The 71,534-nt window shown below is 39.7% G+C and overlaps 8 protein-coding genes across 8 annotated transcripts; 6 read left to right on the top strand and 2 right to left on the bottom strand.

Annotated features, from left to right (window-relative positions):
- The first annotated feature begins 3,905 nt into the window (after positions 1-3,905).
- Positions 3,906-8,280, top strand: LOC107501183 (olfactomedin-4). The gene is made up of 5 exons (XM_016127087.2): positions 3,906-4,070; positions 4,898-5,122; positions 5,309-5,474; positions 5,857-6,016; positions 7,539-8,280. Exons 1-5 carry the CDS (start codon positions 3,906-3,908, stop codon positions 8,278-8,280), a joined length of 1,458 nt encoding a protein of 485 aa, XP_015982573.2.
- A 2,185-nt stretch (positions 8,281-10,465) lies between these two features.
- On the top strand, positions 10,466-12,283 carry UBQLNL (ubiquilin like). Its single transcript, XM_016127074.2, is given in 1 exon segment — positions 10,466-12,283. A coding segment is annotated over 1 exon segment (1,818 nt).
- A 4,508-nt stretch (positions 12,284-16,791) lies between these two features.
- On the top strand, positions 16,792-18,744 carry LOC107501057 (ubiquilin-3-like). Its single transcript, XM_016126816.2, has one exon. The coding sequence runs from the start codon at positions 16,792-16,794 to the stop codon at positions 18,742-18,744; it is 1,953 nt and encodes a 650-aa protein (XP_015982302.2).
- An 8,758-nt stretch (positions 18,745-27,502) lies between these two features.
- LOC107501168 (ubiquilin-3-like) lies at positions 27,503-29,062 on the top strand. The gene has a single exon (XM_016127064.2). It carries the CDS (start codon positions 27,503-27,505, stop codon positions 29,060-29,062), a length of 1,560 nt encoding a protein of 519 aa, XP_015982550.2.
- A 6,196-nt stretch (positions 29,063-35,258) lies between these two features.
- Positions 35,259-36,215, bottom strand: LOC107501125 (olfactory receptor 52D1). The gene has a single exon (XM_016126987.2). It carries the CDS (start codon positions 36,201-36,203, stop codon positions 35,259-35,261), a length of 945 nt encoding a protein of 314 aa, XP_015982473.1. The 5' UTR covers positions 36,204-36,215.
- Positions 36,216-46,159: 9,944 nt separating this feature from the next.
- LOC107501161 (olfactory receptor 51I2-like) lies at positions 46,160-47,104 on the top strand. The gene has a single exon (XM_016127051.2). It carries the CDS (start codon positions 46,160-46,162, stop codon positions 47,102-47,104), a length of 945 nt encoding a protein of 314 aa, XP_015982537.1.
- A 9,396-nt stretch (positions 47,105-56,500) lies between these two features.
- On the top strand, positions 56,501-57,445 carry LOC107501118 (olfactory receptor 51I2-like). Its single transcript, XM_016126962.2, has one exon. The coding sequence runs from the start codon at positions 56,501-56,503 to the stop codon at positions 57,443-57,445; it is 945 nt and encodes a 314-aa protein (XP_015982448.2).
- Positions 57,446-66,240: 8,795 nt separating this feature from the next.
- LOC107501113 (olfactory receptor 51I2) lies at positions 66,241-67,302 on the bottom strand. Its single transcript, XM_016126948.2, has one exon. It carries the CDS (start codon positions 67,225-67,227, stop codon positions 66,283-66,285), a length of 945 nt encoding a protein of 314 aa, XP_015982434.1. The 5' UTR covers positions 67,228-67,302; the 3' UTR covers positions 66,241-66,282.
- Between the last annotated feature and the right edge of the window lie 4,232 nt (positions 67,303-71,534).

Raw genomic sequence — 71,534 nt, 5'->3', positions numbered from 1 at the left:
CAGAGGCTCAGGAGCTTGCTTAGGCCCTGCTTAGCAGGGGCAGTGAGAATGTGGGCTCTGAGTGGGTCTCCCATGGGAATGAATGAGGAACCTGTTTTCTCGAGTGTGTGCTCTCAGACCTCCAAGTAGTGCTACAGGATCCATCTGGGCAGAGCCCTAACGAAGGCATTTCCCTCATCTGCCAGTAGATGGTGCTATGCTTACCCTGGTCCTATACCCATCATGGGGCACAGTGCACTTTGAACTGACCTCTTCTTGCCTGGGTCTACCAGGCTGGACTATTCCTGCTCTAACTCTGTATTGAACTCCATAGATGCATCACACACATATAGAAGAGTCTGGACCTGGACCATGACAGACAGAGATGCAGGATGGGGATCAAAATGTTATCTTTCTCCTTCATTCTGCTGAGCCAGAACCAGACTGGTGAAAGGTGGCTCTGAATGGGGGCTTTGTATAGTGTATGATACTAAGTAGAAACTCCATGTTTGCTGAAGAGATAAAGACAGAAGGGGCTGGGGAAATGGCATGGTGTGGATAAAATGGAACACAATTCATGAAACTGACATGGTTTCTGACCTGAGTGGTTAATACATAAATCTTGGGGGACTTGTTTCTGGGACAAAAGGGAGCAGACCGTACTGTGGCTGCCTCCCTAAGCAATTTCCCCACTTAGCTGAGACACTGAGACTTCTCCTGCTTTTCAAACTATTATCACTCACTAGTTTCAGCTGGCAAATAATAGGAAGATGACCCCAGTACTAATTGTCATGCTTTATACTCTATCTATTCTTCTACTTTCCTTTCCCTCCATCCCTCCCTTCCTAAATTTCTAGTATAACCCACATGGGCACTAATTCTAGATAGATTTTCTGCTCCATGCAGCTTAGGTTTTCCAACTAATTTCTCCCTTGTCTCCCTAACATCTGTGGCTCCTCTGGACTCTATGATTATAGCAAGGCCATGCCAGAGGAGTTGATAGACAATGGATTCTTGGCCTTGGGCAGGGAGTCAGAGGGTGAAAATCCATAGAACAAGATAAGGGTATGATCTGTCATTAAGGATTGCCCATTAGAGCCCAGGGATTGTCTACCTGGAGTCATACATTCACCTAAGCTCTTGGACCCTTTCCTTAGAAGGAGAAGTGGAGGTTTTATATGCCTTTCTCTGCTAGGTATTATGTGTTGGGCAAAAGACTCTAAAGGATGAGATGAGTAAGAGGAGGGCATTTATGCTAAGTGCCTAATAATAGCTGGAGTTAGGATGCATTGAGAAGAAGGGAAATAATGAAGGATACATATCTTAGAGCTACAGATACCAAATTCCTCAGTGGAAAAATTGAGGAGGGCACATGCTTTGCAGGAAACTCGACATCCCCCTTGGCATTTGGGAGGGTGTGGGACTCGCCACTGCTGGAGAAGTACTCAAGAGATACAGCAGAAGAAGACAAAGCAATTTAGGGTGGCCAGCACTAGGGACACTGAGCTATGTATGACTCCTTTTCCAAGACTCAGGACCTAAATTCTTCATTTTCTGTATCCCAGTCAACAGCCCGGAGAACTGGAGGTTCAACAGGCTACTGTGGTTGGTTAGAAGATATTGAGAGGGAGCTTTCTTGAAAGACACACAATGAAGGCTTCTGGTATCAGGGGCTCGAATTGAGGGCTTTATTTGAATAGTGGGTGTGATGAAAATGTTTAGTGAGCCTAGAATAGTGGAAGAGATACATTTCTAGGAGCAAAGAAGGGCACATAACAGAGCTGATCAGTGGAGTGTTGCTGAAGCAACACCTCCTGACCCCAATGTATACACCTTGGCCTTCATCCAAAGGTGCATGGTTAAGTTAATGGCTTTCATCTTGAGATGGAACAGGTAGGGTTGCATTTCCTTCCTTAAAACTGAGAAAAAGACCATAACCCCTCCTGAAAGGGACTCATTCTAAGGTCCCCATGAAATATCTCAGGTTTGCCTTAATCTGTTTGGACAGGGGGCCCAGCAGAATGAGGGCAGATATAAACTTGGGGATGGATTTGAAAGACCCTGTTTGTAGTGAGAACTCACTTCTACCACCTTTCTGGAGGCACCAGTCTGTTGTAATCCTTCTCTCCCACCTTTTACTCCCATATTCTCCCTGCACCTTCTCACACTCTCAGAACTTTCAGATGTCAAAATCTGTGCCCCTCCTGCTAATACTATTCACTTGGACCAGAGATAAAAGCCTGAGGGTTGCAGAGGTCTTAGTCCATCCGGCAACTGATGCAAGGTGACACCTGTTCTAGTGTCCCTGGCCATTCTAAAGCTGCTGCTTCTGGTACTCCCAGGACAGACTCAGGTACAGGTGGAGGGGGGAGAGATCACAAGCAGGGAGGAAAATGGCTTCGTGCTTTGGACTGGCTTCTCTTGGGTGAGCATAGGGTCAGAGAGGAAAACAAAGATGATGGTGAGAGATGGATACATTCTGGGCTATCTACCTGCTTTTCATGAGGCCTTGTTTCCTGCGAAATGTCACTACTTCTTTCCTATGCTAAATACTCTGGAGCTAAGGGAGGCCAGCCTGGGCTATTGTAGGCATGTGACTTCTGCTTCATTATCCCCAAAAGCTAAACTCTCGCATTGGAGTTGCAGGCTGAAGACACAGCCAGATTAACTACAGGGGCCACAGAAGCTATGTGTAGGATTATTCAGAGAAGGATGAGGGCCACGTTTTAATTTTCAAAAATTCTGTAAAGAAACTTCAGCTGGTGCCACAGGTCTAATCAACTTGAGAAGGAATATTTGATCCAGTACTGGCTCATTTAGCTTCAAAATGGGAGTGGAGAGATGGACACAGGGGATCATAATAGGTAATAGGCTAATAAGAGTCTTAATAAATAAGAGTCTATAATAACTAATTATAATAACCACAGACTAGTAAAAGTCTTTAAAAATAAAAGTATCCTCACTTACACACAAGGACACAGGGACACAGAGAGAGATGAAATAATTCACCACTGTCACAGAACCAGAAGTAGAACTCAGGCATTCTGGCTCTCAAATAAGTGTGTTTATATGTAAGATAATAGGTAAAGGGAAGAAGATCCCAAATTATGCATCTCTCATTCCTGGAACCTTTCTCCCCTCACTCAATTTAGCTGAGGCAAGGCAGCCTCCTCCCACTCTTACCCTGCTGGCCTGCATTGCATACTTATCCCAACATGGCTTGGAGTTCTGCATCTCCCTTAGGAGTAAAAGCACAGGATCTAGAACAAACATGAGACATGCAGGCAGCTTGTAGCCTGGTCACTTTTTAATCATGCAACAGTAAAATATTTTTTAAATTCTCATAACTTCTGGTTTTTTAGTTATAAAACGTGGATTTCAAGTCCTACCTTGTCGGGTTCTTGTTAATGCTGAATATCAGTCTAGACTCTGGTGCTTCATGGTACTGTTAATATTAATTTTCTTTCTTTGTTGACTTGGAACTCTCTCTTCTTGCTGTCTCCAAGACCAAGTGAAGTTGTGGTAATCTACTCAATCTCTACAGTGAGGGTACTAAAGAGGACTATAGCCCCTAAGCTGGTCCCCTGACACTTCTCTTCAGAGCAGCTTTTGTCTCTCCCACAGAGCATCAGGGAAAAGTCTGCATCCAGTTATGTGAATTGCAGTCAGATTCAGCCAGTGCATGAGGTAGGATCAGGGTGGTCTTACCAATAGGAGCTGGAAGGGGACTGTGGCTTCAGTTATGGGACATCAAGAGAAAGGCCACATAAACCCATGGTAGAAGGATGCCCAGACAATCAAGAACAACCTCCTGTGCAGAGAGAGCTGTTTTCAGGCACACCAGAGAAGTGCCCGACTCCTCTCTTGCTTCATTTTGCTAAACATCACATCATGCCCCAATGTATATGCTGAATGTGCTTGTAACCATGTTTTTGCAGCTGATGAAAAGTGTGCCAGGCACCATGGATGAGGATGGCATATGCCATTATATGGTTCGCCTGCTCAACAACTCCACCACCCTGAAGCAGCTGAAACAACTGCAGAATACAGCCCAGGAGCTCATGAGCAAGTATGAACAGGAGCTGTCCGGGGTGAGTGCTGGAGTTGGGAGTTGAGGCTGGGAGTAGCACAAGCACAGCCTCTCCTGAATCCAGCAAGGAGATGAGACCTGGCAATAGAGAAGGAGCTAAAGGAAGCACAACCCTCTTCTTTGAGGTAATTATTTAGTATGAAGGGGAAAATTAGGTACTATTTGGGGATCCCCAGTGGTAGGAACAGTACATAGAGGCTTGTGTAGGTTGTGCTTCCTACATTAATGAGTGAATTAATGAACATGGGAAGAGGGCATAGAACTGGGAGTTGGAAAGAGGGTATAGAACAAGAAAAGGTTTGGAAGTGCGATGACCAGCGCAAAGGAGGCAGGATAGAGTTTGAAGAAGACTTAAAACACGAGCAACATGTGGAGCAACTTGTGCGCCAGGCTGGTGAGCTTGGCATTGATGCTAAGTAAGGCTGAGTGAATAGCATGTGATGTGGCAGTTGCTTTTTGTAATGGTCACTAGTGGAGCTCCTGGGAAAGATGGGTGGGATGGGGCTGGACTGGAAGCTGAAAGCCTGTCTGTTTATTTACTAACTAAACAACTCCTGAGAGAGTGCAGCTTTAAGCAGAAAAGAAAAGAAAATGTGGGAGGTTCAGGGGAAAGAGTTATTTTTCCTGCAGTGAAAAGGGTACTAGTGTCTCAGCTGCGAAGTAGGAATAACACTAATGCTCACCTCATGGGCTGTTAGTAGAAGCAAGTAAGGCGACAGATGTGAGAGTTTTGTAGGCTCTGTGGCACTGTGGGGGGATGTGAATGGATGGGAACAGCCATGGGTGTTGCAGTTTGGGGGATCTGCCTATTTATCCCCCCATTCCCAGATCAGTGAGTATGCATGTGCCATTGAAGATCAGGATAGCCAGGTCCTGGAGATAAATGGCTCTCCGAATTCCAGAGATCCTACTGCCCTTTCTTCCTCCTATGAGTCACCAGCCTTCAACTTGCTGCGCCTGGAGCTGGAGGGAGCACAGGGATTGGTGGCCCAGCTTAAGGCTAAAGAAATGAGTGGTAGGGATGGGGACTTCCTCTACCAACTCCAGAGCCAGGTATGTGGACTGATTAAAGAATCTCTCACCCCTCCAAAGCCTCCTGCCTTATCTAATCTTGAACTTGACAATTTCCCAAACCATTTCTTTCTGGGGAAGAAGACCCTGAGCTGAGAAATATGGGAGCCTGAGTTTAGTTCTTAAGAACACTCAGTGACCCACATCCCTGGCATCTCATTTCCATAGGTGGCCAATGTCAGCCTCACACTCAAGCTCCTGGCTGACTCTGACCAGCGCAGCTTCCATTATCTCCGCCAGGAGATGGATGTCCTTAAGGGCCGGCTAAGCGAGTGTGAGAGGGAGAAAGAACAAGAAGAGGCCTCCACACATCATCACCCACCTCTGCCCCCAGGTGAGGCCATAGACTGAGTTTCCCAAGAACTCACCTCCCCAGGAATAGGGTTGGACATATAGAGTTGCTTATGCTGTACTGAGGGGTGGGCAGTGAAAATTTTGATGTGGAATAAATCTCTCATTTTCTTGTTTGGCATATTCCTAAGGGATGCATACCAAGATTGGCACATGGGTATACCCACGTACATTAACATGTAAATAATCAAACATACACAATAACTCTTATTCATGCACAATCACACCTGCTTATACACTTGTATATGCACTCGGTTCATGAACATACACTCAAATGCACACATGGTTATTATACATTCATACTCAGCTCCCTGTGGGTCACATGATTCACAGCTAGCTCATATCTTCTTTGCTCTCTTCTCTAGGTTCTTGTGCCCACGGAGGGTTCCAGAAAGTCAGCAGACCCCATGTAGTACAGCTCAATTGGAGAAGTTTTGCTTACAAGGCAGGCACCTGGGGCCGAGACTCGGCACCCAATCCAGCCTCTTCCCTCTACTGGGTGGCTCCTTGGCGTGAAGATGGCAGGTGAGTCTAGCATGAGTCCTCTTCTGCAAACAGGTTCTTTCCAGATATTTCCTACCCTACCCTAATATATATATATTTGTGTGTGTGTGTGTGTGTGTGTGTGTGTGTGTGTGTGTGTGGCTCTATCCTAGCTTCTGTTATTTCAAGAGCTCCCCTGGGCAAATTTAACCTAGGCCTGACGGGCTACCCCCAAGTGCTCATCTCATGGGTTAAGGATAGCAAAGACTACTCCAAGCCTCCTTCACAAATTCACTGCCTGAAACTTCTAATCCCATTATAATCCAGGGCTGGTTCTATTCCTAGCCTGATCTTATCTCAGGAACAAACTCTTCTACACCTGGGCCTTAGAATCCTAACTTCTACTCAGAAGGTATTCAGATGATAAACTTGATCAAGCTTGAGTCTTAGAGTTAAATAGATCAGAGTTCGAATCTCAGTCCTGCCACTTAAGCTAAGCAAACTTGGAGAAATGAATTAACATCTCAGACCCATTCTTAGCCAGCTATAAAATAAGAGTACTTAAATGTAAGAGAATATCACATGAAATTACTCAGAAAAGTGTGAACAGTATAGTAGGTGCAGATAAATATTTGTTATAGGAGAGTGGCTAAATGAATCAATGAGTAGATGAATGAGTGCTTCAATAAACTGGCAGCCTGGCTAAGGAGGCAGGTGCGACCCATAGACAAGATGTTTAAAGTCAGTACATACAGAAGTGTGATATAGAACCAACTGAATAGGAGGTCATGGGAGGGAGTTTATCTCAGAAAGATGAGATTTTTAGCGATAATAATGTTCTCCAATTCCTATAGACATTTTGTAGCATACAAAATATTTACATTCTTATGCTTTTTAAACCCTCTCAAAATCTCTGTGGGTAAGGGAGGACATACTGCCCAATACTCGTAAGTCAGGAATGATTTTAGGGACTCTCTAAAGTGATCAGAGGAGAAATCTGCCTGAATCCAGCTTTAGAACTATGTTCTGCTATAGAACAATAATGTCTCAAGGGCAGATGAAAGGCGGAAAAGTCTTGGCACAGGTTATCCATACAGAAGAAAAAAATAATAGCTACCACTTGTTGACTGCTTACTTAGAGATGAATACTCTGGTAATTATTTTATTTTCATTATGTTGGTGAGTCCTGACAATCAAGGAGGCGATTGTCTTATGAGCTGATTGATCTGAGCCAATTATTTAACCTTTCTGAGACCCAGTCTTCTAATTTGTGTTGATAAAGCCTGTCCCATAGTGCTTTTATTATAGTTTAACAAGATAATGCATGCACAGTGCCAACTAAGCATCATTTCAAGTGATGTTATTGTTACTGGGTTGTTTTATTTTTTACAATTATTTATTGTCATAGTATATTATAAATAAATAAAAAAAGATTGAAGATCAATTCTGTTTGATTCCAAATTCCCTACTATTAATTAGAACACTAGCTTGCCCATTTTTAACAGTACTTGGTTACTTTGCTTCTTGTTGTCGCCTGATGATTCTGGTATGGGGTTCAGCCTAGGTACTTCGACTACTACCGGCTGCACAAGTCCCATGTTGACCTGGTACTGCTGAAGAACTATAAGCAGTGGTGGATGGGCTATGGCAATGGCAGTGGCAATACTGTGTATAAGAACTCCATGTACTTTAACTACTATGGCACAGGTGAAATGGCTAAGGTGGACCTTTCCTCCAACAGCCTGGTTCTGTGGTGCCTGTTGCCTGGTGCTACCCACAACAACCGCTTCTCCTATGCTGGTGTCCCCTGGAAAGACTTAGATTTTGCTGGTGATGAGAAGGGGCTGTGGGTGCTCTATGCCATTGAGGAGAGTAAGGGAAACCTGATTGTGAGTCGCCTCAATGCCAACACCTTAGAAGTGGAGAAAACCTGGAGTACCAGCCAGTACAAGCCAGCCTTGACAGGGGCCTTCATGGCCTGTGGGGTGCTCTATGCATTACGTTTACTGAGCACCCGCCAAGAGATCTTCTGTGCTTTTGACACCACCACTGGGCAGGAGCATCATCTCAGCATCCTGCTGGATAAGATGCTGGAAACACTGCAGGGCATCAACTACTGCCCCTCAGATCACAAGTTGTATGTCTACGATGATGGCTACCTGATCAACTATGGCCTTAGCTTCCTGACACTGAAGCACAGGCTACCAAGACCGCCAGGCAAAAGGCCCTCTGGAACCCAGGCTCCACCAAAAGCTGACAAACCCAACAAGCCCTCCAGGCCCAGAGACCCCAGGGCAAAGCACTAGTAGAAGCATGCCCTCCTCTTCACCCTCCAGGTGGACCACTCCTCAAAATGGCCATTAGTGCTAATGATTGACAGCCTTGATCATATGTACTTAGCTCTTTATACTTAACATCTCAATCAGCACATTAAAGTTCTCTTTAGTAACGATCTCAGTGGATTTGATTGGTTTTGATTGGGAAACAAAACATGAGATGGAAAATGTTACTCCCTCTTTCCCAGAATCCTAGAACTGTAAGATTGACTTAATCATTTTTAAAACAAATCTCATATTCTGTTTCAAAAACTGTGAATCTGGCTCCTACAGTGGTAGAACTCTGTGAGCTAGGTTTAGAGTTATAAATCTCAGGTAGAGAACCTCTGGTTCTGGTGTAGAAGATCTAGGGCAGCTGGTCATTAGGGTGTGGTGTGTGAGTTCCCTTTCTTATCCTCAGTCTTCTGTGTGGTTCCTGGGGAGAAATGAGGCAATGTCTTGGTGTGAAAATCAATGTTTCACTGTCCTGAATCAATCTCGCTTTTGAGTACACTTGAGAGGGGCTTAGATCTGAGTCTGCTCTAGGAAGTGAGCAATTGATGGCTGAGCCGGTCTGACATGGGTTGGACTAGAGGTTCAGACATTCTCGGTAAAGAATCCTTTAGGGTGATAGCAGGGAGTCTCCTAGCCAACTGTCTGTAGTCTCTTTGCTCATCTTTAACACACTGAGAACATATGGGCCTAAACTCTGTGCTTGACACTTACCTATCTGCATGGTGCACCTTCCTTCTAGGTAGGTGGATGCAATATTCAGTTTCAGGTCCTTAGGACTTCATAGTCACACAGGTACTGGAATACTTCACACACACTGTCTCATGCTTACACTTTCAAACACATGCACTCACAGATCTAATCAAACATATGCCTTCTCACTCCTACATGTGCAATATTTCCACCCATGTCCAAACATCAACATAGACAAAAACATGCATTTTAACTTATCTACTAATGGAAAATTTATCTACTACCGAAATAAATATCAAGCACCATCCCCCAAATGTGCATGGAACTGGGAATCTGGCTTTTTAACTGCCTAAACCTGTCTTGTTAGGAATTTCACCATTAAGCACCTTAACTTTCTCCTCTTGGTTCACAGATATCTTTTGCATTTAATGCTTCAAGGCAAAGGTAGGCTCTTAAGACTAGGCTAGAGCCCTGAAACAAATCATTCTATTACTTCTGCTTTACTGACATGAAGAAAAGACCAAGTGATAAGCGAATTAAAAACATTTTGCAAGGAATGACTCATTCACCTTAGTTTGGAATGCCCCTAGAGGGACTCTCCCTGGCTAGCCCCGCCCCACTCCAGGATGGAAGGAATCTTTCCCATCACATGGGAGCACTCTCAGTTAAGTCTAGAATCCCAGAATTTAGACACAGAAAAACATGACCTCTTCTTTCACTTAAAAAGTTTGTTCTTACTCCATTTTTCTTTCTAAGCCCCAACTCTTTCTAGATAACTAACAAGAGTAATAAACCCCTTCCTATGGTAGAGATTCCATTCTTATCCACAGGTATGCAGTTTTTATGGCTTCAATAGATCCAATTTTTTATGCAACAAGCCTAACATTCTTGTAAGTGTCCCATGCATATCACCAGAAAAACACACATCTCACATAACTGAACGGGTTTTACTTTATTTTATTTTATTATTTTATTTTATTTTATTTTTTAATAGTTCCATCCTGAGAATATTGTCTCCAGTTTTCTGGGAAATTATCTTATTTTATTTCATTATGGGGACTTGAACCCCCAAATATGTCCTCTTTCCCAGTTAGTCCTGGTAGAGTCTGTGAGGCCACAGTTAACATCACAATATCCCTTTTCTGAAGAGGTTATGCTCCTGATGGGTGGAGCAAGGGGAGGGGCAGCCCTGGGAAAAAGCCATCTTCATTTAGCCCACCTTGCACTAAGTATGAATCAGTAGCCATAATAGGCCTCGGCTGGGCCACATCTGGAGAACTGGGGTGAGGGTAGAACATTGCAAAATACCTGGCCCTGACCTGGTCACTCACCCCTTTTGGGGCAACAAGGAAGCCAGCCTGTGGCCTGAGAACACAACACCTGAGAAGGAGGCCAGTGGAACCATCTGTCTGCCCTCACCCCTCTTGCCCCTGCCTCTACCTGCTTCCCATCTGCCCACCCACTAAGGTCCATGCTGAATATTTTCTCTTGAACACCCAGGATGGCTCAGACTGGGAGTTCTTCGGGTTTACCTGCAGACAAGAATGTCTCTTTGAGTGTCACTCGAGTGATAGTGAAGACACCTGACAGGCAAGAAGACTTTATGATAGCTGATGACACCTCAGTGAAGCAGTTCAAGGAGAAACTATCGGCTTACTTTAAATGCCAAATGGACCAACTAGTGCTGGTCTTTATGGGCCGTCTTCTCAAAGACCATGACACATTGAGTCAGAAGGGCGTCCTGGATGGCCACACCATCCACTTGGTCATCAGATCCAAACAAGGCTCCAGATCTCTGGCCCATTCCTCCCAGAACCAGCCAACCAATGGGCCATGCTACCAGGACAGAAACACTGAAGGAAACAGCAGTGGGCTATACCAACCTGCTGGTGTGAGTCATACCCCAGTGGAATCAGCCTCCTTTGTGGAGCCTGATGCACCCCAGGTGCATACGCAGCACCTAGAAGTGGATAGTCCAGAGCACATAGCACAGAAGCTGGAGAATCCTAGCATCCAGCAACTTCTGTCCAACACAGACCTCATGAGACAGGTAATCTCAGAACACCCAGACATGCAACAACTGATGCAGCAGAACCCAGAAGTCTCCCACATCCTTGACAATTTTGAGATTCTATGGCAGATGCTGGAGCTGGCCAGGAACCTTGCCATTATTCAAGAGATCATGCAGATCCAGCAACCTGCACCAAATCTTGAGCATCCATTGAACCCATCATCATACCTGGGAGGAGAGACAATCCCAGGTGGGGACAGTACCATGAGTCAGAGCTATCCTGATTCCAATGACCAGATGCTCAACAGCTCACAAGATCTCTTTAAGGGCAACCTTTTCACAGCTCTCCTGGGAGAACAAGTGCCGGAACAAGTTCAGTTTTCACCCCCATCTCCATCATCACCCCGGGAAAGGCAGGACCAGTTCCCGCAGCTCCCTACAGCCCAAGTCATCTATACTAGTTCTTGCGGTTTATCTTCAATCACCTCAGCCAACGCTACTTCCCAAAAGGTGAACCATACTTCTAGGGCCAATACTGCCGCTAATTCCATCCAGCAGCCAGCTGGTGTTCCAGCCTTACCTAGCATAGAACTCACTCAGCAGCCCCAAGGAGAAGACAAAGATTCTACTGTCTCTGTAGATAGCTCTGATATGAGGTTAGAGGATGATGTTCGTCTGTCGGATGAGCATATTAGCTCCCAGATCACAGAGAGCATGATGCAGTTGCTTTTGAACAACCCCTACCTGGCGGCCCAGATGATGTTGTTCATGAGTATGTCCCAGCTGTGTGAACAGTGGAAGCAGCAGCTGCCAACCTTCCTGCAGCAGACCCAGTTTTCTGATGTGCTTATAGCCCTAGCCAATCCTAAGGCATCGCAAGCAATATTGAAGATCGAACAGGGTCTGCAGCTGCTGGCCACTGAGGCTCCTGTACTTCTGCCCTGGGTTGCACCTTACCTCTGGGGCCTGGGTTGGCTTTCTGCCCCCAGCTGCAGCTGCCCTGATACAGTGCCCTGGGCCTGGGATGTGTCAGATACAGCTGAGCCCAAAGGACCTGAGTGCTGCCACAAATCTAGAGCCGTCCTGCAGAGGCTACAGTCCCTAGTTGGAGAGCCTTCACATCTTCTGCAAGCCCCTGAGGTTCGTTTCAGCAAGCAAATGGAATCTCTTCAGGCCTTGGGGTTTGAAGACCACCATGCCAATCTGCAGGCACTCATTGCTACCAAGGGAGACACCAACGCTGCTATTCTTAAGCTCAAGAGATCCCAGGGGTTCTAAACACCATGCCTACCTGTTTGCTTTTTACCTACACGCTGACCCATTTGACCACTTCATCTGGCTTTTCCTCCTCTTCTGATGCTTCCAGCCAGAAGAAGTCTTGAAGTAGGAGAAACCAACAATGCTTTCCCCACCAAATAATAGATCATTGGGTTTGGCTGGAAGATCTGTCAATAAAATGGCTACACATCCACTTGCTCCCATCTGAAGTTTGGCTTTGTTTCTTTCACAAAAAGCAACTATCTGTGTGTGATGTCTCTGTCTCACCTACCTACATACATAAACACACACATACACCACTTGCATATATTAATATAGAGAATCATAGTTGTACATATAGAGATCCACATGTACAGATACCATAGCACATTCACATACTCAAGGACATACATAAGTATGTACACATACACAAGTTCACATAGCTGAAGGTTCACATATATAGGCACATCAAGTAAAAAAAATACAGTCATGTATGTACACAGATATACATAAATACTTAGAGACACATAAACAGACCCACATGTAAGGAAGACAAAACATGCAAAAGGGAAAAATATTACAGAAAGACTCAGATATTTAATACTTTCTTGATTTTTCAAATCCAAAATGTTCAAATTTAAAAGCACCAGAAGAAAAACCTGGTGAGTCAGAGTGGGAAAAGACCCACATTTAAGTTAAGTCTTAATGAGTATTTATCTTTGTAGGAGTTTCTTACTAACTGCTGTTTTCGCGATCATGAGGTTTTACTGCACTATTATTATTCTCTCTTAGCACAGAGAGATATAGCTGCTGCCACTCTTCATTCTAGCCACAAAAAACCCAGCTCTCCATGAGGCTCAACATTTTCCAGCAATATCATTCTTAGCATAGCTCATGTGCGTTGCTTATGCTTTCTGCAGTTAACCAAAGCTCTATCTCCTCTTTTTCCTGCCTCACCAAGTATCTCAGCCAATCGCTATGGGAACAATTGTGGTTTCCATAAATACTTATTTATCAAACTCTCGCCATAATTTATTAAGTCAAATATTGTTTTAGGCATTAAAGAAATATCAGTGATAAAACAAAGATCATTTATGGAGTTTACTTCCTTTTGTGGGGCTACAAACAATATTCGACATATATATATATTAGGTTGTGATAAGTGCTTTGATGAAAAATGCAGCAGTTTAAGCCATTTTAAACAGGGAATAAACAGAAAAGTCCTCCCTGAAAATGTGGCAGTTGAGCAGAAATCAAAAGGAATTGGGAGAGGTGAACATGCAATTTCCTGAGAAAAGTATGTTCAAAGCAGAAAAGGCTACCTTAAAAAAAGAAGTAAAAGGCTTTGAGGTAGCAGTATTCTTGTTTGGAAGAATAACAAGGAGATGGTGTAGCTGGAATGGAGTGACCAAAAAAATGGGAGCGGGTTGGGAAGAAGACATCAGATGAATCTTGAAGAGCTTTGTTGATCTGGTGAAGACTTTGGATTTTACTATGAAAATCACTGCTGGATTTTGAGCAAAAGAAAGAAGTGATTTGATTTATCAGTCTGGCCTCTGTGGGGGTAATAGACTATGGTAAAGGGAAAAGTTGGAAGCAGTAAAACTAGTATGTGTTTCCCTGATATATGCAGGTAGAAAATGGTAGAGTCTGGGACCGGAGAAGGAGCAGTGGAGGTGGTGAGAAGTATTCGATTCTGGACTGTGAAGGGGATCCACAGAGATGTGTGTGTTCCTCACGGACCACCTGTCTCCAGTCTTGACAAAAGTATCGGCAAGAGTGAAGGATGGGTCCACGGAACTGTAAGTGTGTCTAGCAAACCTATTGCCAGAGATTCCCATTCCACCACAAAAATATACATCTCAAGAAAGAAATTATAGCTAAAATTTATTTTTTTCCCTTCCCAATGAGACATCTCTGTTAATCCAATTAAGCCTTATACATTGGTTGCCTCAGTTTACATAAAAAGCCCAAGGTTTCTGGGTCATCTTTCTAATCTTTATCCTAATATGCTTGAAAATCTCTCATTTGAATCAGAATTCCACTTGTCAATTCTCCAAACCTTTCCACTCTACCATTTACAACTCATATTTTGTCAACAGCAAAACCATTATACCTACAACTTTCAAAATGTTCCCACACTTTTTTTCTGCAACTGCAATTTCACCATTCACTAAGGAGGCTGCTTCTCTGGCAGTGCTCATTGCTTCTTTCATTCCCTGTGGACTTAGAAGTGAGGGAGGGGTCCTACTTGTACTTTCTTTTGCTTCCCAACCACAGTTCTCTAGCTTCAACACTACTCTGTGATCTATCAATATAATTATTCCGGCATAATACCTAACAAACTCACCATGGCATACCCAACTCTGCCTAATCTCTATGTGGGCGGAGAAAAGCAGACAACTATGCTGAGAAGTCTCATCTAAACTGATTCCCAAAAGCCTTAAATGATCTGCTTGTAAGCTTACTACATTTTCCTACTCCAATATTTCTCACCGAAATTTGCATCAGAATCACCTGGGTAGTGTGTCAAAACACAGATTTCTGAGCTTCATTTCAAGAGTTTCTGATTCAGTAGGTCTAGACTGGAGCCCTAGATTTTGTATCTGTGACAAGTTTCCATGTGATACTGATGTTGCTGGTCTGGGGACCACACTTGGAGATCCAATGCCCTAGTCAATTCACTTCTACATTCTTCGAGATGATCATTTTATACCTTTTCTGCTCTTCTCAAACCTTCACCATTTCCTTTTTTATTTTTGACCAAAGCTGGTGTTTTGCTTATTCCAACAAGACAAAAGTAATCAAGTGACTTACATCCATGTGCATTACTAAATCGACGAACTTACTTGCCTTTGTACCCATACATTGTTTCCTCGAGCCTGTTGCATTGAATAAACTGTCCATGCTCCTAAATCAACTCTCCAATAATCTACTCAACAATTTACTGTTGCAACTGTTTTCTCTTTCTCCTACATAATTTTTAATTCTCACTGTTTTTATCTCATCAGAATAAAAATATGATTTAATATTTTCATCTTAAGAAAAAAACAAAACAAAAAGCCTTTACCTCTACATTCTCATACAGCCACCATTCTTTTTTATGATTTACTATACCCTGACTGGATTCACTTTCTTTCAAATCCATTTGTTTTAAACCCACTCCAATCAAGTTTTCTGCCCCAACCACTGTTCTAAACCTGATTTTATCATGGTCCTAATTCTTTCTTGTCAAATCCAATATCAATTCCCAGTTTTCATCCTACTGACATCCTTGCTTCATTTGACATATTTGGTTACTCTCTCCTTTTTGGAACTCTTTTTAATTTGCTCTGTCTCTCTCCTTTGACTTACTACTTTCTTTTAAACATTCTTTGCTGAATTCATCAAATCTTCCAGACTTTCAAATATTAGAGTGCCCGTAACTCAGTCTTTTTATCTCTATTCTTTTCCCACATTCACTAATCTCATGATTCTAAATATTTTTGTGAGTATGGATAAATGCTGGACTCATGATATTGAATTACCTTTTCACATTTCCATTCGGATATAAAATAGACATCTCATATCTGTAAAACTGAACTCTTAATTTTAACAACTGTATTTCCAATTTTAAAAAAATCTCAATAAATATATATTCTTTGAGTTCTTCTGGGGGATAATAATGATATTTTTAAAAAGCAAAATAAAAATTTTATGTCATCCATGACCCCTCTCCCATACTGTAGCTCCTGCCCATTGGAAAGTCAATACTTTGAAAAAATATAAAATTCTCATGGCTAATGTTGAAGCAGAGAAAAGATAAGAACCTAAGATGCCAGGAAGAAGAGTAGCTGAATTTGAATCTTAATGACACAAAAGATTAAGGAGTCTTTTTAAATGATCTAATCCACGTGAGTCCCCACATACCACATACTGGGATGTATGAAAGTAGAACTCTCGGCCTAAGAAGGAAGGTCAGCTCAGGCCCCACACTATGAAAAAGGGATAATGGAAGCGGAAACCTCAAAGGCTGGGGGAGAATGAGTTCCCAGGGATCTGGGACACCTTGGAGAAATTTCAAGAATCCATTGAGGCTGTGATGTCAGTCATGAGGTCACAGAGGTGACCTGATGGAGTGTGTTCCAGCCCAGAAGGCTTCAGGGGTGGCTGTTCAGCAAGATGAGGGTGGTTTGGAGTCCTGTTTAAGAGGAAGGACGGGGTCACAGCTGATTGGTATGTATTCCCCGAACCGGGCCCTTTTTCCTGCCATTGCCCCTTTACTCATCAACTGTAGACCTCTTTTCCATGGCCTTAGATGTCTCTCCCCTGACCCCAGCATCTTTCAAATCCATAATCATCCAAATGCATCTTATTCCAGGGACCTCAGAGCCCCTACCTGTGAACACTCAAGTTCCCTCACCTTGAGATCTCAGGCCTTCTTTGTGCTTACTTTTTCTACTTTCACCACTGCCCAAAAGGATGATCTTGGTCTCCCATTCCCATCCCCCAGCTGTGTCCCCACAGACCTGGGCCCCCTGCTGCCTACCATGGCCAAAAGTGGAGAGGCCCCGCCACAAGGCAGCCCAGCACCAGTCCAGGATTCCCACCTCATCAAGGTGACAGTGAAGACGCCCAAGGACAAGGAGGATTTCTCAGTTACAGACACTTGTACCATTCAGCAGCTGAAGGAAGAGATATCTCAGCGCTTTAAGGCTCACCCTGATCAGCTGGTCCTAATCTTCGCTGGCAAAATCCTCAAGGATCCTGACTCACTGGCACAGTGTGGAGTGCGAGATGGCCTCACTGTTCACCTGGTCATCAAGATGCAGCGCCGTACCATGGGCACTGAGTGCCCAGCCACTCCAGTCCCTACCTCAGCCCCAAGTCTGGGATCTCTCCCTCAGCCCAGCTCCATTTACCCAGCAGATGGGCCACCCACCTTTAGCTTAGGTGTCCTCACAGGCCTCAATGGGCTGGGTCTGACCTCTGGTAGTTTCCCCAACCAGCCAAGCTCACTGATGTGGCAGCATGTATCTGTGCCTGAGTTTGTAGCTCAGGTCATTGATGACCCCTTTGTCCAGGGTCTTCTGTCAAACACAGGCCTGGTGCGCCAGCTGGTTCTTGACAACCCCCATATGCAGCAGCTGATCCAGCACAACCCTGAGATTGGGCATATCCTCAACAACCCTGAAATCATGCGGCAGACACTGGAGTTTCTGCGTAACCCTGCCATGATGCAAGAGATGATGCGTAGTCAGGATCGGGCGCTCAGTAACTTGGAGAGCATCCCTGGTGGCTACAATGTGCTTCGGACCATGTACACAGATATTATGGACCCAATGCTTAATGCAGTACAGGAGCAGTTTGGTGGCAATCCCTTTGCTGCTACCACTACCACTAATGCTACCACCAATAGTAACCAACCTTCAAGGACAGAGAATTGTGACCCTCTTCCCAATCCCTGGGCTTCTGCATATGGAGGCTCAGGTGGCAGGCAAGGCAGGCAGCCCGGGGACCAGGATGTATCTGAAATAAGACATAGGATCCCCAACATTCTAGGTAGTGTAGGGCTCTATGACTATCTCCAGCAATTACATGAGGCCCCACAATCCCTGGGAACCTACCTGCAGGGGATCACCTCCACCCTCAGCCCAAGCCAAGAAGCTCCACCACCAGGAAGCCGAGTTCCCCCAACTTCACCTTCATCCCAGAAAGCTGAGTCAGGCCAACCGCTCCCCAAGGAGTCAATAACAATCAAAGGGAAGTCCTCCTCCCAGGGGTTCCTGAGATACCCCACAGAGGGTAGTGTCAGACAAAACAGATGCCAAGATGGTAGAGGGAATGGCTCCACTGGGCCCAACACCAGCATGCCTGATCTTGTCTCAGGGCTGGGGGTTGCTGCCAACAGGGCGCCATTTGTTTCTTCACCACCTTCCTCCATGGCGACTACCCCTGGAATCCCTGAGCATGCCTGGCTGCCACCACTTCTGAGGCCAGCCGGCATGAATCAGGCCCCACAGTTCCATGAGGAGATGCGCCAACAGCTGCCACTGCTGCTGCACCTTCAGGCAGCCATGGCAAACCCTCGCGCCATGCGTGCCCTGCTGCAGATTGAGCAGGGGCTTCAGGTTCTGGCTGCTGAAGCACCTCACCTCCTACTCTGGTTCATGCCTTGCTTAGCAGGGCTGGGAAATATGGCAGGAGGTACAGAGCCTAGAGAGGGTGCCTTTGTGCCTGAGGATCCTCCCCCAACCCCAGCTTCTGAGGTTCCCCCGGCACAGGGCTCTGCGGAGCTAGGCCTCCATTCCACTCCTCTCCTCCAGATACTGCAAGCCTTAGCGAGTGCCAATTCCCCTCAGCTACAGCCCGAGACTCACTTTCGGGTGCAGCTAGAACGACTGAGGGCCATGGGCTTTCTGAATCCAGAAGCCAATCTCCAGGCTCTCATTGCCACAGAGGGCGACGTGGATGCTGCAGTGGAGAAGCTGAGGCAATCGTAGGTGCCGGAGTTATTCAGACCGTATCTTTTCCTCTGTACCCTTTCCCCCGTATCCCACTGTCCAGCTCCCCCATTCTTGAATGCAGCTGCACTATGAACCAAATTTACTATGATGCCCTTTACTGCGGAGACGATGTTGTTCCAGAGTCAATGAGGAAGAATAAGAGCCAGAAACAGGGTGGGGGTGCTGTGAATGACCTAACCATCCCCGCCACTGTGCCATTGTGGGACCCTAGTCTGAGCTCTGCATATGCCTGTCTTGAGATACAATTACATCCAATCTCCAGTGCCAGTTGCTGCCTGAGTCTGATTCTTTGTGGGCTATGAGAAAAGGGGAGCATATGAGAGAAGAGTTATCTCTGTATAGGAGTGCTTGCAAGGAAACTAAAGGGTTTAAAGTAGAAGATTCAGAGACATGGAGAACAAAGGAGGGCAAGCTGGGATAGCTTTCTAGATGTCCTTCCCAGAGGTTTCCTGGATTTTGTGTCCTGTAGGAGGTGCCACCATATATCCTGTTCTTTGGGACTTTCTACCACCAGCATGATTGAAAAGTGAAAGTAGGCACAGTTTCTTATTTTTATTGCTCCTGAAGATTATACTACAGGTGACTCTGAATTCGATGCTGATCCCTGAGTGGATAGACATAGAGCAGGATTTGGGCTGAGCTCTAAAATTCACCATGTTAACAAAGTTACTGCCCCTAGTGGCTAGATTGAGAGCGCTGCTTTCATTGCCACAAACTCTGCTTTTCCTGGATTATATCTTTTTTGCAATTCCTAGTTCAGAAATTGGGTATCAACACTGCTCAGCCTTCAACACTAGGAATTCAATGTGAGCAAAAGGGACATGATCCTGCCCTCATGAATTTATTATCTGATAGTAGGAACTGTTCAAACTGTTTTTGAAGAATGCTCACATGTAATTACTATGATAAATGCTATGAAGAAAAAAAAATGGGGAGTGCGAAATAGCATAACGGGTTTGATCTAGTGTGGGGAGACATGTAAGGCTGCTGTGAGTATGCACTCCAAGCTATGATATGAAAAGTAGAAATGAAGTAGGTAAAAATTTAAGAGGAGAAGAGAGAGTATTCCAGCAGAAGAGCCATTATGTACAAAGATACCAAGGTAGGATGTGCATCGCACAGGGGAGGTGCCTTTGGCATCTCAGACCAAATTCTAGTTTTCACTTAGGGAAGCTTCCCATTGCCCATGTACTTCTGGGGGAAGGTGTTACAACTCATAAATTGGGCAAGTGAATAATGCCTCCCAGTCCACATACATGTAAATGTGCCATGGGCTCACACAGGAATGCACACTGTGGAGAAATGCACAACCACGCAGTGCATATTCACAAGTAAATATACCTTCACGTGGGCATACCCTATGTCCACATGTGTAAGCATACACACGTAACACAGTCTGTTAGAATTTTGCCACAGAATGGGAGTATAAACATAAAAAACATGCTACGCTCATGTCAAAAAAGAAAAGTGTCTTTTATAGAAGCTACCACTGTGTAAAAGTGGCTGGCTGTGGTGTGCGTTTAAAAGACAGAGACTTAGTGTTGAGGGTCTTTTCAGGAACTGGAAGAAGCAGTATCTCTGCCTGGAACCCAGGATACTTGGACCAACCTGTCTTTACATTTTAGTTACCAATAAGGTAGCTTAGAGATAAAACGGTGAGTTTGGAGTCTTTATCTCATTGTTTGCGGTTCCAGCCTTTAGGTGGAGCAGATGACTTCAAATCCCTTTTCCCCCTCTCTCTACTCCCATCCCCTCTGGCTTTGTTCCCCATCAGTGTTTTTTTTTGTTTGTTTGTTTTTTGTTGTTTTTTTTTTTGCCCAGATCAAAAGAATTGTAGACAAGTCTTGCTGCTTTGTTTCCTGCAATTGATAAAGCAAGTACTCTGGGGCTGCTTCTGACTAGGGAAGATGTGCAATACAGTCTCTAATTTCCATCCTGGAAATACCAGTTAGGCCTGAGAAAAAACTCATGGAAAGAAATGTTGCTTCTTTTGTCTGTCTTTCATACGGGCAAGGGAAGCATGAGGGTTCATATGAAGGAAAGCTGGCTCATCAGGGCAGACAGCAGATGGGAATCTGGGTCTAAAAGTCCTGGATGGGAGGTGAGTGTTCATTAAATGGACTCTTTTCTAGCCCTATTCTCTTGAGAGAATCTTACAGTTGGTTGATGAGGTATTTAGAATTCTTGCTATAGCCTCATCAGTGACTGACCTCATCAGCCCCATACCTACCTAGCTCCATGATGAAAGAGGTAAACTTTTAGGAGAAGGAGATTTCTGAGTCAGAGACAGTCATTGTTCTCCACCTAGCAGCTAACACAGGGCATGGAACACGGAAAGCCCTAAGGAAATGATCGATTGAATGAGAAGTGAGAAAATGAGTGGCCACATGAGAAAGAAGGTGAGGAGACCAAGTCAATATGAATCGAATAGAGGATATTGCAGGACTGGAGTTTGTGCTTGGGGGAATAAAGACTTGGAATTTGGGGAAGAGGAGATTCCAGCAGGCTGATGTTCTGGAAAGGGCAGGCCTCCCTTTGCAGTCCTGGCTCTGATTGTCACACTCTGTCAGTGCTCCAAGTCAAATATGTGGGCCTGGGAAGGGCCCTACACTAGGGAATTGTGTGAATGGAGAATAAAGGCAAGACTAGAGTTATGGTCATACAGGGCCTGGTGCCTGGATTCTCACAAAGAAAATGTACTCTTCGAAATAAGAGATTTGCTTAGAAAGCAAAAAAAGTCTGCAATGCTAATTTGTATCACAAATACCCAGCCAGGTAGGTGGACAACATTTTAAGAAAAGGTATCCAACAAAACAACAGAAAGTGCTTTTTTGTATGAGTGTGTTTTAGATATTCCCCTTATATCTCTATCACAAATATGTGCCCACATTTTTTTTCTAGATAATTTAGGTCGCACTACTTACATTTAATTTTAATAATAGCTAACACTTTTTGAGGTTTTCCTATATGCAAGGTCCTGTTCCAAGCTTTTTACACCTGAATCCATACAATAGTCCTTTAATGCAGATCATATTATTATCACTATTTTTCAGATGAGGAAAATTGAGGCATAGGGAGAAAGAAGGGAAGTACATCGCTTAAAGTTATACAGCTTCTGCATAGTATAGCCAGGATTCAAAATTAGACAGTATATTTCCAGAGCCCACATAGCTACTGTACTAAATCAAGTTAATGCTTTAATTCTTACCTGTACAAAGTGAAAGGGGAAGAATTTGTGTCATTTAATTCGAATTTTTGCATCCCTGACTCTTGTAAATACCTATACTGGATTGAAATACTTTCTTTACCATAGTCTACATATGAGTATATGCACACCTATTTTTTAAAAAATTCAATCTACTAAAACCTTACTTCTTCAAATACTCTAACTTTAAAATATTTAATATTTAAAAAAAATCAGTCTTTGATTCATTTTCCTTTGCAATTTCTCATTGTCTAATTTTGTCTATTTTTCCGAATACCCTTTATAGTAGATGTCAGATTGTAGAAAAAGACAAATGTCATTTTGATTGTCTTTTTCCATTATGCTTATAAATTAGAGGAAAATTGAGAAATGTATAAGAGGCAGTCTTTTAGAAGAGAAAATATTTGCATTCATGTTTCATTTGTTTATAAAGAACTGTAGTTTCTTTATATAACTGCTAAACATTTAATTTTATTTAAACATGATATTTTGGGGGCTTTTTGAGTGAAATTTTTTTCATTATATTTTCAGAATGAATATTGCTGTGATGAAGCTGTGCTGAATTCTTGTTTCAGAGAGACCTTTCATTGATTTTCATACAGCAAACATATGCCTCCTTGATAAGTTGTCATAAAGTCTCCACTCTTCTAATAGTGAAGCCTCTTCTTTTCTAAAAGCATAATTTAACTTGTTTTCTGTTAAAAAGTTTTGATATTTTAAAAATATTTAGATAAGACCGATAGGTAAAATAAGAATACAAAAACTAGCAATAATTCCACTACCCAGATAGCACTACTAATACCTTGGTGTTGTTGTTTCACATATTTTACAAAACTGTGATTATGTGTACATGCTGTTTTGTAACTTGACCTTTTAACCTGGTAATATAGCAGAGAGCTTTTTTCCAATTATTAAAATAGACTTTTACAACTCATTGTTTCAATAAATATTTCCTGAACATTTATTATATGTCAAAGCTGTGGTTGGTGGTAGGAACACAATGGTGAACAAGACAGATATGGTTTCTGCTCTAAGGAGCTTACAATATAGTGAAGATAACAGAACTCAAACAAACAAACAAACACACAAACAAAAAAATAGAAGTAGTAGCTAACAGAGCACTCAGCAAGAACCAGGCACTTTTATATAAACTTGTACATATTAACTCAGTTCTCAAAACAACCTTATAAGGTAGGTACTGTTATTAAACTCATTTTACAGATTAGTAAAGTATAAGAATGTTAAGCGTCTAGTCTAAACTTGCACAGATAGTAAATGGTGAAGCCAGAGCTGGGATTTGAAGCAGTATTTCTAGAGGTCACACTCAATCTTTATTTTATATCACTTTCTATTACATTAAAAATATTAAATTATAATAAATTAAATGTAGGGAATAAGTACTTTGCTAGTGTATATAAGGGAAGGAGAGGCATATTTCTAAAGGGGTGGTCAGAGTATATTTTTTCTGGAGGGTGTATTTATGCCAAAACTTTAAGGGTAAGAGGAAGCCAGACACTCAAAGAGCTGGGAGAACACTGTTTCAGGCAGATGGGAAAGTATAAAAAAGAATCCCAAGTTTGGATAGAGCTTGATACATTGGAAGGAAAAGAGAAAAAGGAAAGAAAGCTAGTGTGTTGTAGGGAAGGGAAAATAATTTTACTTCTACTCTTCTAAATTCTTCTGGCTGGACTACTAATTCAACCTGAGACAGATTAACAGAAGAAAATGACAAAATTTGTCATGTATGTACATATGGGGTTTTCATAAGAGAGTGAGGCCTGAGGACACATTGGGCAGTTGGGGCTTATCTGCCATTCTGTACTAAGGAAAGAAAGGCAGGGGTTTGGGATTTAAAAGGGAAAGTAGGAGAGCCACAGGTAGATGAGAAAGAACAAACATGTGATAAATAGATTCTTGCCGGGCCACACAGACAACGGGACACCGAAGGGAGTTCAACAGACTTTTCCCAATTCTTCTCTATCTGCCTCATATAATTTATATTATGCTAAAGTGATAGATCCCTTTCTTTAAGCAGATTTTTCTACTGGAATTTCTTTAGGCAGCTCAAGATTCTTTCTGAGCCTTTCATTTCTTAAAAGTAACCAGTTTTAAAATAATATCCTAAAAAAAAACGTATTTTAGAGTAGCAAACTCTGCCTCCCCTCAGTGTCCAGAGTGCAGAGAATGAGAGGGAGAGCGCTTCAAAGTGAGGTGGGAAAGACAGGCAAGTATAATATCATTCAGGACTTTCTTGCCCATGTGGAGTGTGAATGAGAGTGTGGCAAGGGTAGAAGCCAAATCAGACGATGACCTCTGCAGCCATTCTACAGAAAGAGGGTGTTGCCCTTAGACTAGGGTTCTCCACAAGGGCATATGGCAAGAAGTGAATAACAGAAACTATATTTTAAAGATAGAATTTAGAAAACTTTCTGATAAGATGGAATGTGCAAGTTTCAGGGAAAGGAGAATTGAGGATTCATTTATTTATTCAGTTAATATTAATCAAACACCCCTGTAGGCCAGGTCCTCTGGTGCTGGAGTGAGGAGTTGTTCTGTATACAAAGCCCTGCCTTCATGACATCAGTAGGCACCAAGTAATATAATTCCAAGCAAACGAAGAAGCTAAGGAGAAAGCAAGAAGGCTAAAGAGACAGAGATCCACAGGTAACCTCTTTTGGGTGGTAATCAGGAAGAATATCACTGAAGAGAACATTTAAGCAGAGATGTGATGAATGAAAGGAGTTCGCTAGGTGAAAGAAAGTCAGAAGAAAAAGTTCCCAATTAACAAGTCAGCAGGAGTTCACTGTGATCCAGGAACACAGGAAGTCTGCTGTGACTGGAATGGATACTCAGGAGTTGGGTTCAAGGGGTAGCCATGGGCCAAATTATTAGTGCATTTTAGTCTTGGTAAGGCATTTAGATTAATTTGAGCACAATAGGAAGAACTTAGGTGGTTTTGGGTAAAGAGGTGAGGTTGATTGATCTACATTTTATTTATTTTTATTTTTTAAATTAAATTTATTGAGTGACATTGGTAATAAAATCAAATAAGTTTCAAGTGTATGATTCAATACTATATCTTATATATATTGAATTGTGTTCATTTTTTAAAAGATTGTGTTTGCTATTTATAATGTATGCACTGACAGTGGTTTTTTTTTTTTTTTTTTAATTTGTAATGCAATGCCCACCTTAAGCTTTGAATTCCAGACATCCACTCCAAAGAGGCATCCACTTCAAAAACTGCAGTCTCCAAAACACACACTGCCAGCCACAGGATTAAAGAGCCAGCACATTTCCCTCCCCTCTGTTATTTCCTTTGTTTTAGGAATCATCATTGATTTTCATAACTGACCATTGGGCAGTTTGTTTTTTCTCTTTCTGTGATTTAAATTCCTGCTTTTATGTTTTAAATCCACCAGTAAAGAATTAACCCTTGAAATTCTAAGCCCCTACCATTTACCCCCCCCCCCAAAAAAAAAAAAAACAGAATCCCAGGTCCACATACTCTCTCCCTCTCTCTCTACCTGTGACCTCACTGTGTGGCTCCAAATGTGCCATGTAACTTCCAGGAGTTTTAAGTTATGAGCTTTGTCTTTTTCGAAGTTTCCTAATGCTTATTGCTGAGGGTGTCTAGCAATCATAATAAGAACCACGGGGCCAATCCAGCCACAGGATCAAAACTATGGGACATAGTGACTCTAATGGACCACAAAAGGTGCAGGTAAACCAGCTATCAGGCTATTGCAGTGTTGAAAATACTGAGATGATAAGATTCACAATATACTTTGAAGAAAAAGCCCATAATGCTTGTTGATAAATTAGATATGTAAAGAGAGGAATCAAGAGTGATTCCTGTGTTTTGGGCCTGAACAACTGGTTGAATGATAATCTTATTAGAAGAGAGAAAGGAACTAGAGGGAATGACGAGTTTGAGATTCCTTTCTGACATTGTCTTGACTGTAAACTTAGCTGAGATCTTGAAGACTATGGGCAAAACAGGTTTGTGAAGACAGAGTTGAGTTCATTCATTGTTATATATAATTCTACTTATCAAGACAGCAAAGGATTCTAATATGTGCTTACTCTATATTCATGAATAAAATAATCTAAAAATAAAAGGCCAAAGTGAGAGGCAACGAGTGTTTATTTGTGATAAAAAAAAAAATTGGAATTCTGGGAAGCACTGATTCAGGCAGAAACCCAAATAGTGTTCCCATTAAGAGGTAAAGACAAGGGATATTTATGAGGAAGGGAAGGGAAATAATTACATGATTAGAATGAAGAAATTTCTATTGGTGCAACTAAGCTAAATTATTCTTTAGCTATCCACTGAGGTATTAATTCTAAAGAATGTAATTTTCACTTTTAGTCCTGTAGTCAGGGTGTCTGCTTTCCTGTTAGCTTTGTAAACAGTTGTTTGGAATACAATGTTGCTTTGGCCCAGTCCAAAGGTTATTTTGCCCTGTTCGAATATTCCAAAGGTTTGAGAAGTAAGACATGCAAGACAATTCCTCTGGAATGGTGTCTCCAACTCCATTTTATAATGGCAAAAGCCTAAAGCAGGCTGATGATGTATTCATCTTCATAGTAAAAGAAAAATGTATAATTGCTGCAGAGATTAGGGACTTTACCCGAGGGCCCCTCCTGCTTGGAGTGGTCAGAACAGTGCCTGAGAGAACCTATGTTTTCTGTTTTTACAGCCAAAATATGTCCCCTTCCAAGTGACAAATATCCTCTTCAAATATATCTTAAATTTAACCATTGTTCAGTCATAAAGACCTAAAGTCAAACTGTAACTTTCTTATAATTTCTCTGGTCTCACTCTGGTTCTCTGAGAGTCGAAATTATTGTTTATCTCTCTGGGAGCAACTTTATTTGCAAGTTCTTGGAAAACATGATGCTGTCATAGAACTGTATGGATGGGTTACTCAGCCTGGTGGGCCTCAGAGATGCATATGAAACCCCAGCGAGACTGGATAGATAAATTATACATATCTTCATTCTGTTCATATAGAAAAGGAACCTGTGGTCTTGATTAGGCCATGGTCGTTAGACAATAATTTAGTGGAAGATAGGTGACTAGAATCAGCACTTAATAAGCTAGTCCTACAGCTGCCTTTTTCCTCAGCTATATTCATTGATCAAATTCATAGGTTTTCAACAGTGAAATTAGCTGGTGTAAAATATGCTTCTAGATAGGAATATTAAACTTTTTTTCTATTGCTATTTGACACAAATCATCCAACCTCAAGCAAGTGGTGGAGAACTCTGCCCTCCCCCCCCATTCAAGTCTCAATTGTGACCTCATCACTGACATCATATCCCTAAGACTAACCCTGGAGAAGGGCAGCTGCCACCCTTATGGGAGCCAGGTGGCTGCAGGGCTACACTGGGAGGTGGGGTCTGTAGGACGTGGGTGAGAGGACATCATTGGACACCTACTGTTCCCTGCCCCTAGGTGTATTCAGTGCTACATCTAGGCTTCTACAGGTCCTCAGGTAGCCTTGATTCCACTCTCAAGGAAATATGGCACAGGCTAGAGAAGAAGCAGGGGACAGCCGCATGGTGTCTGGTCGGGAGCCATCATCACATATCATCAGAGTGTTTGTCAAGACCCCGCAGGACTGCCAGGAATTTATCTTGGCAGAAAATAGCAGCGTCCGCCACTTTAAGAAACAGATCTCCAAACGCCTTCACTGTGACACTGACCGACTAGTGCTTATCTTCACCGGAAAGATCCTCCGGGATCAAGACATACTGAGCCAACGTGGCATCCTTGACGGAACTACGGTTCACTTGGTGGTGAGGACTCATGTGAAAGGAACTCTGCCCAGTCCCGTAACTCTGCCAGACCCCACAGGCCACTGCACACATCGTTCTGAACCCTCTAGCTCTGAGAGTGCTGGGATGCTAGCTAGGCTAGGCCAGCTAGTCAGGAGCTCACCTGATCTGGCTGACTTCTTTGGCCAACTGGCTCAACTCCTAATGGCTGCACCTGAGCCTGTAGTGCAGTTCCTGGAAGACCCTCTGGTTCAAGGCCTGGCAAGTGAGAAACCAGCCAATCCCAGCCATGTTCCTGAATCCTCAAAGCCAGTGCAGAAACCCGAACCAGCTCTTAAGGGTCTAGAAAACTTGCAGAGCCCAGCCCGGCAACAAGAGCTCCTGCAGGCAGACCAGCGAGGACTAGAGGCCTTGAAGGCAGTGCCAGGTGGTGATAACGCCATGCGTCCAGTTGGCTCTGATATCCAGCAGCTCATGCTCTTCACTCTGGCCCCACTGGTTGCTTCCAAAGGCCACAAACCAGGTTCAGAGCTTTGCAGAGAAGAGGTCAATGCTCACAGCAGTACTGACACCACCACTGCCGTCCCCACAGCCTCCAGCCCTGCCAGGCCATTGACTCAGGAGGTCAGTGCAGGAGTAGCTGCTCAGTCCAGGGGCATGTTCTCAAACCAGGTCAATTCAGGGTGCAGGACCGGTATGCCGGACTCATACTCAGGTCAGGATCTTTCCCCTGAGGATGGCCAGCAGCCCATAGGGAAAGCCACTCTAACCAGTCAACTGAGACCCTCACCCTCTGCCTTGCGTAGAGCTTTGCATGTCCTCCAGCAAAATCCAGCTCTGCTACACCAGCTGGCCACTGGCAGCCCCCTGCGACATCATATACCACTTCTTCCCATCCTCACAAACCCACGAGCACTGCAGGCATTGATACAGATAGAAAAGGGCCTGCAGATACTGTCCAGGGAGGTGCCTGGGCTTGGACCTTGTTTATGGGGTCCAGGTAGACCACATGGGGCTACAGGAGCCCCTGAAACCAGGGGTGGAGTACAGGGTCACAGAGGAGACCCTGTGCAACCCACTTTGGCTGTTCTTCAGCTCCTTCATGCACTGACCAATGCCTGCTCCCAGTCTGCCCAATCCTCACTCTTCTCAACCCCCCATATGGAAGGCCGCTACCAGCAAGAACTGGAGCATCTGAAGGCCATGGGCTTTGCTAATCATGATGCTAACCTGCAGGCCCTGATGGCCACAGGCGGAGACATCCATGCTGCCACTGAGAGGCTGCTGGGGGAACCAGAGGTTTAGGTCCCTCCGGCTGATGGCCACGAAGCACCACCCCATGGAGAGGGAGGAGAAGGAGGGGGAAAGGGAGGGGAGGGGTAGTAGCTTATTTTGAGAATTCCCCCCACTCAGATCATGTGCACACTGGAATAGCCCCTCCCTCACTGCCCAAGCCTGTTCTACATTAAAAAGATTGCTTGGATCTCATGTGTAATGTCGATTTTGGGGTAGGCAGGCAAAGATAATTTTTGTGGGGTGGGGAAAGATTGATCATGTTAAATGGTCTTGAGTGTGGGTTTCACCTCATATCTCAGAGTATGTTCTAAATTTGAACATGAAGCGGGGGAAACCCTGAGTTTTATTTCAGTATTCCGCTCCTGCTTAGCTGGCAACCTAGTTCCCCACTAACATTGCCACCATCACCATGAGCTGCCTCTATTCCAACTTTAGAGTCTCTCTGAAGAAATCCTGGCTTTTGGACCCCAAGAAGCTAAGACATTCTTTATGGATACTGGAAGTCACCCATTCTTTGATCATGTTTCTGTTTTTAGATCCAGTCTCTTGTTATTGCAGGAACAATTTTGAACTTCCCCTCTCATCCTTTGACATTTGCCTGTGCCAGGATCCTGTTCTTATGAGGTCCATCTCCACTGCTTCTGAAGCTCTGTGCTCTCTTCCTATGCAGGCTTCTTTCCTTTATGCTGCTAACTCTGCCACCTTACCTGTTACCGACCTTTATTTCTCCTTTTATCTCTATATTTCTTGAAAATGTCTGCCTTTCCAGTGATCACGTTTCAACGTCGTCTGTGGAGACCTATCTCCAATATGGTGCAGAACTTTCTCAGAACTTTCATCCTTCATCTTCCCAAATTTTTTCTCAGAATTTTATATGATGACTTTTCTTTCTTTAAGCTGCTTCATTTAAACTATTATCTTATCCACTGTCTCATAAAGTAGTGCTTCTGGAGAGTATATTACACTAATTCGTGCTTTATTAATCCTTCAAAGAGTATGGGCATTTCCCTGCTTCTTGCTCTTACTTTTATTTTCATGGTTTCTAACTCTGAGTCTGTTTGTACTTTCCACAGCTTACTAGTTCCCTTTGGGTGTCCCAGAGCAACCTTTGGCTGAGCATGTCTAAATATAGCTCAACATCCTTCCTGTGACCCCCATTCCTACCTTAAGTCCTGTGTTCCCTATGTCTTAGAAATAAGTCATCATTACTTTCCCAGTTCACCCATTCTCTTCTGTAAACCTCTGCTCTGTCAGTGAGGTGACTCATAGCACAGGCAGAGGGAGCATGCCCCATGTGGTTTATAACTTTCCCAAGGTTACATAGTTTGTGATTAACAGAGATGAAGAAATCCAAACTCCTTGATTCCAGAGTTTGGGCTCTTAGCTTTACACTACCCCACAGACAGAATCAATTAGTTCTCATGAAGTTTTTACCAAACAGAGGCAGTGAGAATCCAAAGTCTGAGGCAATAATTTTTTGCAGAAAAGTTTTTTTTTTTTTTTCCTAAGTCAGCTAAAAGAGGAAACTGGAGACAAAGTTCAGATCAGTCTGCTCTGGACAAAGGCTTGAAGTAAATTTAAAGAATGAGGTTAAGAAGGGGCTATATATATTTATTAATTTTTAACTTGAGGGCCGGAATCAGATAGTTTTGGAACTAAGACATCTAAGGTAAGGCATGCAGAAGGGGCAAGAGAGAACAAAGAAATTCCATTCTGGCTAAGTTTGATTAATCGGGCCTGTGTGTGTCCAAATTTTGTCCCTGCATCACATCTTTCTTCTTCATGGACCCCTTCTTAATGGGCTCCCAGTATTAAAAGTAGTATCACTGCTACTTGAGTTCTGTGACACTTGGTTCTACTGTGCTCTTAAGGTTAGCTTAGGGTCATTTAACAGCTAACTGCACCTGCCTACGTCTCTGGGACCAGTTCAATCTGGCGTGGTCTGGTGATCTCTGGAGTGCTGTGAGGAGGTTGGTTTTTATCTCCTGAAAGACACTTAAAAACAAAACAAAACAAAATCTAGAGGCAAGAGAGAAAAAAAATAAAAGGAAAAAAAAAAAGGCTATTAGGGTCTGGTTGCAGTGCTAGGGTCTGGTTTCAAAAGTCAGTGAGCAAAAAGTATATCTGTGCTGCCCTGGCACAGGTTAAGGGACAAATGAGCTTTTTAACTTTTTAGGAGTTTAGAGTCATTTAGAGAGGAAAAGCTCAGAGAATAAACCAAATTATCGTGAAGAAATTACCTACACCTACTTATAGTAGGCATAAATTGGATGTCTTCCTGATTACTGTTATGTGTTATTAGCATATCAAAATCAAATATTGCAGCAGTCAAGTATACAGAGAGAGGTGGTAGAAATGATGCAGGACTGCAAATTCCCCTGGTGGTGGGTGGTGGATGGGGGGCAAAGGGCCGGGACCAAGCCCTGCACTGAGAGAAGAAGAGAATGTAGAAAGAATTCAACACACACTCCAAAGTTAGCCAAAAGGAATGTTTATGGGAGAGGAGGTAATAATACTCCATAGTCAGAGCATAGTCTTCTCTCCGAGGCAGAGAGTGAACCTAAGAGAAACTCAGAGGGACAGAGACAACAGGGATGATGACAGTGAGAGAGAGTGTAAAGACACTGAGAGTAAAGGCAATGAGAGGGACTTAGAGAAAGATACAGGGAGGGACACCGAGTGTCCAGGATAATTCAATTTATGTATCATTCTTTAGTTCCTGTAAGCTATAATTTAAAGACTTTGTTTAATCATTTCCTTTGATATGGGTATACAGTGAGGAAAGGGAAGGGGAAGAGTACATAGTGTGTAAAAGTAATAACGTGTGGGTGGAAGGCCTGCTGGCAGTTCCTAGCTTTTAATCCACAGGTTCCCTAAATTTTAGCCATAGGGAATGAATGATTTTATTTGTGCAGGGCAACTACTTAAAGACTCTGTTTTTTCTATTTCCCCTTCAGGGTGTGGGGAAATGGGTTGTTAGCAATCCCAGCACAAATCTTCCTTAGTTCTACAGGTGTCTTCCTGGCCTGAGTGCAAGGCTAATCAGTATATTGCAGTCTCTGAAGCTTGCTTTAACATTTTAGTTCTCTTGCCTCCTCCCTACATTAGAAAGAGTTTCTTCGTTTTCAAAGGAAAGGATTTATTTTTCTTTTTTAATCCTGCATATATGAGGGAGAGGGGCAGGAAAGAGAGAGAGAGAGAGAGAGAGAGAGAGAGAGAGAGAGAGAGAGAGAGAGAGAGAGAGAGAGAGAGAGAGAGAGAGGGAGAGAGAGAGAGAGAGAGAGAGAGAGAGAGAGAGAGAGAGAGAGAGAGAGAGAAACAAGACAGAGAGACTTGGGAGAGGTGGGATGGATGACTTTGGGGACAGCTTGGCAGGGTGGCTCCTCAGGGCCTCACCAATGCTGAAACACTTAAAATCTAGTTCGTAGGGTCTCGGCACAAATTAAAAGAGCTGGACTTAGGGCACAAAGAAACAAGAACATCCAAGAGGGCAGCATTTTGTGGTTCATTGTAAACTCTTCTCTGCATTTTGTCCATTGCACTGATTCATATGCCAAAGTGTGAAACTTTTCAAAGTGGACTAAGAGAAGGGTTGCTTAGGGCACTAGCAGAGCCAGGCTCACAGAGCTGGCCGAATCAGTTGTACATGCTTGATGATTTGTGACTTCTGTCTGTCCTCAAAAGTCTAATTCCATTTATGTGTGGATTTAGGAATGGATGATACCGAATATGGTGGTGTGGTGATCAGGGAAGTATACTTGGGGACATATTGCTTTCTCCTGTTAACCACTAACCTCACTTTGCTTTAGCTTTGAGTTAAAACTAATTGAAGATTCTTGCCACACACACACACACACACACACACACACACACACACTCATGCACATAGGCACAAGAACACTTTCAGAGCTGATGGATATGTTTCATACCTTGCCTATGGTCATAGCATCACAGGAGTGTGCATATGTCAAAACTCATTAACATGTACAGTGTTTGTATATCAATTCTACCTCAATATAGCTGTTAAAAAACTGATTGTGATTCATCTATTACTGTTTCAATACAAATTGATTTATAAAATTGTAAGGGCTGCACATATGTTTGATCTTGGTCTAGTTTTTGAGACCCCTAGCAATTTAATCTCACGCAGCTTCCTCTAGCACTTCCAGCAATCCTTTTTGTTGGCCGCTTCCTGCACAGTTGTCCTGTCTTGCCTTCTCTTCCACTCTCTGCTTTTTACCCTTTTGCTCTTTTTCCTTTGAGCTTTTCTGAGGCCACAGGCAGGGCTGGCCCATGACAGCTTCCTGAGTGTGAACTTGCCTCTATAGCTAGACTTGGAGCTTTCCATGACCAGAACTGACAGTTGTCCTTTTGTTTCACCCATGGACTTTATGATACTCTTTGCACTAATTGCATTGCTCAGTAAAAAAATCCTCTCTTCTCTACCCTGATCCTTGTGGATATGCCTTCATCTGATCAGCCCAGTGTAATATAAAATAAACAAGAATCAAATTATTGAATATCTGTTGTGTGTCAGACACTCTGTGTGACACTCGATATTCATTGTCATTACTCGTCACAATAGCACAATGAAGACATCAGTCAATAATTTATTAATTTAACAAAGAATATGACACATACCTATGTAGTCCATATTTTTATTATATTTAATAAATACTTATTAACTATATGTAAGAAACTAACGAGACTCCTGCTGTGATAGTTTTAGAATGCTAATGAATAAGTTGATGAAGAAGTAAATAGATAAACAGTACAGATTATTTTCAGTTATGCAAATATTTTTATTGAGCGCTTGATTTATGTTTGACACAGTGATAAACACTTTACTAAGGCCGTGGTTAAGTTATATGTTTTAATTTATGCAGCTACTAGTAGATCAGGAAGTCAAAACTTAATGTTATCTGGATCCAGATATCACATATCTTTACATTATAAAATGCTGAATAATACATGATATATTATTGTCTGTATGAATGCATGACCTTAGTATTATTAACCTCTTTGAATCACAGGCTTTCAATTTAAAATGCAAATAATAACAACCATATTTTTGAGCCATTTAGAGTACTATCTGTGGATTTATTAGTGTACTTTTTATTTTAAAAACTTTATTTTTCAATTACAGTTGACATTCAGTATGATTTTATATTAATTTCAGGTGTACAGCATAGTGGTTAGACGTTTATATAATTTATGAAGTGATCTCCACAATTAGTCTAGTACCCACCTGGCCCTATACATAGTTACTACAATATTATTGACTATATTTCCTACACTGTACTTACATCCTCTTGACTATTTTGTTTATTTGTGTATTTTAGAACTGAGGTTATTAAGGTAATAAAAGACTATTTAAAAAGGCACTTGGACCCTGAGCAGGCTCCCTTGAAGTCTTAATAAGGAACTACTTTTAGCTAAAATGAGAGGGACCTCAAGATGGAAGACCAAAGAGGTGGAGAAAATATTAATGAGCACTTTTTATATACCAAGACTATGTAAATATTTTAGAGTTGTTATGTAACATAGTTTTATAGTGATATAATATAAAACAACTTTATGTACATTATAACATGGCTAATAATATTTAGAGAGGTTACATAGCTTTCTCATATTTATTCATTGAGCATGTTATATGTTAGGCACTGTCTTAAGTTTTTATATTTATGAATTTGTTTATTCACCACAACATTAAGAGTTAGATTTTCTCATTATCCTCCATTTAATAGTTTGCCAAACTGAGACATAGAAAGATTTAGCAACACGCTCAAGGCCACAAAACTAGTAAAGGGAGAAACCAGGATTCAAATCCAGGCACTCTGACTTTAGAACCTGTGTGCTTAATCACTATTCAAAGTATTAGAACTCAGATTCCATCTATTTCATGTTCTTTCTCATTCCTATTTAGACTCACAGTAGAATATCTTCACCATGAAACCCAGACTCCTTTCAAGAACAAGAACTGAATTAGTCCCTCATATATTATAGATAATTTTGAGACAAAATTAAAAATATTACTTTTTGGGGCTATTCGGAGTTGCTCAAGGAGTCTCTTTCCAGAGCTTCATTCTGTGTAAATACATTCCTGTCATATCATAGGTCTTCACCCATGTAAATGCATCTAGACAGCTACCATACACATTTATTCTTCTCATTTCCCATCTTTGCTCAGAATTAATATTGAAATTTACCTCAAGTGAAGCAATCTTAGAAGTCGATTTCGAATCTCTTCGGTCCTAGCCCCATAGATGATTGGGTTGAGCACAGGAGGCACCAGCACGTAGAGGTTAGCCAGAAAGATGTGCACATGCTTGGGGACGCGGTGTTGGCCAAAACGGTGGGTGAGAAAGGAGAAGAAGGCAGGAATGTAAAAGACGAGGATGACCCCAAGATGGGAGCCACAGGTACTCAGAGCCTTGTGCTGGGCATCACGGGATGGAAGACGAAAGACAGCACGGAGGATAAAGACATAGGAAATAGTAATGAGAATGGAATCCAAACCCATGGCCAGCAGGGCCACAGTTAGCCCATAGATGATATTGACAGTGATGTTGGCACAGGCCAGTCGAGCAATGCCCATATGCTCGCAGTATGTGTGTGCCATGATGTGGTGCTGACAGTAGGGCAGTCGCCTCAACAGGAAGATGAAGGGGGAGACAATGGCCACACTACGGAGTAATCCAGCAAGGCCAATTCTGCTTATGATGGTATGGTTGAGGATGACTGTGTATCTCAATGGGTTGCAGATAGCCACATATCGATCAAAGGCCATGGCAAGGAGAACCGATGACTCCAGAGCATAGATAGAATGGACACAAAACATCTGCGCTAGGCATCCATCAAAGGAAATTTCACCAGCATGGAACCATAAAATGGCCAGCATTTTGGGCACAGTGGTTGAGCTGAGAGCCAGGTCAGTGAGTGAGAGAAGGCAAAGGAAGAGATACATGGGTGCATGCAGTGCATTGTCCATGGAGATGACTAGGATGAGGGCAGCATTCCCAGCCAGTGCTACCAGATACATGACACAAAAGGGGACAGAAATCCAGATGTGGGCCCACTCCAGTCCTGGGATCCCCGTCAGGAAGAGAGTGGCAGGGAGACTGTCATCACTGATATTGGAAGCTGACATTTTGCCTGGCAAGTAAAGGACTCAAGTCAAAGGGTGATGGTACATCTGTCCTGTAACAGCAGATATTTGGTTCATTCACATAAAATGATGACCTATACATGCATAATCTATTTTAAACTGAGAAAAATATTTACTGTTATTAACTTGTTTAAGAATCTTAAAAGATACTGTTACATATAATCGATTTTTATCATCTGCCGTTTTCCATGTTTGAGTTCCATGTTCCAAGTACCAAGGTAAGAATTTAAGCATTTGCCCTGTCTAAACCTTCCAGACTTATCTCCTACCTCATTATTCACTCTTTTTTGTCCATATATATCCAGAAAATGTATTGCCTTTTTTAGTTAATGCTATTCTATTTGCTCAAGGAGTTTTATATATATATATATATATATATTTTACCGCTCTAGTTTTTAAATATCAAGCACGTGTCTTTGCCTCCCAGAAAACCTTCCTCTCTTATCTAGTCCTTTGTCATTTTTTATATTTTTTATTTATCCATTATTTCAAAATCTTATTGAGCTAAGGACTATGTCTTTATACAATTGTAAATATCACACAAAAGGCTATATCTATATTTAGAAATTTGGATCAGTATTCACTAAAAAATTTAATTCTGATAACTCTTAATAACATACCATTGACTTCTTGCCTTAATGTCATAATGTTTTGTTTACTTAATCTGTGTTTGTAACATATCGACTCAGATATGCATCAAATGGCTTATTTTTATATCTCACCCAAAATAACTTTAAAAAGTCTAGGCAACTTGAATACACCCAAATGCCTCATGATTGATTAGCTACAGTGTTTTGAGCATACACATGGGTATTATAGAAGAAAGAAAGAGATGCATCAGACATGCCAGCTAGGGAAACAGCACTGGTAACTACAGCAAAGCCAACTGAAAGCACTGTATGCCCACCAGTGCAATGATTGGGTTAATGGTCAGATCAAATGTCACGTGCTGATATGGCAGATTAAGAGAGTGAGTGTAGTGTAGTGTCCTGGAGTTTACCAACAGTAGACATCTTGGAAGAGTGAATTCTTTTTTGCTGTAGAGAGCTAGTATTAGGTGCCCAAAAGAACCCTTTGTAGGATACCTGGAATCCTGAATTTTAGTCCTGATTCTGTCACAAGAGTGTTATATGACCTTGAGAAAATTCTTTTCTTTCTCTGGGATGTGTGGATGTATCAAGAGCAACAACTCTGGAACCTAGACTCAGCTCTTCTGCCTGTTCACTATTTAGCATTTGACAAATCCAATGACCTTTTTCAGACTCAAATTTCTCATTTACAAATTGGGAATGACAATACCTGGCTTTATTATTTCACACAGTGTTTTGCAGTTGAGAAAGAGTAAAGTATGTGGAATTAAAAGTTTGGACATGAAAAATAATGCCCTCACCATTTTTACAAGCTCTTTGTCCCATAACCTCATAAGAGAGTGATACAGAGTATAATAATCATTTTCATCTCTGTTTTGCCAAACAGATGTCCAAGTTCAGAGAAGTTAACTTATATAATCAAAATCACAAAACATGTTACTGTCAGAACTAAAATTAGGTTTCAGGTCTCCTGATTCAAAGTTTGGTGTTATCATTCCACTTAACTGTCCATTTATATAGCCAATACTTGAATTTCTATCTTTTTCTTCTAAGGCATTCTGATATCAGTTTCTGATGCTGCAATCACGTTACTCATATGGATTCAAAAGAGACATTAAAGTGGAGAGAGAGCCCCTCTAACTTGCCTGGGTACTTTCACTGATGGCCCCAGGTTCTAGAGGAAAGAAGCTTGGGTGACAAAGAATAGAGAGTAGGAATCACTACCATCTTCTCTCTTGCCTTTTTCTTTCTTGCCTACTACAAAGGGAGATTTCAAATGGTTATTATAAGAAAACTGCTACTCTGAGCATCTGTGGATGTCAGTACCAGAAAGATTAGGTACAGGCAAGGCTGTTTTCCCAGATGATGAATGGGGAAAAGGCAGTGAGTTGGAGTACTGCTTTGGGTAGACGGGACATCCTTCTAAATTTGTCTCACTCTCCCTTGTTTCTGGGTTGTTAGGATGACTAAGTTTCTGAGATCTCCCTCTGAGATGTAGTTCAAAATTAAACTCTATGCTCTTTCTTTCGACACAGATTTTGGGGAATTTGATTTTTAAGAATTTTGGGGAATTTTAAGAACATACCTGTGTGAGTGACAGATGTTCACAAGTTGAGCATGCTGAAGTTGGAGCTCTGGGATGGGTGTCACATGTGGGTGTAAGGCTATGTGGGAGAGCATGTGGTGGAGTAACAGCTTGTGTAGATGATGCTTACCTGAGTGCAATGTTTTGTTTAGGGATGTGAACGTTGTGTTTCGTGCAGGTTGTATAGGTGTGATTTGGGGGATAATGAGGCCTGAGTGTTGAAATGTCTGGATTGAAATGTGTAATTTGTCCTCAGTTTTGTGAGCTCAATGAGTGGCTTTAGTTTAGCTCTGGTTGCAGCTTCCTCTGGTGGGTAGGTGAGGTTATTTATTGACTCTCTGTGACACTCAGGTGTGAAAACCCAAGGGGCATGATCTAGGGATTTGAGTCATAGTGCTTGTTCTTATAAAGGGAATAAGGAGAGATTGAAGAGGGGAGGAAGAAATGTCGAAAGAAAATTTTTTATAGGGAATTTTCAAGAGAAGTGGAAGTAAAATCTAGTAATATTTATGTTTCTCTTCCCTTCTTCTACTTTCTCTCCTCTGCTTCCCCCCTGCCCCCTTCCTCCTTAACGCCGTGCATCTCACTGAATTTCCAAACATCGTGGATTCATGGTATTTTGTGTGCATCTATATGGGGCATCTACATGCTATATGCAAATATGGTGCAAGAAATGGCTGTGGGCATTCTTATATTCTATTGTCCCACTAGTCTTCATTTCATAGAGCTTAAATTCAAAAATAAATTACTAAGAATTTCAAGAACATGTTAGCAGAACACTGAACCAAACACAGAACACTTCTGAGAATGAGCCTTATGCTGCTGCCTAGATTTCACATCCACAAAGTTAGCCCTGGGAGCAAACATCAGTCTTCTAGCCAGATCCCCTCATATCTGTTAACATGAGACATACATCAAGCTTTTCCACCAAATGATTCCTTCAATCAAAGCCTTCAAAGTACTACACTCTTTTCCCTTTTACATACAGTAGTCTGCCTTATTTACAGGAGATATGTTCCAAGATCTCTTGTGGATGCTTGAAACCACAGAACGTACTGAACCCTATATGTATTACGGTTTTCCCTATACATATCTATCTACCTGTGATAAAGCTTAAACTACTCTTGAGAACTGGAGCAATTATTAAGAAAAATAAGGGTTACTTGAACACAGGCACTGTGATAGTGCTACTGTCAATCTGATAACCAAGATGGTTACTAAGTGACCAGTGGGCAGGTAGGGTATGCAGTGTAGACGTGCTAGACAAAGGGATAATTCAGGCCCCCAGTGGACAAAGTAGGATGGTGCAAGCTTTTGTCATGCTACTCATAACTGTGCGTAATTTTAAACTTATGAATTGTTTATTTCTGGAATTTTCCATTTAATATTTTCAGATTGCAGTTGACCACAGGTAACTGAAACCACAGAAAGCAAAACCATGAATAAGGGAGCACTACTGTACCTATCAAATCAGTGGTCTTTAAATATTTTGCTTGAGTATTTTCTAAAATTATTTTGAAATATATATGCCCCCTCAAAAACATTAAGTTAACATCTAAAAATTACCATTTAATATTTAAGTAGTAGAAGAGGATATAATGTGCAGTCTATTGAAAATGCTGATATTTTAAAATAAAATTACCACCTAAGTCTTTTAATTACAGTCTATGAAGTTTTGTTCTAGAATGATGAAAATATTCTGAAATCAGATATTGGTGATGATCGCACAATTATGTAAATACACTAAAAACTACTGAATTGTACACTTAACTGAATGTTGTGGTATGTGAATTATATATTAAATACAAATTTAAAAAAAAATTATAGAGTCACGTAATCACTGAAATTTGAAAATGCAACTACTTGGGACCCATCTATGTGACACTATATATAAAGCAGATGCAAACTTCGGATTTGGGGAGGGGCTACTGAGGAAAGCGTCAGTTTGATGGTCTTATTGGTAAGTGAGAAGTTTACAGTCACAAAGATGGAGAGATTGAGTTTACTTTTTTTTTTTCTTTTTCTTTTCTCTATTTCTAAGAGAGGTTACAGGAGAGAGAGGCAAAGACAGGGAGACAATCAATTAAATAAAAAAGAAAGGATTAACAGGAAAAAAAAGACAGAGAAGGTAATAATGGATAGATGAGGCATGTAACATGGTCTTTGCTGAATAAAAATTATTAGGTTTTATTGAAAATGTTAAGTGAATAAATGAATGGCCTATGTTTGAATGCAGCTTGGCCACTCAGTATTATTATAACTTTGAACCTAATTTGACCTTTTGGGGACTCCTTTTTATTATCTGTAAAATGAGTAAAGAGTATTTCTCTATAAATTTTTTCAACTTTTTTTTTGAATTTAAAAAAAAATTATTTATTTATTTTTATTTTTTTATGATGACATTTGTTAACGAAATCCAATACGTTTCAGCTGTACATTTTAACAGTAAGGCATATATACATGTGTTCACCTCCCATAGTAAGATTTCTTTCTGTTACCACATATTTGACCCCTTTTATCCTATTTACTTCTCCTCTCCCCATCCCCGCTCCCCTATATTAACCACTAGTCTATTGTGCGTGTTCATGAGTCTCTGTTTGTAATGTTCATTTGTTGCTTTCAGGTTTATATCCCACACATACAATGGAATATTACTCAGCCATAAGAAGAGAAGAAATACTGCCATTTGTGATGACATGAATGGACCTTGAGATAATCATGCTAAGCAAAATAAGCTAGACAGAAACAGTTGAAAATCACATGATATCACTTATATGTGGGATATGAATTTCCCTATAAATTTGGTTATTCGGATTTAAAGAGACAATGCCCACAAACTTGATGGAGTTGAGTGAGCATTGTAAACACTGAGTATCAGTGATGATTATTATATTTCTATCACCTTCATCTCTAGCTAAACTTACATTCTGGCTTCCGAAAGTTTCTTAAGAGGACCCTGGAGTGGAGATTTGGCTTGGGAAAAAGAAACCCTGGAGCCAAAGGTTGAGAAGAATGAGTTATATTCCTGGTTTACCATTTACTAGCACTGGTCTCCTAGGTACTCGTATTCTTCACCTGCCAGAGGGTCCTTGGAACTCACCCCTCAGAGGATCTTAGGAGTCAGAGGACGTGGTGGTGTGGGGGCAGGTAGGCCCTGCTCGGCTGGGAGGAAAGGAGAAGAGGTGCTGCCTTAGCACAGATGGAAATAGGTAGAAAGAAGCATCCCCTGGGATCCCACTGTGAGGTGCCTATTTTCAGGAGAGTTTGGTAAGAGGACATTATGGCTCATCATAGCCCCTACAAGGATCAGAATAGGGCAGTCCTGTGGGACTGAGCCCTTAACCTGCTAGCTCAGGGTAGATAGTGCCAGATTTATTTGAATTGTAGGATACCCAGCTTCGGTCTGATAATTGCTTGGTTGCGTGCGGAGCTCCCTCCCCCTCTCCCCCCACCCAATACACACAGGGCCCTTAACACAGTGTACAGCACAAGAAAGTTTCTCTACAAACAGCTGGAAAGGAGAAGAAAGAAATAGTGCAAAGAAATAAAAAAATGGTTTCCAATGAATAAAAAAATAGCTTTCTAAAATAAAATGTGAAGGAAGAAGTTCCTCAGCAAACAAATATGAAAGATAAAAAAAACAAAAAAAACAAAAGAAACAGGATACTAACCCAGAAAAGCAGTAGGACAAATTCCTTGACGCCAGCTGCATAAGAGAGTTGGGAAGCAGCTGATCCAGATGGAAGCAAGAGAACAGAAGGTGTCAGAAAAGAACTTATCAAGAAAAGTAAAAAGCATTTAATAAAATGCATACACTGAGCTATTATGTTTCCTTAGAGGTCTCTCGAACTAAAATAGTAATTGTTATACTTTTCATCTACACATTCCCTTGACTAAAATTGTCTAATGCTGAATGACATTTACACTTTTGTTAGCATACACCTTACACCATAAACCCTTAGGGTAGGGATTGTGACCTTGTCATAAATGAAAAGATAGGTTTTTATTTTTTTTTTTGTATGGGAAAATTTAAAGAAATTGACTATGACAAAGGAAAAAAAGTCATAAAATTCAGAAAGACCCATGTGTATTGATCAGGGCTTGGGTGATTTCCTGACTTTTCCTATGATAATCAGTGTGACTACGAGAAGATCTAGGTGTGTATTAGGTAATGCACTGAATTCTTTGGTTTGACTTATGTATGAGTGTAAGTGTTGAAAAGCTACTGCATTTTCAGTCTGGTTAGTCTAAGACAAACATTAGGTGTCTAAGAAGTTCTTTCTAAACTCAACTTCTTTTACTATCCTCCCCAATCCTTTCAAGTCTGTGTCTCCTGTTACTAATCACTATTCCTTCCAGCTATAACTGCTAGTGTTTTCCTAGAAATGAGTTGCTCAAACTATTCAAGAATTTACTCTTCTAGTATTGAACACTTAGGTCAATATCCATTCCCAATTGTTTTACTTTCAGGATCCAATGTTTGGGATTTAAAAGCAATCATTACCATTTGTTAAGTGCTATATGGCAGCCAAAAGGCTGACTGCCTTGTATGCCTTAGGTGGTTTAATCATCTCAATATTCTATGGTCTAAGTATGAATATCACCTATTTTACAGGTGAAGAAATGAGGATGTGTGTGGGTTAGAAACTTTCTGAAGACAAGCGGTGAATCCTAGATGCAAACTCAGATTTATCTAGTTCCAAACTTTGCCACCTAATTCTTACTTATGTTGTCACCCTAGTCAGTATTCAGTAAACATATGTGAAGAAGGTAGCATAGTGCAGTGCTTTCGACACCTTCTTAACCAGGGCAAAAACTTTCTATAATTTGACTTAGAATTATACTGTGTGGCTAGCCACTGTGAACCAGCATTCCTTAACCATGCTTGGGAATTTCTCATGTCTAATACATTCAAATGTTAAAAATAATTTAAAATATGGTTTAAGCCTTCTTCATAGAATTCAGCATTTCTTGTGGCCATCAATTGTATTTATAGAATCAAAAAGCCATAAGCTAAATTAGAAGACCTAGGTTTAAATATTCTGCCATTGACAAGCTGTGTAAATTTGAGACTACTTCTTCTTCTTTTTTTTTTTTTCTTGACTCTAATGACTTCTATGAAATGAGGGGCTAGATAGAATATTCTTGCAGGTCTCTTCCAGTTCTTATCTTCTCACTCCTTTATATGAACAGTGGAGTACTAAGTCAGAGAGGTGTGGAGCACTGTAGATGCTCCATTTTCCCAGGAGTCCATGAGCTCCTGAGCTGATAGAAGCTCAAGGGACTTCCTGGATGTAGCCTTATATTGCTCAGGCCAGGCAGTTGGCAGAGGTAACTGGGAGCTATGAGCAGGTTATGCAAGACCCGCACTACTGCTTTTCCTTCTTCTGTACCTTCCTTCCATAGAGCTCTCCTGGGGAGGTAAGTTGGAGTGTCAGACATGACAGACTCAGGCCTGATGACATTCTGCCTCTAGTTTAGAAATCCTGATTGTAATAATATGACCATCTGAAGGAGCAAAAGCTGCCCCTAATCTGAGTTAGGCTTTTGTTTTTGATTTTTTCCTGCACACTTTCACCTTTATCACTTTTCCAGTTCTTTATTTTCTATCCATTGCTCTTCTTCTCTGAAATCCTGCCATTTTTTCTGCTTCAGACATCAGTTTTCCACCAGGGACACCCCATCATGTTACACTTCAGATGCAGATGTCCTGATGTGAATAAATACCTCACATTTTTCTCAGAATAATCTGGTATAGGGCAGGGGGTGGTATATAAAAAGACACTGGCTGCTTTGAGGGCTACTTGGCAGGACCTTACTTAAGTGCTGAAAGACTCCAAATCAAGGATGTATATGGCATACAGGAGAAAAAAGAAATGTTTACAAAACATTTTCAAGAAGGAAAAACAGAGGGACCCTCAGGGGTATGGAATGGAGAAAAAATTGCATCCTGAGAAGAAAGGACGGAGAAGTCCTGATGCAGATGGAGAAGCAAAGTCAGATGACAGGCTGGAGGTAAGGATGTAGAGCAGGCTTTAGAACTTAAGAGTTACAAAATTTTTAGTCTTATGAGTTTTCACAACTGTCCACTTTTGGATCTTCACAACCTTTTCAGCTAAGTTTTTTAGTATCTTCAATTAACAATAAAGATAGCCAAAACCCAGAAAGGATCAGTGACTTACTGAGTAGGTCTCCTGTTTAAGACCTTGCACTAGCATGGAAGAGATTGAAACAATAAATAAATCAGTGCTGGATTCTTGGAGCTGGTGAGTCAGGAGGAAAGATAGGACTCACACAGCTGTAATGCAGGGCAAGCAGAGAAACTGGTATGGAGTAGATGCAAACCTATAGCTGTGAGAGGGGTGGGAGAGAAGTTACCTTTGCTGCCTGTGACCAGCAAAATTTCCAACGTAGAGGGCATCATTGATCCTGGGGCCTAGATGATGGACCGAATGGGTATGTACACACATTATGGGCAACCTCTAGGAGCTGGGGAGCTGTGATTCATGTTTGGCTAACAGCAAATTATGCCTATCTGGATATCTTGAGGTACAAGGAAGGAAATTTTGAGATTTGAGACCAGAAATATTGATTTAGTACTGACACGGGAGACCTTCAATTCTATGCTAGTGAGTTTGGATTTGTTTCATTGGTAATGAGGGAGCATTCGAGGTGTCTAATCAGAAGAAAGCCATTTTAAAATTTGCCTTTAAAAATATTAGTTTTACTCCAGATTAGAAAATGAAATAGAGAGAGGCATGAGATTAGGAGGCTGTTATTATGGTACAAGAATGCAATTCCTTTGGTCTGAAGTATAAGACAAAGGTTGAAGGAAATGGAGAAAGATGCTAACAAAGGCACTTTGGGGATAGTATTTTCATTGATTGTTATCTAGTTTAATAAGATAGGTAAAGGATAGCAAGAGTAAAAGTGATGTTTGGATTTTGAGTCTCAGTTTAGGCATAATGATGTATTATTTAGAGATGGAGAATACTGATGAGAAACAATTCTGTGGTATAGAGAAATGATTACTAATTTAGTGACTTTCAAGAGCTAGGTACTATTTAGTTACAAAAATGTTTAAGAAATTACTTTCATTCAGTAAATTAAATTATACAGGGAGAAAAGTAAGGTCATAAGTTAAATGGGTAGAAGAATGAAAGATGAGTAGAAATATAGAAGTAGAGTACATTTTGATTAATGTTGGAAGGTTATTTTTATGTATGAATATCTTTTCATCTATCTTCTGTCTGGATGAATGTATGAAAGAACTGAGAGATTTTATAGAAGTGTGAAATCTAAGGAGTCATAATAAGATAGTAAGGGTTCATTACAGTACACAAGACTGTGGAAAGAAGAAATGTTTATGGTTAGTAAACAAGTGGAACACTCAGTAGGACAGCAGGATAGTCAAGAATGTAGTGATCAGGAGAGTTTTGTCTTAGGTCTTGAACAAAGCGATGCCCATAGATTGATAAAGAAAAGAGTTCAAAGCTTTATAAATGAGAAAGAGCACAGTGGAAATAGGCAACATAACCTATTCAGTCAGCTGGATAAACTGAGAAAATACAGACAAGTCCAGAAATCTTGGTGACAATGAGAAGTAAGGATAAATGATTTTGTGAACAAAATTGACTAATGTCATAAAATGAGAGGCTGGAAGGTACATAAGAATCTTAAAATATTAAGTCTAAGTCATTGATAAAACTAAGTTTCTCTTCTTTACAGGATAGTGGTCCTACAATCTAAACACTCATCCCATCATGGCAGATAACCCCCACAACAACTCAGAATTGCCTCTTTTCATCCTGACAGGGCTCCCAGGGATGCAAACTTTGCAACACTGGATGTTTCTGCTACTTGGTACCCTCTACGTTGTATCCATTGTGGGCAATGTTCTTATTCTTTTCATTATTAAGGAGGAGCAGAGCTTACATCAGCCTATGTATTACTTCCTCTCTCTGTTGTCTGTCAATGACCTGGGTGTGTCTTTTTCCACACTGCCCACAGTGCTGGCCACATTTTGCTTTCATTTACGAAAGATCAGCTTTGATTCTTGCATGGCTCAAATGTTCTTTATCCATTTCTTCTCCTTCACGGAGTCTGGGATCCTGCTGGTTATGAGCTTTGACCGCTATGTGGCCATTTGTAACCCACTGCGCTATGCCACAGTGCTCACTGATGTCCGTGTAGCACGCATGGGCATATGCGTTATCATCCGCAGTGTCTGCATGGTTTTTCCACTGCCTTTCCTTCTGAAAAGGTTGCCTTTCTGCAAGGCCAATGTACTCTCCCATGCCTACTGCCTGCATCCAGATCTGATCCGCCTGCCCTGTGGCGACATTACCATCAATAATATTTTTGGTCTGTTCATTGTCATCTCTACCTTTGGCCTGGACTCTGCATTCATTCTCCTCAGCTATGTGCTCATACTACGCTCTGTACTTGCCATTGCATCTCGGGAGGAACGGCTAAAGACACTCAATACATGTGTGTCACACATGTCTGCTGTGCTCATCTTCTATGTGCCCATGGTTGGTGTGTCCATGGTGGCTCGCTATGGAAGGCTTGCACCACAGTATGTGCATACACTGATGTCCCTTATTTATCTCTTTGTTCCTCCAATGCTCAACCCTGTCATCTATTCCATCAAAACCAAAGAGATTCGTCGGAAACTTTGCAAAATATTACTGAGAACTAAGTGTTAAGAAAGAATCATGTTGAAAGCCCAAGATTCAGAGGATATTTACTCTTATTCTGCAAATTTGAGTTTTCAAGACCTGTTTTGACCAGTCTTTGGGCACTCACTTACTATTAGGATTTTCATCACCAAATGTTTGATGACACCCTGGCTCCGGTTATGATTCAAGCCAACAGGTTTATCAGTGTAAATGGAGTCATAATTAGCAAAAAATAAAAAATAAAAATAATAATAATAAAAAATAAAAATAAAAAAATTTGCTCAATTTTCCTTTTTTTAACTCCAGAATGTACATTCTCATAATAAATCCCTCAATTTGTCACATATGTTTCTATTATCCTTATTTAAAGTGAATCATCATAGAGGAAATTACTTATTACCATGGAAATAGTGTCACTAGGCATGAAGGATTCTTTCCCCAAATATTATTGAAGTATTTTAATTCTTTGAGGAGCCTTCATACTATTTTCTATAGTGAATGCACTATTTTATATTCCCATCAACATTGTGCAGGGTCCAGATTCCAATATGTCCTTGCCAACACTTGTTGTCTTTTGTTTTCTTGATAGTAGCCATCTTGATCAGTGTGAAGTACTTTTTGGGGGGGTGAGGGGTTCTACTAATTATCATTTCCTTTATAATTAGAGACATTGAACATGTTTTCATATACCTGTTGGTCATTTGTATGACTTTGGAGAAATGGCTATTCAACTCTTTAGCCCATTTTAAAATCATTTTAATTGTTCTTTTGTTATTGATTTCCAAAAGTTTCTTATATATTTTGCAGATTAACCCTTTATCAGATATACAATTTACAAATATTTTCTTCCATTTCACAGGTTGCCTTTACACTCTGCTGATTATTTCCTTTACTGTGCTGAAACTTTTAGTTCGATTTAGTACCACTTGTTTATTTTTGTTCTCCTTTTTTTTTTTTTGCTTGTGATTTTGGTGTTCTACCCATATGACCCAGTAATCTCACTTTGTCTATTTATCCAAAAGAAATGACCTCAGGATCTCAAAGAAATATTAACACTTCCATGTTTATTGCAGCGCTATTCACAATAGTCAAGATGTGGGAACGATATAAATGTCCACGAACCAATAAATGGATACAAAATTAGAATAGAGCTCTACTCAGGCTTTAAAAAGAAGAAAATCCTGCAATACATAACAACATGGATGACTGTGAGGACCTTATGCTAAGTGAAATAAGCCAGTCACAGAAAGACAGTGTATTATTTCACTTGCATGAGGTGCAGAAGATGGTTAAATTCATAGAATCAAAGAGTAGAATGATGGTTGCTGGGGATAGAAGAAGAGGAGAACAAGTTAGTAATCAATGGGCATAAAATTTCAGTTAAGCAAGGTGGACAAGCTGTAGAGATCTATTGCGTCACATTATACTCATAGTCAATAATAATTGTGCACTTAGAAATTTGTTAAGAAAGTAGCTTTTATGCTGTATCATTACCACACTAAAAATAAAATAAAATAATGTGGTTATGTCAAAACTTAGTTAAAATAAAAAAATATATATGTTACAATAGCTATTGGTATGCATTTCAAATAATACACTATCCACCTAGCTTTTAAGATGAGATAAATGTATTGCATATAAACTGTATTAAATAATCTAATTTTTATTAATAATAACATTTAGTAAATTTTAGTAGTATTTTGTGTGAAAAATGAAAAAAAAGAGAAAGTTAAGGAATTAAGCATCCAAATTACAATATTATAAAATAATAAAATTTTGTATAAAATAATTGGAAACAGTTACCATATAAAAAGTTAATGAATATGAATAAGAAAGAGTGAAAGTAATCCAATAACTAATCCTTTAGCAAACTAACAAATGAAAAATAAAACTTAAGAATCATATATAGTACTAGATTAGAGGTATTTTTAAAATTACTGTTACATGTTCTATAAGTAATTTGAAATCTTGAATAAATTTTTTTATTAGGGAAAATTTTAAAATGTAAATAAATTAAAAATTAGCTAGTAATTGAAGAAATTAAAAGTTAACAATTATTCTCCTACTAGTTCTAATATTATAATACAAGAGCTTTTTCCTTTCCCCCCAAATTTCAAGAAACATCATTTTTTATATATTTTAAATCATGAACAAAATTGGAAAGTTATGCAAAAGGGCAAACATAATACTGACAAATGATACAAAAACAATTTATATTATCGAAAAATTCTATAGATTTAACATGCTAATGGAAATGTGTAAATACTAAAAGCTGTAAATACAGTTTAGCAATATAGACAAAGAGCAATTGACACATATTTTAGAATTTAAAAAATGACACATATTTCAGAAAATTCTTGTTATAATGCATCATATAGAGGAGTTAAATGATGCAAAAAATAGTAGATTCCAGAAAAGGTATATAATGAAATATAAAAAATCCATGCTACACAAAAATAAATTTAAAAAACTTTTGTATATTTTCTTAATGTGTTAGATCATATAACAAGAATCTAGCTAAAATAAGGAAATGGCAATTTTGTCATTTTTGGACATTATCATTTACCATTTTTTTAGGGGAATCTCTGAGTAATATACCAAATCTTGAGACAAAACTGAGCTATCTTACCTTAGCCCTTTATCTGTAATTGGATACTAAGTCCTGACAATTCTAGTTATACTTTGGCTTATCCAATCTTTGCCTCCACTTCACCACTATTGCTGCCTTATTTTGGCCCTTCGTCATCACCCTTCTCTTCCATCTGGCATTATCTCCAACCTGATCTTATTGTTCACTGTTCTTTTCTCTTATTTTTCCATGCTACATCCAGAATGATCTCCCTAAACACTCATAGCCATGAATAGCTCTTATTGCTTAAGGGTAAAGTTCAAAACCCTTAACATGTATCTTAATAACATCACCACTATATCCATCTCTTATGTCTTAGTACTCCTAACTGCCACCCTACCCCCACTAGCAATAAATATTTGCTCCAGTCATACGGAACTATGAATGATTCGTGAATCAACGGGCTGCTTTATGCCTCTATATTTTTGTTCTGATAGCCCCTACTTGGAATATCTTATCTGTTTTTATATGTCTGGAAACTTACTCATCAAAAAATATTTATTAGACAGATACTATGAACCAAGCACTGGCTCAGCATTTTTCACATTTCCTTTACTACTTGTCTTTCATCTCCCTGATCCCCTCAGCTACAATAGTGGTGAACAGATGTTTTATTATTTTTATATACTTTTAATGTATTTGTGTTGAATTATAACATAGTACTTAGATATCATTCTGCTCTTCTCTGTATAGAGCTCCCCATTTGAATAATAAGCTTCTTGAAAGGATGGAAGTCTATTATTATTAGAAAGTGTGAACTTAGTGCAAGGCAGATGGTCGCCTGGGAAAAAGCCCAAATTTTCTGAGCCTCAATTCACTTATTTGTAAAATTGGTACAAAAATAACCAGTTTGTTGTGTTTTAACAGAAAGTTTAGAGACAATCTATGTAATATGGTTGGTACTTTGGTTGGCATATATTAAATATTCAATATTTATATACTTGGCATATATTAAATATTCAATAAAGATAACTTTCATTTTTCTGGTAACCAAATTATCATCAAAATTTAACATTGTTCAAAAATTATATGGTAGATTTAAATAAATACTTGTGGCTTGGATAAATAAATGCAACCATATTTGCAAGTGATGTAATCTGTGGATCAAGAAATTACAAAAGCTTAAAGGGAAAGTTTAAGAAATTGAGAAATTTAACAAATAAAACATAATAATACAAAACTAATGGTTTCGAAAACAGCAAATATTTTAATTCTAAATATTTAAATTGTTAAACTTAAAAATTAATGCATCTCATTAATATGTTAATGAGAAATTTTATGAAATAAAACTTTAAGTATTATTGATAGAGTAGAAATAACCTTGAATGAATGGACACAAAAGCATGTGCTTTGGGGGAAGATTAAACAAATATTGAAGGTGTCATTTTTTTCCAAATTCAATTTACATAATTCTGAATATTTTTCAGAATACAACAACATGATTTTAAAGTTAATTTAGAATTATTGTACAATTAAGATTACCATCTCTGAAAAGTACTAAAAAGGCAAGAAATGGGATAGAAATAGAGTAGACCTCCCTAATGCTGAAACTTAAAGAATAAAACCAAAAAAGTTATCTTAATTGAAATAGAGGCTACAACAACAGATTTCTAGCATAGGATAGCTTGGAAGAATGTATAAACCATTGTAAAGTAGCATTTTAAATAAAATACTTTTCAAATAGCATTTCTAGAACCCTGACAATTTTTTCTTGGTGAAAACATTAGCAGATAATATTATTGTTAAACATTTGCATTGAAAAAGTATTTGGCATTAACAGAAATTTTACTAGTAGTTGTCTAGTTAGGGAGAAATGGGAAAATTTATTTTTTATTTATTTGTACTTTCTACTTTTCCGTAAAACATATACACTATGTTTTAAATATAATGAGAGAGAGAGGGAGGGGTGGAGAGAGAGAGAGAGAGAGAAATGAAGGCAAATAGGAATAATCTGAGCAGTCCTAGATGAGTCTCATAGGGGAAAGTTTTGAGTGTTCGTACTCCAGCTGGAAGTGCTTTCCATGGAGGTGCTTTCCAAGTGCTCAACTCAAGGGGATAAGTGTTTTCTTTTCCTAGGGGAGCCATTTCCTTCCAGATGTGGCTATGGGCTGTGGAGGGCCAATATCACTACCTACGAGGGCCTGATTCTGGGTCCCAAGAGACTCATACTACCCTGTGCATAGTAGAAAAACATCACACTTTCTCTCTCCTCATCCACTTCACCAGAAGCCTGTACCAGCCCGGAACGTTAATTTTGTAATCAAAAGATAATATCAGATGCTTATTTTAAAAGAAAATGATGGTATATTTATCTATGACAGGACTGATGCCAAGACTAGTTCCACTTGATCTCTTCATTCAAACGGGATAACTGATCACTCATTTAAAATCTCTGATGCTCATTTTACCAGCTGCCAACTAATACTAATATTTCTTTAAAAAAAATTATTTATTTAAATTAGTTTCAAGTATACAGTACATTGGTTAGACATCTGCTATATAGTTCATAAAATGACCCCCCAATTGCTTCTTCCCCCCCCGGCCCTCCAACTCACCATCTTATTAATTCTACTTGCATTTCCTCTGCCGTACTTCCCACCCCCGTGACCATCTATCAACTAATGTGTACTTTTTTAATCCTTCACTCCATTCTCTCAGCCCCCAACATTTCTCGATGGCTTCATATGTGCCAAAGTTCAAAAGTTTTATTATTAAAAAAATCGTTGGCTTTTATCAGTAGTCCTATGATGTAGGCAAAATTATTATTTTTGTTGTAAAGGTGAGGACACTGAGGCACACAGATAGTAAGTGAAGGAGCAGGAGTGAACCCAGGCAGTCTTTCTCCATAGTCCAAGACTAGTATGATTTTGAATTGGTGACATGACTTTGAAAACTGTTGCAATTCTTATTCTTTCTCTTATTGCCTTCTATAGCTAAACATATTTAACAATGATAGCCTTAGTTTGGGCTGGAGATCTGCAAGGTACCAAATCACAGAAGAAGCTTATCCTTTCATTCAGTTGCTATCTATTGAGTACCCAGGATGTGCCGGGCTTCATATTAGACACTGAAGTAATTTATGGGGAATAAGGCAGAGAGGCATCTATTGCATTAAGTCACAATGTTGCCATACAGCATGATAGTTAAGAGTGCCTAGATTCAAATGCTAGTCCTGTCACTTACATTTTTTTTTATTTCAGAAGTTATTTAACTCATTGTACCTCAGTTTCCTTATATGACAAATATAGATAATAGTGGTATTTATTTTATAAGGCTGTTGTAAAGTTTAAGTGAATTGGTGGAGTTGACCAACACATAAAATAACATGAATGTTATTACTGAAAGGAAATAGTTATGATCCAGTGAGATAAGATGCCGTGATTCCTATCTGTGGTAGTCTGGAGACGGGGCATCTAACACAGCCCTCAGGGTTGAAGATTTCTCTAGGGAAAATACTGGCTTGGATTAATTAAGGTAGACGAGTAAATCAGATACGTTACAGAGATCCTATCTAGGAATGAAAAGTTGGTTTTGAATGGAAAAAAATTTGTAAAAAACAATTTTAAATAAACACCCAAGTGTGGGCCATTCTGCACTGTGGGCTGATAGGTATCTAGATACACTGACAAAAAAACATAGGTTGAATAGGTGTGCTCACATCATATGTGCCTTAACATGTGATTCACCAGATAACATGGTAACCCATTTTGCAGACACATGGAAAGAATACTGATACTGTTATGCTTATGGTGTTACTTATGGCAAGTTGTATGCTTGCTATTTGCTAAACATCTTGCTGAATATTTTGAGTATATTAAAGAATAAGAAAGACATAGGCTCATCTTTCATGGAACTTACACAGTAATGTAGTGGAAGAGAGGCAGGGAATAAATAATTTATTGTTTATATTAGGTCACTTAACCACAACTCTGAAAGGCACTAGAAAAGAACAATGGAGGATGTTACATAGGCTAGAAGGTTAGGGGAATCTTCCATGGGGCAGTTTAAGCCAAGAGCTAATGAATAGAGAGCTAGTCCAATAAAGTGAAGGTGAGTTGGGAAAAGCTTCCTGGAAATGAAAAACAGCATTTGTGAAGGCCATGAGGAAGGAGTATACCCTGTATATTCAAGGAACTGAAGGATTATTATGATTGCAATAGAAAGAACGAAGGTGAAATAGCTCAAGATAAAGTTTGAAAGGAAGGTAATGGACCCATAACACAGGGTCCTCTGGGCCATTTAAAAGTTTGGGCTTTATCATAATGGAAATGGAATAATATAATGAAATTTTACTTAAAACTATTTTTTTTTTTTTTTTGTAAATTGGGAAGTGAATTAGAAGAGTTGTGATATGACAACTGCCTTCCTTTGCTGTGACAGTCAGAGGGTCTGAAATTCAATCCAGCTCTGTTTTAACTTACTGAATGAATTGTATCTGGGTCTCATATTCTCTTCTATAATATGAAGGACAATCCACTTTTAACTCTTAATTTCTTTGAAGCTTCTCAGCGGGATAAATGCTGGGTCACAGAGGAACCATCCACCAAGGTTTTATTTTGCATTTCCTGCTGCCCCAGCCACTTCTGAGTCCTGGGATTTACTAGGCTCTGGAGACTCTTAAGAGATAGTTTCACAACTCAGGGCATGAAGGAGGTGGAGGCTGGTAGGGAGGTTGTATGCAGAGAGTGCAGAGTTCTTGGTGCTTCTTCCCTAGTAGACACTTCACCTACCTCTCTGGTCCTGTCAACCAGAACTGTCCTGAGAAGGTAAGTTGGGACTTAAGCTGTGCCTTCACAGAAGTCTGTAGAAATCTCAATCCTAGCCTCAAAATCCTAAAGTGATCAGAGTGCAAATATTTGAAAAAGCTCATAGTTTATTTATCTATTTAATAAATATTTATAGATTAAAACTAGAACTGGTAACCTGAGTCCTAGTCCCAGGGCTCTATACCCAGTGACTTGGCTAAGCATTATGGATATGAGAAGAAAATGATGGAAATTATGGAAACTTATAATTTACTGGGGGAGAAAGATGTTAATCAAATAACCAAATAAATATAATAATTCACTATAATTCTAAAGTGTAACAAAAGTCATGAAGAAAAATATGCATGAGTATATATAACAGGGACATACAACCATGAACAGAGATAATAAATGATTAGAATAATTGGAAGATAAGTTCCCAGGTAGGGCTGTGTGCCATGGTAAGGATGTTTAAATTCTATTTGAATCTTATTTCAAAAGGTAAGGGAAGCCATTGAAAAAATTTCCAGTAGATGTGTGACAGCATTTTATTTATGTTATAAACAAATTTGGCTGCTTTGTGGGGAATGATTTAGAGAGGGGCATGCCACTAAGCTGAGGAATCAGCAAGAAACATAAGGCAGAAATCCTAATTAAAGGTGCGGAGGGGTGGATTACTGTTGGAAGTGAAATAAGAGAACCGATATTTTGGAAAGGTGGTAATAGATTAATAAGATCTGGGCATGGGAGAGAGTGGGACATGTCTCCTCAGTTTTTCTGGCTTGGCGAAGAGATGGTGATAAATTTTTATGAGATGACAAATATTGGAGAGGATCAAGGATGGTGATTAACAAAAAATTCAGCTTTGCATTTGTCACATTTTAGATGCTGATGAGTTATTTCAATTGATAGTCTAGTGGGGGGCAAGATGTTTGAGTCTATAGCCAGAAGAGAAGTCTAAGCTAGACACACACATTTGAGATCATTAACACATAGAGAAGAGATGAGAAGGACTTTATGAGTGGAAAATAAATTTGAAGATATTATTTATGAAAGAGAGCAGAGAAATGAGCTATTCTTAGAAAAATATGTGGGACAATAAAAAGGCTTTTTGTTATTGGCGTTTGTTTCCTATGATAGTAAGTCTTGAAATGATTCTCAATAAAGAAGAAGTTGTTTTGAGGTGGGACATACGTGAAGCTCATAGAAATGATCTAAACCTCTAATTTTTCAAATGTGGCTTCCTATTTAAATCACTTGAGAAGTTTTGAAAAAAAAAATGATTCTCATTGCTAGAGATTCTGACTTAATTGGTATGCACATGGCCCAGGCAAAGAAGCTTTTTAAAGATCTTTGAGTGACTCTAATATACAGCCTAGCTTGAGAATCCTTAATTTAAGCAGAGAAAATACATGTAAATATGTTGGAGAGAAAAATCAAGAGCAATCAGGAGTGGGAGATCATGAGATCCTGGACCCTTGGAGAATAAATGAGGAGCTCAAGCAACAAAGAGAGGATGAAGAGCTGGAATGCTTGAGTGCAGGCAAGGGAGGAGACATAGCTCAGAATACAGACAAAAATGATGTCACTTATACTAGAGGGAATGCGATGGTAAGTGGAAAGTATTATGAAAGACTTCCTGGAGGACACACAGTACCTTGCCTCTTGAAGAAGGTGGTGGCTTAGCATTGGTAGAAAAAAGGAGCAAAGCCATTTTCCACCACTGGAGGAAGATTTAAATCTTTCTGTAAAAAATGCAGAGACAGAAAGAATAAAAGATAGTGCCCAAAAAATAGTCAAAGGATTTTGTGGGGAAGGAGTCAGAGCCCATGGCCTATCTGTGGATATGGTTATACTGCAGAAGGCCTGATATAACTGATGACCTCTGCCCTACTCCTTTCTTAACCTTTCATAATCTTTGGTATGGAACATAAATGTCATTGTCCCTTCCATCCTGAGTACAGTGTCCATTCCTGGTCTTTACATCTTCCATTTTCTGACCTCACTTCACTCTGGTTGTATTTTCCTAAAAGCCACTCAGGGACCCTAATGAAAAGTTTTGGAACTAACATCTCGAGCACTACCAGCTTCACACTAACAGCCCTCCCAGAGATGGAGGGCTTGGAACATTGGTTAGCTGCCCTCCTCCTGCTGCTTTATGCTATCTCCATCCTGGGCAACATCCTAATTCTCTTCATCATAAAGGAGGAGCAGAGCTTGCACCAGCCAATGTACTACTTCTTGTCTCTGTTGTCTGTCAATGACCTGGGTGTGTCCTTTTCTACTCTGCCTACTGTACTGGCTGCCTGGTGTTTTCATGCCCCAGAGACTGCTTTTGATGCATGCCTGGCCCAGATGTTCTTTATCCACTTTTTCTCTTGGACAGAGTCTGGGATCCTGCTGGCCATGAGCTTTGACCGCTATGTGGCCATCTGTAACCCCTTGCGTTATTCTACTGTGCTCACTGATGCCCGTGTGGCTCAGATGGGCATAGCCATTATCATTCGCAGCTTCTGCATGGTCTTCCCACTGCCTTTCCTTCTGAAGAGGTTGCCCTTCTGTAAGGCCAAAGTGCTCACCCATTCTTACTGCTTGCACCCGGACCTGATCCGCCTGCCCTGCGGAGATACCACCATCAACAGCATGTATGGCCTATTCATTGTCATCTCTGCCTTTGGTGTAGACTCAATGCTTATCCTCTTCTCCTATGTGCTCATACTGCGCTCTGTGTTGGCCATTGCCTCCAAGGAAGAAAGACTTAAGACCCTCAACACGTGTGTGTCACACATCTGTGCTGTGCTCATCTTTTATGTGCCCATGGTTAGTGTGTCCATGGTTCATCGATTTGGGAAGCATGCCTCTGAGCATGTGCACAGATTTATGTCCCTGGTTTATCTCTTTGTGCCCCCAGTGCTCAACCCAATTATTTATTCCATTAAGACTAAGGAGATTCGTAAGAGGTTACGCAAGATGTTATTGGGACATAAGCTGTGACCAGGAAGAGAATTTCTGTAAAGCTAAGTACCATAGGAATTTGTTGTTATTGCTGAGTTTTGGGTGTACTAGGCTAGTCCTTTCAATCTCTTTCTGTATATAGACCTATGATTGGGTACATGCCATTAGACGTATGGTATAACTTGACTATAACCCATAGCTTAAAAATTCAGGCCACCTTACATTGTAATTAAACATGTCATAGGTTGCCACAGATAACTTCTCTCAGAACTAACAAGGAAATGGGTCCTTGATTAAACTTGTTTATTTGTTCCAGTACACTAGTATCATTTATGGTTTCAATTAAATCTCAAAAACAGACAAAAATGAATGCATGTTTTAAACCATAGAGTGGCTGAGGATTATGTGACTTGAGATAATAGGTTTCACATAATAATTTTAAAGTAATATCAGTTTTGAGTATCTTTAAACCTAAAAAATTAAAGATACATAATAGCTGTGATTACACTTTTGAAATAAGTAAAAGCATTTCTGAGTCCTATATAATGGGACATATATGCTTGCCATATTGACTATGCACTATAGACCACATAACACTTGAAACTCAGAAGTTTAAAACCAGAAGAAAAGTTTTATGAAAAATAATCATTTGTTGTCATCCCTCAGGCATGACTGCTGGGGGAATGAGAATTAACTTCTAGGGAGCTAGCAGATACTCAAAATGGATGGCAAATAGATGCTAGTGATCAATAGTGGGGCAAGTCTGCTTTAGAGGCATTGGGAGTTTGACTCATGATTTGCCAGAATATGGACTTTTGTGGCTTGTGGTGAGCACCCAAGACTGGAGTCTTCAGTAGAGGAGACCTGGCTAAAAGGTACCAGAAAACTTAAAGAACATAATCCCGGAAGAGTAACAACCACAAAGAGAGAGGAATCCTCTGAAAATTCATGCAAAGCTCATGCAGCACAGAACATGCAGGCTTGCAGACACTTGGCAGAGGTAAGTACAATGGTGTGGGCACATGAACTGGACAGTAGACAGGCCAAGGCATAATTCAACCTATTAGATGACTGGGGAAAGCAGACACTGGAGCAAAAAGTTATCACATTTTAAAAATCTCTTTCCCTTTTTTTTCCTCATAGAGTCATAAATAACTTTTATAAAATAAAGCTGTAGGGAATGAATGATATGATGATGCCCTAGACATATGAATTTCTTGTAAACATCTTCCAAGTGCCAAATTAACCAACCATTACAAAAAAAAAAAAAAAAAAAAAAAAAAAAAAAAAAAAAAAAAAAAAAAAAAAAGAATAGAACCCTAGATATAACATCTTCAACAGGGGATTCTCAAGTATCCTAAACAAGGTAGGGATAGCCAAACCACAAGATTTGAAATTATGTGGTAGGAAACAGTGTAGTGAAAGAAAGAACAAAATTTACTCTGATAAGAAATTTAAGCTAAAAAACCCCCACAAAACAGCAATAACCAAAAAATCTCAAACACCCACAATCAATAGGAGAGGACTACACCCTAAGCATAAAACTAGGTAGATGGCTTTGAGACTGATTAGTGAAGCTGGGAACAATCTTTACAAGGCCCAAGTCCTCATGCACTTGAACAGATTAAGCAATGCAACTGTGGTTTAAAGCATTTGAGAAACTCAGAAACTCAGAAATGAGTTATTCCAAAGAGATATAACCTCAGCCTAAAATAAACCACATACAACAGGTAAAGATGACATGAGTAAGAGAGAAAGAAGGTTCTGATGACGGGTAGAAGGCTATAGAGGAAGCAGATGCAAGAAAATGCTGTTGCAGCTACATCAACTTCTCAAGCTGCAGGTGCAACTTGGAAGAGAGGCCTGTAGAGCTCTATGGCTGGAACTGAAGAAAGAAACCAAATACTTTCTAGAAACAGACTTAGCTCTGAAACACAGAACTGGCCTCACAGAGAGGTGCTACTTTGAACTAATTGCACAACATCAAAGGGAGCTCTAGAGCCACGAAACTGGAAAAGCTACCTTGTCAGAGAGTCCAGAGAGTCCTTCTGCCAGTCTCCCAGGAAAACCATCCTTCCTTACATGTGGGGACAAAAGTTGGATGTAAACTAACTCTGTATACAGTTATGAGCAAAAATAACAGGAAAAAAAATCAAGGACAAAGATCAACCCATGGCGTTTAGAATCATTTACAGTGAGACCTTCCTTTAAAATAAATACGAATGCCTTTTTTTAATCCTAATGCTTCTGAATATCTATAACTACATATTAAAAACACATTGTTGATTTAAGTATTTTTAGGCTTTAAAATATATATATATATATCTTAATATCAACTGCAAAATTGAGAATTTACAGGAAAAAGCATGAGGATCAGAAGAGTGAGTATTACTGTAACACTAAAGTATTTCTATTATCGTTTTGTGCAGTGATCTCTTATATTCATTTAGCAAACACATATTGAATGACTAATATGGGCTTAGCTCTGTGCTGAGCACTGGGATGTGGAGATGAATTGAGCCTGGTTCCTGATAACATAGAGAGTGTGACATTAGGAGATTTTTCCTTTTGTGTGTCTCACGGGTTGAATACGGATGTGCTAAGCTAAGCTCTGACTAAGTAAAGGATCACTGCACGAAATGGTGTTAGAAATTTATGTCAGTGTTATAGAAGTACTCACCCTCCAGTTCTTAGTTAAATAAGGATAATTGAGGCATTTGCACATGCATGCTTGTGCACACACATGCAAAATAACTATAACCTTTTATACTGAATAAAAATTATAGAGAAATATGTTAAGGGGACAGAAAGTTAAAAGCTTTTATTTTCTTACTATGAAAAAAATAATCCACTACATATATGTATGTATATATGTATATGTTTTATTGCTGCCTATAAATATTGAAAAATTCTCTAATTAATATACTTGCAAAAAAAAGGCTTTTTCTTTCTGAGATAAATTGTATTTGTTTAAACTGATAAAATTAGTATTTAAGTAGTGTACTGACATATAAGTAAATAATAAATTGTAAACCTGTTTATAATATTTTGTGTGAACTGGAGGCTAAGAGTTCTTTAAGAAATTACATTGAAAATCAATCAGGATTGGTTTAAAAATAGTTCTCAATTGTCCAATTTATAACCAAATCATGTCTTATAACTCTCTTTTCCTCTAATAACAATAAATTTGTTTTCCTACATTATTTGTAAAAATGTTCTTGTAGATATTTGAATTCTAAATGTTAAATGGTATTTCTTTTTGAACGTAACCATCGATCTCCATACCTTGTTGAATAATTGGCATGGGAAATGTTTTTATTCTAGGGTCTACAAACTAGTTATATAAAATTCTGAATATGTTTAGCAGACATTTTATTTGGGGGATTTTATATTTATTTTACTTGTCTCTTATACATTTAGTCAAACATTTACTTATTAAATTGCTGAATCGGATTTTTTTTTGCATTAAAATTACACAATAGAATTTGTTTACACAATGTCATGTTGCATATTGAAAAAGCTATTAAGCATTCTACCAATTGTAAGCTGTTAAACATTTACAGTAGAATTTGTCTCAGTCAGAGATATTGGGTTTGACTGTTGGGACTCATAATTAAAGTTGACTCTAATTCATTGTTGCTTATGGTCTGCTTTCATTGTAAAAATGTGGATTGCCATGCAGGAAACTTTTTCTTTTCACCTGTAATATGGGACATTTGCCTTAAATATATAGCCTTTAGATAGTTCACATGAACATTTCCTACATTTCCACCAGTAACACTCCTCCATCACACTGCACCCATTCAAAACATGATGTAGCGTTGGAAGGAGTCCTTAAAAACAAATATGTCGTTAGTAAATGTATCTCAGAAAACTTTGACATACTCCTTTCATTTCTCTTCAAATAGACTTCTTTCATAAACTCTAATGACTAAACCCCATAATCACTGAGACTTTAAGCCTAATCCTGTGCCTGCCACATTGTAGGTTTCAATAACTATTGCTAAGTGAATAAATAAATGAATACACTTATGTTTCTTATAAACGAAAGAAAAACACAAAAGAGAAGCTTATACAAATATTTTTCCATAAGAATTATACCCACTCCTTGCCATTCCCCACTAAGTATCTACATATTTGAGACCTGAAGTTGAGTAAAGGACAGTGACTAAATATCTCTGCTAGGAGGATTGAAGGTTAAGAAACTCTAGCAAGAAATTTTCTTGAACAACATAGCTAGCAGTAAATGATGTAAGCTCAAGATCATCCAATAACTAATTTCGCTTTTTGCTCCTTTCTATTAGTTGAGATCTGTTTGTCATCTAAAATTTAATAAAGCCTGCCATACACCAATGTTTTGAGTAAGTGATATATGACTCCAGAAATTTATAGAAAGTTTTGGCTGGGAATTATATTTTCCATTTAAAGAGTATTAGAAGCTTATACAAATTTCAGTGAAATAACAAATGTTTAGGTGGTTTTAGCTGATCCCTGAGTTACAGTTACACATGTATCAAAGTACTTAAATTAAATAATCACTTAATGGATCATTTATCTCCTGTATTTATTTTCTTTCATATATTTGATAAACAAGTTTTTTATAGATATTAGAAGAAAAGAAAAAGAAAAACCAATCTATCTTACAAACATAATACAACCCACATCCACTTACACCCATTTTGACAAATTCACAAAACTCTTAACTCAGAAGATGAACTCTTTGTACTCTGATCTTATTTATTCCTTTTTAAAAAGTTTCTGGGTGAAGAGCATTTCTCATCCAACTGAATTGTAATTACAGCAGCAAAGTAGTCTTGTCCAAGCAGTGCTGAACAGGTTTGGAAATGGCTTCATGAGGTAGGGCTGGATCTCTCGGTGGTGCTCAGGAAGTGAGGCTGATGGTCAGTTATGCCATGTGGCTTGTCCATTACCCTCTTGATAATGTTCTCCTTTCTGAAGGTTCTCCCACATCCTGGGCTACAAAGAAATTAATTTCATACAAGTCCACACATTATAATTTTTTTTTAATATTCTGTATTACATTCTGGTTATTTTAACTTTTCTATGAGTGCTAATATGAGGCACAGATCAAGAATTCTATCTTGCCATAACTCTATTCTAATTTCTTCTTGATCTCCATCAATCCACCCGACATGGGCTCAGAGAATGAGATATGCTCCCACAACAAGGCAGAACAAAATAATGACCTTTATTACGCAGATTCTTTTTTTCTCCATAAACTTTAAAATGGTCCCTTCACAAGCTTAGGTAAACCATATTTGGTATTGTAATTTTTTTAGATTTGAGGCTTAAGGGGATCAAAATAAAAGAAGCATAAGAATTTTTTTTCCTTCTTATTAGGTCAAAATTTAAGTATTTTTCTATCAATAGGGAAAAATGTTGAGTTCAAAGAAAATCTTGGTAAATAAAAAAAATTAAAAGGGTATTTTTGTTTGTCCTTTTCATTTGTTGCTTTTAGGTTTATGGACATAGACATTAGATTAGTCATTACTAGAGGGTAGAAGGGAGGCGGGAAAGGGGAGGTAGACGAGGTAAAGGGAGTCAAATATGTAGTGATAGAAAGAACTCTAACTATGGGAGGTGAACACACAGTGTAAATATATATATATATGCGCTTTAATGTTAAAGTGTATAGCTGAAATTATTGGATTTCATTAACCAATGTCACCATAATAAATAAATAAAAATAAAAAAAGAAAATAGGTATCAAATTTAGCAATTCAAAATCATAAAATGGCAAAGAATTTAGGAATTAAACTGAAGAAATCAACTCTCAGATGGTTAACTGTCAAGTTGGCAAAAATAAATTAAAACGAACAAAATATCTCAATAACCATTATATCTCAATAATCATTTTAATTTGTGACTATCATTATTATAGAAGAAAAGCTGAGATAAAGATAGGATTATTTTATAGGACCACATTGTTCATCCAAAAATTCCTTTACCAGTTTTACTATTTCTAATTTTTGTGGTTCAAATATCTGTCCCTCCATTTAATTTTTTATTCCCTATATATTCTTGTCTACTTGAAATTATCATCTTAGTCATCTTACCAAGGTCAAAAGGATTAGGCATTGCAAAACATAATAAACACAGTGAAAGAACCAATATTAGGAATCGTTCAGTTTGCAAAGATAAATAAGACAGTACCTGCTCCCAGGAAACCTACAATCACAAAAAGGGACCTAAAACAGTTACATGGCCAGCTACATAATTTTAGATAGAATGTGATATGTGTTTTAAAAAAGGTATAGTGAAAATCAAGAGGGAGTTTCTGAGATGGGTAAGCTCATTTTGCAAAACGAACAATAAAAATTATAATGTTAACATATATGGAGACTTAATTCCCAGTACATACTGTGATTTACATGCATTATCTTATTCAATCCTTACAACAACCCTATGAGATTGTTTCTATAATTATCTTCATTTTACAGAGGAGGAAAAAGCTGGAGTCTTTTGGACTAGGCACTCAGCTCAGACAACATTCACTGCCATCCAAAGAGAGGATTTGGGGAGAGAGATAAGCCTTCACTTGGTCTAAAACTGTGTTGTCCAATATGGTAGCACAAGAGCACTTGAGATGTCACTGGTCCTAATGAAGATGTGCTGTAAGTGTAAAATACATATCAGGTTTCAAAGATTTAGTACCAAAAGAAGAATGTAACGTATCTCATTAAGAATTTTATATTGATTTGGTATTGAATTAATAAAACGTTCAATATATTTGGTTAAACATAAGTGTTTTTACTTAAGGCCAAAAAATGGCTTATTTGAGGCTTTCTTTGGATGGATGCTGCAGGAGTGGCCCTAAGTCTTTCTTATGGCACCTGTCTCATGAGAGGAGACAAAATCCCAAAATGCTTTTTCCCTTATCCTCTACAAACAAACAGAATTTCCTATTGATGATGGAGAAAAAAGAAAAGGAATAAAGTGGAGAGGAGCAAGAAATTCTTTCTAGAAGGCTCATATTCCCCTGTCCTTTTTCCTGTTATGCCACTGGGTTTTAAAGTCAGGCTTGTGGTCAAAGTATATCTGTGTCTCTCTCCCTGGAGTTCGAATCAGTAAGTAATTTCCTTACTTTTATACAGCAGCTTTCCTAAGTCATGCTTTTGCATCTATATGTTTATTTAAAACTTTCAAGGCATTTTAAATTATTATTGTTTGATGTTGTAACAAAGAGCTTCTTGTACAAATTATAAAGGTTATTATTTAAATGGAATAAGACACATTCTGACTCTAGACCTCTAATACCTCAATTAATTTCCATTAAAATCAGGCTGATGTATGTTATTCAATCATACCCCTAAAAGTCATTTATTTAGAATACAGGGTGCATATATCATGAGTGTCTCATCGTACTTATGAACATATTTGGAAAGCTGGGTTTTAAATACTTACACTGTCTCCTTTCAGAAAAACTTCTCTCCTGACACTGATGCTTTTCCTTTGTATTTCCTCCATAGAGCTTTATACAGAGATTTAAAAAAAACTCTAGGTAAGTATATGATCTGCTTGGATGAGATCTCCAGCCCAATTTCCCTGATGAATTAGGTTGGACTCATTTGGCCATCTTCTTTATTTTAGTCTAGAAGTAAGCCCAAATTTATTTGGGAGCCCTAAAATTAGGCTAAGACAATTTTTATTGTATCACTCAACTGATATAAAGGAAAGAGTAGGCAAAGAAAATCAATCTTAGAGGTCTGAACGAATTATTTCCTAATATCTAAATCATAAATGCTCTACTCTGCCTATCCTAGGCCTTTTTGTAGTTGGGAATCCTAGAAGGACACAATTTCTGACGTTTCTTATGTCATTGTGTACAGGAAAATTAAAATCCCAACAATGTCAGAAAAGAGCTTATAGTTCAGATAGTGAACACTTTTTCTTGTATGTGGTATTGAGTGGTGGGCAGATAAAGGAAGCAGAGAGGAGCTGGAATTTCTACTAGATGTCAACATATATCAGTTTTCCTGGGTCATATTTGTTCTTGCATCTTATGGCAAGTTCTGTCAGTACCTCAAATTTCACTTTGTGAAGTTAAAACAACTGATGACTATTTGGGAATGCACACGGTGACAGCAAGGAGAGCAATGGTGATGTTGATAGTGATGCCATTGGACAGAGAGGCACAGTATTTGTACTGGTTGGGTACAAATGCTGGAGCCAAACCAGGATTGAATCTCATCTGGAGCCTGTATTATCTAGTGCCCTGAACAATATATGTAATTCTCTGTACCTTGTAGGATTGTTATGAAGATGAAGTGAATTACTTTAGATCATTAGAACCTGACACTTTCAATGACTCGGTGTATTAATTAGTATTATTTTAGCAATATTTATTATAACAGAAAATAATTCTTAGCTTAGATTAATCTTCCCCTGTAAAGCTTTGTCTAATCACTCAGCTGCTGCCAATATTTATCTAATAATGTCATTGATGTTTCCTGAATGTACTACTCATTTGGTTTGTGTTATGAGTTTGGTTACTCCATTTCTTAATGGCTTATTTTTTCCCCAGTACCTCATCTTATTCTTTTTTTAAAAAAATTATTTATTATGATTATTGATGCCTACAGCACCTGGTCTTCCTAGGTGGTCTCCTATCCAAGTACTAACCAGGCCTGACATCAGGCTTGTTCAGCGTGGCATGGCTGTAGACCGTGGACTGTGGCTCCACTGGGGCACAAACCCAGGACCTTCTGTGTGTAAAGTAGACATGCTAACCGCTACACTATGGAACCACACCCTCATCTTATTCTTAGTGGTAATATGATGATAATAATGATCATGATGACATCACAGATGAAAGTCTACATCTACAATAAACATCAAATTTTTAAAGCCAAATGTTAGAGTGACATTCTGACTCTGTGAAACATGCGGACGATGGCTCGGCGGATCTCCTTTGTCTTGGCGCTATAAATGAGAGGGTTGAGCACAGGGGGCACAAAAAGGTAGACATTGGACATGAGGACATGTATGTAGCGTGGGACATGCTTTCCAAAACGGTGTACTGTCGAGACCCCAATCATAGGCACATAAAATGCAAGTACAGCTAGGATATGTGACACACATGTGTTAAGAGCTTTGAGGCGTTCCTCATGGGAAGCAATGGCCATAACAGAGCGTAGAATGAACACGTAGGAGAGAAAGATAAAAAACAGATCCATGCCAAAGGTGGATATAAGAACGAAGAGTCCGTAGATGCTATTGATAGTGATATCAGCACAGGCCAGCTTCATCATGTCTGGGTGCAGGCAGTAGGAATGGGAAAGAACATTGGATCTGCAGATAGGTAACCTCTTGATGAGGAAGGGAAGAGGGAAGAGGGTGATGAAGCTCCTGACAGTGACAGCTATACTCATTCCAGCAATTACACCATTGGTGAGCACAGTAGCATAGTGCAAGGGATCACAAATGGCCACATAGCGGTCAAAGCTCATGGCCAGTAGAATACCTGACTCCATCATGGAGAAGGAATGAATGAAAAACATCTGGGTTAGGCAGGCATCAAAAGCAATGTTGCGGGCATTAAGGCAGAAGGTTCTGAGCACAGTAGGCAGTGTGGCCATGGACATGGCCACATCACTGAAGGACAGCATAGACAGGAGGTAGTACATGGGCTCATGAAGGCTGGGCTCCACTCGCACAGCCTGCAGGATCACTGTGTTGCCCCCAAGGGCCACAGCATACATCACACAGAGGGGCCCTGCTAGCCAGGAGTGAGAGCTCTCCAGATCAGGGATACCAGTCAGAAGGAAGAAAGCAGGGTGAGTGACATTGAATAATCCCATGGCAGGAGGAAGCGAGGACACTTCTCAGGATCAGACCTTCTGACTTGGAGACTTCTGAGAGTTGTATTAACTGAAGGACAAGAAGTGATGGAGTAATGGACAAGGCAGATGATATCTACACAGTTGGAATTGATGTGTTCATGAAATCACTGGTTTCGGGAAAATGCAGGCATACTTCATTTCTTTATATTTTATGATCACCAGGCCACATCTAGGCTACTACTGCTCTCTGCTTTATGAAGAAGAAAGACGTTGACAAACACTTCAAAAATATCAGTTAATTACAAGGAATATATTTAAACTCTAGTTTACACAATTTTAATGTTTTAGAAGCATCATAGAATGGAAATATATTAGCTACAATTCATAGGTAGTTATTATAAAAAGACACCAAGGGTTTGAATTATCAATAACTCTTGGAAGTATTTAAATATATCGATGATTAATGAGAACATTCCCCAGACCTAGTTTGAATTGCAGTTTGGTCAAGGAGGGAAGGGGCAGTGAGAGTGGAAGAAATTGACTGCCTGAGGAGACCAGCCTTTCATTGGCAGAGTTGCTGCAAAAAAAAAGCAACAAAAAATCTATATGTGTCTGCAAAGGCATAAAGCTGGACCTGTTTTTGGAAAATTTATGAATTCTCCCTTAACTATGCTATAGCTACACTAACATTCAGCCTGTGGGAGAGCATTGTTTCATATTCCAAACACAAGCTTTCACAGTTATACACACTCTCAAAATGTCCATTATTCTCTCTCTCTCTCTCTCTCTCTCTCTCTCTCTCTCACACACACACACACACACATTCATGTACCTTTATAACAACCTCACACCAGAGACCATTCATATTCTTAAAAAACACTCACCCACATCTTTCTCTCTCTCTCCCTCTCTCTCACAATCTTACTCTTCTTATAAAAGTATGTTCAACACTCTCTCTTGACCCTTATACTTTTTAACATGCACATGTCCTGTCATGTTCATGTTCTCAGTCCACACTGACATATATACAGCATTTATATATGCATAACACTCAGGTGTACACACAACACCTCTACCTACATGTTTGGAGACTCCTACTTGCCCACTGTTATTAACCCACTCACTCACAGAGGCACTTTTTTTACCCTCATGTATCGCATTTACTCAGTTTTTCTTATACATATTATGCACTCAATTCCTACAGGCTAACCCACAACTATTTCTCTGTGAAAGTGATTATATTTTTTGTTCTCCTATCATTTTGATGTTTTTGAAACACTTTTATGTTTATTGCTTCATAATTAATGGAGATAGGGCAGGCTAGAAGGCTTTTCACCTGGCAAGCATGTTTCAGCCTTGTATGGCACCCTCGTTAAGAAAAGGATTTCCAGAAATACATACCACTATTTTCCCTTTCTTTTTTTTCTCCAACATTTAACAAAGCAAGGCCAGAGCATGATCTTAGAGTCTTTTTTGATGGGAGTGGAGGAAGGGGACCTGGGATCCCTAAGTATCTGAAGGTCACAGAAATGCTGGATGTATGATGTAGCGTTATCACTCCAGGAAACATTCCTGGATTTTCTCTGGCAGTATAGAACTCAGATCTTTCTTTGGTTCCCAGAGAGTTAGTGGCCATTTCTCTGTGCAATTGATTACATCTCTCTGGTCTTAGAACTCAGCCTGTTCATGCCTGTCTCCCCTCCAGAACTGTGATTCCTTGGGTTCCAGGAATGACCGACCTAGTTCATTTCTTGTCTCTCCCACCTGACTGCAATTCCTATTCTTCATACAAAGCCTCACAGAGGCTATTAGAATAGGCAGAAGAGAACTGAGTTCATATAAAGGGAACAGAAAGAGAAATGAGAAGAAATGGGCTTCAGTAAAAGCAAAATTTTGTGCAGGGCAGGGCCAGAGGTATTCTGGGTATGGAAACCTAAGTTTTAGTATTTATGGAAAAAATGCTGCCTAACAGTTCCCAGGATCACATTTTTTGCCATACCCAGTGGCCACTGACCTTGTGGGTTGTCTGAATGCATGTGAAGAAAAGAATACAGTGAGAGAAAACCAATACTTATGAGTGCATGCTGTGTGCCAGATATTCTGCAAGGAAATTTATATCCGGTTATTCATTTAGTGCTTGACAGATGTGGAAACTGAGGCCCACCTCAGTGAGCTTCATAGTGCATGGCAAGTAGGTGATGCAATCTCAATTTTAAAAAAAGATCTCTAAGACTCTCTAATGTCCTACTGAGGTCTTTGAGGCATCACCAAGGTGTTAGAGAAGAAGTTGAAAAGGAAAATAGAGGTAATTGTTTCTGAATGGAGATTTTTCAGGTACCCTTGCACAAAGAGAATGCTAATGGCAGATTCATATGGAGAAAATCACACCTGTCTCCAGTGTTGGACTCTGTTTCTTTTGGAATCCAGTACCTTTCTTTTAACTGAAGTCATATAGGAACCAGGGTGGTTTAGAGGAAGGGGTCTCGGGCTGAGAGTCAGGAGGCCTGGAATTTAACCTTGGTGCTGACATACCTTGGCTGTGTGAGTTTGAGAAACCCGATTTCTCTTTCCAGATGCCAGTGTTAAAAAATTATTCTGAGATCCTTTATAATGATGTTCTTTTATTTTACTTTTTAATTTCTGGTCAAGCAAAGAATGCTTACAAAGATTTGAAAGAAGGCTGAAATAAGGTAGGCGTAGGGTTAGAGGGATGTATAGAGAAGCTCCTCTAAAGACTATAGTTTTTAATCTACATTATAAATAGTAAAAGATTAGAAATTCTTAGTTATTCACAGCTAAAGAGTAAAATATTAGAAATCATTAGCTATTCATGATTTATGACCAACTGATTTCTTCTAAATTTTCAATCTCCTGGGGAACTTCCACATATTTTATCTCAGAATTCATAAGACAAGAGCAAAGTCTGACCTCACAAGCTAAATGTGCTGGCTCAGCTGTTAGTTTGCATCATGAGATAGATTGTGACCACTTTGCTCCTGGATTTCTGAACCTTTCCTATCCCCTGAGTTCTGCTTTCTTTCCTGATCTTGCAACAGTGTTAACAAGTCATAGAAACATTGATCTCAAGGAACTCACTCTGGAAAGTGAGCTAGTGAGAGAAATACAGTGAATTAACCAGCTACAAAATCAGTTAGTGGCAGTGTGAGAACAAGAACCCCAAGTGCAGGGGCTTTTCCACCTGCTCTGATCACTCTGCTAAACTGCCAGCTATCAGATAATCTCCACCCAGTCTCTCCCTCACCTTGCCTTTGCCCCAATTTAACCCTTTCTTGGAGTAGGCTTTAAGAGCATTAGCTAGCTCACCCCTACAGGGTTTCAGAACTCACCAGAAGAGAGACAGATGAGAGACAAGCACCAAACAACACATCCTTCTCTCTGTTTTTCTTTAAAAGTAAACTCATGCCTGCCACTGTTATATCTCACTCTAAGCCCCGGGAGAAAGAGGAGCCATGTCGACTTTGTGTCTAATAATGCATCAGGAATGTTTTAGTCTCTTGAGGTCCTTAATGACCTCTGAGAGTAAAACATGTGCTCTTTTAGTTCAAAAAGAACTGAAAACTGCCAGACCTCTTCAGTACCCAATGCAAGACACCATCTGGTGATGGATGGACAAGCACTATAATGAGAGGGGCTCATCACCTTCTAAGAGATTCCAGGGTTGTGTAATGTTGACCAAACCCACAAATAAGGTATAATCAGAACATGACTATTTTCACTTTCCTTTCCCTTTAAGTGTATTGAATAGGACTAGTTATTTCATTATACCTGGTATAAAACTCAGTTCCCTAAGATTTCTGGTCATATTCAGGCAATAAAACATCTTCTGGTAAATAATTAGAACACCCAGCCTCAGGTTATAGTCAAACTTTTCAGTATCCAGATTACAGCCTTTCTTCTTCACCCATCCCTCACTCCTTAACCTTAGTTTTTGACTTCTCCTCCAGGGAGGAAAGAAGGGGAAATGGAAACTTCATAATTCATTAGTGCTTCAGTTAGCCGCTATCGTGTTCACTAGGTATGTTCAATGTTTAAAGCTGACTCCTTTCTTTGAGTACTTTCATAGATTATTCAGAGAAACTTTTCTCTGTCTGTTATTTCTTCTCCACTTGATTTAAACCAATGTATCTTTACACCACATGGTTGCTTAGACTCCATCCACATCCCAGATCTCCTTTGTAGAACCAAACATTTTTCTGGACAGGCTCTAAGGCAATACTATGCTGCCCCTTTCTAACATGTAACCTATCCAGGAAATGGTCAGCCTTCCTCTACTGCAACAAATGCCCTACTCAAAACAGCATTAG

This window comes from Rousettus aegyptiacus, unplaced genomic scaffold (genome assembly GCF_014176215.1).
Source record: "Rousettus aegyptiacus isolate mRouAeg1 unplaced genomic scaffold, mRouAeg1.p scaffold_m13_p_5, whole genome shotgun sequence".
Lineage (NCBI taxonomy): Eukaryota > Metazoa > Chordata > Mammalia > Chiroptera > Pteropodidae > Rousettus > Rousettus aegyptiacus.
Note: the sequence above shows the minus strand (reverse complement) of the source record. Positions and strands in the feature narration are given on the sequence as shown.

What these genes read in the sequence shown, in the direction of transcription:
- LOC107501118 (XM_016126962.2), top strand. Translation starts at nt 56,501, where the DNA reads ATGAAAAGTTTTGGAACTAACATCTCGAGCACTACCAGCTTCACACTA.
- LOC107501161 (XM_016127051.2), top strand. Translation starts at nt 46,160, where the DNA reads ATGGCAGATAACCCCCACAACAACTCAGAATTGCCTCTTTTCATCCTG.
- LOC107501183 (XM_016127087.2), top strand. Translation starts at nt 3,906, where the DNA reads ATGTTTTTGCAGCTGATGAAAAGTGTGCCAGGCACCATGGATGAGGAT. An exon ending in ATGAACAGGAGCTGTCCGGG is followed by an intron (nt 4,071 to 4,897) that starts GTGAGTGCTGGA and finishes CCCCATTCCCAG; the next exon opens with ATCAGTGAGTATGCATGTGC. An exon ending in TCTACCAACTCCAGAGCCAG is followed by an intron (nt 5,123 to 5,308) that starts GTATGTGGACTG and finishes TCATTTCCATAG; the next exon opens with GTGGCCAATGTCAGCCTCAC.
- LOC107501168 (XM_016127064.2), top strand. Translation starts at nt 27,503, where the DNA reads ATGGCACAGGCTAGAGAAGAAGCAGGGGACAGCCGCATGGTGTCTGGT.
- LOC107501125 (XM_016126987.2), bottom strand. Translation starts at nt 36,203, where the DNA reads ATGTCAGCTTCCAATATCAGTGATGACAGTCTCCCTGCCACTCTCTTC.
- LOC107501113 (XM_016126948.2), bottom strand. Translation starts at nt 67,227, where the DNA reads ATGGGATTATTCAATGTCACTCACCCTGCTTTCTTCCTTCTGACTGGT.
- LOC107501057 (XM_016126816.2), top strand. Translation starts at nt 16,792, where the DNA reads ATGGCCAAAAGTGGAGAGGCCCCGCCACAAGGCAGCCCAGCACCAGTC.